Genomic DNA, 72089 nt, shown 5'->3' on the forward strand with positions numbered 1-72089 from the left:
GCACGCTAGAATCCCCCGAACACGCAGACAGCGCCCCGACCACGCACTACGGGCTCCCGAGCAAGAAACACGGCTCGCGAACGGGACCAGCAAGCTACTACGCATGCTCGCGAAGCTCGCGTAGTGCGAGAACGTCTTCGCGTAGCTTCGCGTAGCGCGACTACGCCTACTACGCCCACCCCTAGTTTCCAGATACCTTGGCGGGTTACTGGGATATCGAGTCAAGAGAAAGAAATACAAGACCTCCTGCTTTCTAATACCCAGGTACGGAACTGACTAAACCCTTACAGAGAATTCTTCAGTCAGATTCTTGGCAAAACAAACTTAACTTAAACTGCTACTTACTTACTCCTTCCCACGTATTAGGCTTAGGTCAGGTACACCGGGGTAGGCGTATTTAGAAGCAAAAGTTGAGTACGATTAGTCAATGTATATATGTATGTATATATTTTATCTATTTTAAAGTATCATATGGCTAGGAAACCATATCAATGCTTTTACAGTATTATTTTATAATCCTCCTTTTACTGTACGCACTTTACTTTACCATGAGTATTACAATCGTGGCAATTCATTTCTCTTGTATGAGGAAGAAGACTGCTCAATAAATAACACCTTTTATTGAAAACGCCCGTCTCTCTTTTCTCTGCATACAGGTGAAACTAAGTACGCACATTTGACTGAGTGAAATTACTGTCTATTGTTTTCACACGACTCTAGAGATACACTTGTATTCAGGGAGAGCAAAGTTGTCATGTTGTATGGTTGTTAGAAGCTAATCCCTTCTTGTCTATCCAGGGAGGTTAAACTCCTCCTCGTTTATTCGAGAAAGTTTCTAGTGACCTCTGAGCTAGCTGGCAAACCTTAAGTCTAATATAGTCAGTAGAGACCTAGATAACCTCAGTCCTACGTCTACACTGCTGAATATATTATTCCAATGCGCAGAGCCTATTGGGAATATAGGAACTATACTACATGGCGCCCAACGTTTGGTAAGGCAATAAATCTAACGCAAAACATTAGAGTAACTCAGTCGTGCTTTTTCACACAGACTCTTTTTCCCGTAAATACTCCAAAAGACATCTGGAGTGGGTAAAAGGTTAAAATCCGCCGGAACTTAGTAGGAAGAGATTTCTATGTACAGTTTTTGGTTTAGTCAACGTTGAAGGATACAGTGTTCCAAAATATTGTGCACCTAATCTTTGTTTCCTTGAAACCTGACCTGCAACAAAAACCTTTCTGGCAGTAAAAATGTCAGAAAGTGAATAAGAAAGGGAGGCAGCTAGAATAGCAGCTCGACTCCTAGAGGATGACACTAGTCTCCTGCAGACCAACCCGAATGCAATACTCATTCCGGTCAACATGTAGTGTAGTTCCTATTATCCCAATAGGCTCTGCGTATTGGAATAATATCTTCAATAGTATAGACGTAGGACAGAGGTTAACTAGGTCTTCTACTGACGATATTAGACTTAAAGTTTAGTGTTTGCCAGCTAGCTCAGAGTTCACTAGAAACTTTCTCGAATAGACAAGGAGGAGTTTAACCTCCCTGGATAGACAAGAAGGGATTTAGTTTCTGACAACCATAGAACATGACAACTTTGCTCTCCCCTAATCAAGAGTGTATCTCTAGAGCCGTGTGAAAACAAAAGACAACTTATTTTACTCAGTCAGTTCAGTGCATTCTTAGTTTCACCAGATTGTAGAGAAAAGGAAGAGACGGGCGTGTTCAATAAAAAGATGTTATTTATTGATCAGTCTCTTTTCTCATACAAGAGAAATGAATCGCTATTATTGCAATACTTAGAGTTCAGTAAAGTGCATACAGTAATAACAGAATTATAAAATAATACTGTAAAAGCACTGATATGGTTTCTTAGCCATATGATAATTAAAATGGATAAAATAGATACATACATATATACATTGACTAATCGTACTCAACTGGTGCTTCTAACTACGCCTACCCCAATGTACCTGACCTAAGCCTAATACGTGGCGGGAGTAGATAAGTAGCAGTTTAAGTTAAGTTTGTTTTGCCAAGGGTCTGCTTCAAGAATTCTCTACAAAGGATGATTCAGTTCAGTACCTGGGAGTTTAGAAGGCTGGAGGGCTGGTATCTCTATCTCAGGTCTTGATATTCCAGCTGCCTGCGAGGGCTGCTTGGAAGCGCCGGAGCTGGATTTCTCGGCAGGAGAAAAGGCAGCGTCTCCCTCTCTCAGCGCGTCAGAAAGGAGGGGCAGCGTCTGTGGGCTTCGCTCTCAGCTGGGCTCCTCGGCAAGTCTCGCTGCTCCAATCTTGTCACCACCTCGTGTGTTTGCTTAAGGCAATGTCGGTATTATTTATACCTGAAAGGTGCCGGGATTGACGTAAGGATGGACATAAATACATCAATAAGGATGTCATACGAACTTGATCGTTCGCACATTCTTTACTGAAGTTCTCGGCTAAATCAAAACAATGGCTGTGGGGATTTCCCAGATCGTGGTAGGTTTGATTTGTTTTGAGAACACCGTATGCCTATTAGGGGGCTGGAGGAATAGTGCTTGCCTAATGAGATGGCATGCGCTATGACCTAATCAGATAACGGGCTTCTGTGCCGTTGTGTGGCTAATCAGATAACAGATTTCTGTGCAGTTGAATGGCTGCTAGTTAATTATTAACCAGACAAGGGTCAGAAACAGGGGGATCGATACAGTACCCATAATAAATACACCACACACATAAGAAAAACTATAACTCTTAAACTTATAGATAATGGACTAACATCGAGAGGTGGTATAGTCGTATTCGTAATTGAGGCACATGAATATTGGTAGACAGAGGTATTCTATTCATGGATAAACTTTCCAGCAGCAAACGCTGTCACACACGAGTTCCACTATTACAAAATAGAGGTACCTCCGGATGAATACACTCCTTTCGAGGAGGTGGAAATCCCATTAAAATACCAAGAGCACCTGCTCTGGTTTAAAGGCGCCCTAAAACACAATAATCACATCACCAGGCTCGGTCCACTAGGTAGACCAGGAGCAACATGGCCGGTTCTAGCCAGCTACACACCACATCCAGACATTGAAAAAATGTCAATACCAGAACTTTTAGCACAGCTAAAACAACTGATTAAAATTCATAGGCAATTAGTCCAATATGTAATGCGGACTTCAACAGTCCAACCAGCTATTAACATTCCACAGCTGATCCCTCATCAGGGGAACACAAACAAAATTACACCACAGAACATACAATCATGTCTTGGTAAAACACCCGCAAAACAGGAAAAAATTCCATTCTGGTTAGCACAAAAAATCACTCAAATAGAGGCAGTATTTCCGGATACTACCCCTACTGAGAAACACAGAATTCTGACTATCTGCCTTCCAATGGGAATCGCACTACATGTGGAGGACTGTGACACTTGGGGCACAGTCTTTGCTTCCATTTACACAAAAACACATGGTGTTCCGTCCATGGCGGTAATACCCGATGTACTAAGACAGATTCAAAATGAATACGGTCCAGAACCTGCTTTAACTCTAGGTATGAAATTACTAAAAGACTTCAAGCAGGTCTCGGCTATATTATTAGCCAACATAAAAGGGGAAGCCGCATCTGTGGCAATCTGCCAGAAATTGAAAGAAACAGATATAGCAGAACAGCCATTTGAACTTGCCAGAATCATAGACAAATCCTATGAAGAACTAGGAAGAGATAGTTTGGGTGGGAAACCAGTAAAACCGCAACTAACTGAAAATACAGAAAAAATATTCATTAAAAATAATCTAAACACTCCAAAAAAGAGCTGGGATGGAAATAAACAATCCACTCCCAAAGAAAAAAGATTCCAGTCCAGAGGAAGGTCTCCTCGGCGGAGAGAAAGATCTCCGGACCAAGGACACAAGCCTCCCCAGAGGGAGCCCTCTGAGAAAAGATACAACCTTAGGAATAGGGATAATCTAAAGAAACCTGATAGATATCAAGATATTGATACACGTCCCTCTCGATCTTTTCAGACTTCCTCGCAGAAATCGGAAAGAAGAGGACGGTCAGAACAAAGGGAAGAGCACGTCAAGTCCAAAGACAAAGAACCTGCTCATCAAAGTAAAAAAATACAATTTCCAAGAAAGAAGGTAGCCAGCATTAAAATAGTAAAACATGCCGAGGATACTGAGGACACAGCTGAAAAACGGAGAGTGGGCCCAGACAGTGCTAGACAGCGCAGCAGAAGTGACCATAGCTCGCAAAATCCTGATGAATCATCTGGAGACAGTGGACACGAATGAATACATTCAAGTGGAAACTGCAGACAGCAGAGTTAGCAAACCTCATAAAATATAAGAGATAACATTACGTATAGAGGGAGATAAGACTAGGAAAGTAAGGGGTCTATTTTGGGATAACCTTTCCAAATGCTATGACATCCTTTTAGCAGAAAAGGACTGGCCACCATAGTTTGTCAGGGAGTGCCCTTATGGCGAAGAAATGATTATGCCTGCCTTCTCAAATCACATTCCAATTCATAAAAAATATACACTTGCAAGAAAGTGGGCAGTAGCCCAAGCCCCTGCATTATATAAAAATCATGTAGGATGGGATGAGGACTCTCCTCCTCACAAAATCCAATTAAAATGTCAACCAACTGCACAAAGGCAGTACACAATTAAGCAAGAAGCTAAAAAACAGGTCAGGGAGATCTTAGATCAACTTGAATACCAGGGGGTGATTGAAACATGCACCTCACAAATGAACAATCCTTTGTTTCCTGTCTCCAAGCCAGACGATTCATATCGTCTAGTTTTGGACTACAGACACCTTAACTCATGTTGCAAGACATTTGCAGTACAAAACTCACACAGTGCAGCACTAATGAATAACATCGTGCGCAAAAAATACAAAACAACATTAGACATCTCTAATGGATTCTTTTGTCAAAACATTGCACCTGAAAGCAGGTATTTGACCGCTTTCTCAATAATGGGCTCGCAGAAAAATTTCTGTCGACTCCCACAGGGGTTCAAGAATAGCCCAGGATTATTCTCAGCAAGAGTAACAGAGTTACTACAAATGTATGATGATGAGGCATTATCTTATGTCGATGACATCTATCTGACAGATGATGACTTGGATACTCACTTGAAAAGAGTGAACACCATAATACTTGGGTTCGCAGCAGAGGGTTACAAATTCAACTTTAAAAAGTCACGAATTGCCCATCTAACTGTCCTGTTTTTAGGATATGAATTATCAAGTGAAGGCAAAAGCCTAGCAGACCATTTCTTAGAGAAGTGTGCTGTACTCCAAGCACCAAAAACGCTGAGGAACTTACAATCAATACTAGGTTTCCTGAATTTCGGAAGAACATACATTCTAAATTATGCAGAGAGGGTTAAACCTCTCTATGAATTAATAAAACCTGATTTTAAACCAATCATTTGGAATCAAAAACACACAGAAATTTTGAGATCCTTGCAAACAGACATGTTAGCAAAAACGAAATTGCAAACTCGCGATAATACACGCAACCTTGTAATCCGAGTCATCCCAGGAAGATGCGGATTCACGTACCTGACCTCTAATGAGGGAGAAAAGGTACCAATAGCATACAAATCACACTTGTACTCACAAGCTGAAAAAACATTCAGTCTTGCAAAAAATGTTGTAAATGCGGTTCAAACAGCTGTAGCAAAAGAAAGAGCCCAGGCCCAAGGCAGACGGATTACTGTTTTAACAGCAGAATCAGCCTTCGAGGCATTAACAAGCCCATGTAATTTAACTACTGTGGCATTAGATCCAAAATGGATACAATGGGAAAATTCTCTTGCTACAGAAAAAGTGAAATACTATTTTAACCCGGAAATGAAAAAATTTAAATATCTAACATATGAAAAAGAATATCCTCTGCCTAACGACATTCTGCTCCTACAACAGTACGCCTGCGTAATATACACAAACAGTTATGCAGAAACCTCAGTTTGGGGAAAACAAGCTTATAACGATACATGCGAGGTTGTCAAATGCCGATGGCGCGGAGGTAAATTGAGACCACTGGTAACAATGTCACAATCTGTAAAAAACAATTCAGGTCAACAGACTGAATTAATAGCTTTAAAAATGGCGCTCGACATTGCCGATCGTAAATTCCCGACACTAATAGTGTGCGATTCGCATTCCTGCGTCAAATCATACAATAAAGACTTGCAGAAATGGGTTGAAAACGGTTACAAAGATGACACAGGTGCCACAATAAAGCAAAAATTGATTTGGGAACAGGTAGTTCTTTTGCAGAAAGAACTACAAAAGACTCACGTGATCCATACACTGAGTCATCAGCGTGATGGCGTTCACGCTGCAGGGAATTCATTGGCTGAGACAGCCACAGCGGAAGCAACTAAACCGGCTTCCGTAGCCACAAAAAGGCGTTCCGAAAAATACATAGACGGGGAAACCGTGCTGGCGGTAAAAACGTCTTCAAAAGGTGACTGTGCAGCATTACCCGTGAACTATCCACTATATTCTACATACATAATCGATGCAAACTCCGTTCCTTTTGCTCGAATCCCTGGAGTGGGGGATAGAGTAATTCCAAACACGAACAGGAGAGTCTTGCTAATAGCAGACGCACACATGGGTGAAGGTCTAGGGCACCAAAGGATCAAGGAATCTCTGACAGAATTACAATCAGAATACTGGTGGCCGGGAATGAGCTTGGATAATCACAAATTTGCAAAATATTTTGAAAACTGCAACAGAAATCGCAGTGGCGAACTGGCCGAAGTAGTGCCAGAACACCTAATAGAAAGCATAAGGCGATCTATACGCATGATTAAACAGGAAACATGCGTCCCTATGTATATTATTTAAGACAAGATTCACTTAAAATGTAGACACCAGCGCTCGGCTGACGCCAGAACTGTTATAAAAGATTTGCGAGTCTATATCGGCACATACGCAATTGGCATGCTATATTCTGACCATGGTCCTGCTTTTAGCTCTCGAACTTATAAGGAGGCCATGACCAGCATGGGCATTGCATTGCGGTACTCTTGTCCCTTCCATCCTGAGGGAAACGGGATTGTGGAAAGAAAAAACCGAGACATAAAGCAATCTATAACGGCGAGGGTATTAGGTACGGGTACTGCGTGGGTCCAACATTTAACAAGTGTCCAACGTAGTCTTAACAATCTGCCAAGAAATTCTCTAAAAGGTTTCAGTCCGTATGAACTAGTGTTCGGGACTAGAATGCACATTCAGGACCTCGATAGTCAGACTTCAGTGGTAGAAGAAAAATGCTTTGATATCAAAGATCGATTGGCTATTTTACATGACTTAAATGAAACAAGAAAAGACCTGAGCAACGTAAAGCTAAAACAGCAGCCAACAGCCACTGAAGAGAAACCACCTGTCCCAGCAAGGCCTGTCTGGATTCCAAAGATTGGGGATCCGGTCAGAGAGAAGATCGCGGTGAAGAAGGAATTTGGGCCTTCTTACAGAAAAGCAGTACCTGTCTTAGCTGTCAACGAAACAAGATCAGTTGTACTACCGCCCCTTGCTGGTAAAAGGGAGAACCGAGTTGTATCCATCGATCTGGTAAAACCACAATCATGTGGCCGATAATAAGTAGTAGGCCCAGTGGACTCCCAAGAAATAGCAGAAGACCAAATCTTGCTACAATCCAAGAGGTTCAAACTGAGAGACTAATCACATTTGATAAACCTGCAGTGATTAAAAAGGGACTATGCAATAATGCCATGGAACTTGTGCCTCTTGAAGCCCAAATTGAAACAGTTCATCAAGAAACACCTGTCTACAACGATGTAGCCACAGACTATGCTAATGAAACAAAGAAAATTCCAAAAGCAAATAAAAATCCTGAAGCGATTCCAACAATTGACAGAACTGCATCTGGCTACTTCATCAATTTCGATGACTTTTCTGAGGATCCAAGCGAGCCTGAAGAACAGCCAACAACAAAAACTTTTAAAGACAAAGTAACAGAACTCTTTCATCAACTCAAAGAAACCTATCTGATTTCTCCATGGATTGAATTTTGGATTGTGTTAGGTGTACTTTTCCTCCTGCTTTGGCTCATCATGGTTCTTTGTTTGGGAAAATTCATTGAGGGAAAATATAGTACAATAGACACAGCAAGTCAGAACATCAACTTGGTCCTAAAACCATACAAGTCATCTCACATCGAGAAAAGAGAACTATCATCCGTGAATGTCACAGCCAATCCAATACCCGGTGGGGTAGCTTGGGACAAAACAGATTACGAAATCTATGGCCAGGTCGAGCTCTTGAAGTATCTACACCAGTTTAAAATTTCATTGAGTGACTTTGTAAAACCGAGCACATTCTCTGATGGTTGGGACTTTGAAAGTATTAATGATATGATGTCAGACTTAGTAATGTCAGCAAAATTTACAGAACATGATTACTTGCAGGGTTCATCTAATTATGAAGAATTGTACTGCTACAACCATTTTGCACATCACTATTTGCATAAATCTGCTCAACCTAGAAATGTTTTAAATTATAATCAGTGGGAACATTGTGCAACTCCGCCAAAAGGCAGTTCAAAAACATTTTATGAGAAATTTTCATACTTCTCAGGGTTTAACACAAGTGAAGCAGAAGCCTTTTATTTCAAAATGTTAAATAAGACAGGAATGAAAACAATGCTGACAAACACTAAATTAATCTATTCAGAAGCATTTTATGAACATATGACTACATTTGGTTTTGATTTTTGGAAAAACAATATTGAAACAAAAACTATCTGGGGTACCAAAGATTGGCAGGTCCAAGGTATAGAATCATTATTTAGAGCCTGCATGATCCCAGAACAAATTATATTCTTGAATGATACCATTCAACAGACAACCTGTCTTGGCCTAGACAAAATTAAAGACTTAAACAAACCGTCTATTCCAAAGCCAACACCTGACAATAATAGCACTACAGATGTTGAGATAGACGTATCCCATATTTTTAACCAAAACAGAACACATCCTGATTGGAAGAAATGGTTGATCTGGCCCACAGACACAAATAACTGTCAAGATAGATTCCTTAACAAAATACAGGGGTTCAAATTGACCAGGCCAGACCCTAGATACTCCCAGAGACAACATCCAGATAGTTAAAACATACAGTGTAGGAAAACTCTGCCTCGAATGGCTACAGAAATCCACACTGGCAGAAATTAAGCAACACTTGACTTTACTTAAAGACGGTGCTGACTTGCGTGATTTCATAATGGGACCACGCAAACAGCGTCAAAAACGTTTCATAGCGGCCGGTATATATGCAGCTTACAACGAAGCTTGGAAAGAAACACAAATTGAAACAGCAGAAAAAATACGGGAAATTGACCGTATTAATTTGGAAAAATCACTTTCTGTTGTGGACAATGGGTTAATGACTCTGTCCTCCAGAATGTATTCACTGGACAGTATTGTATCATCTGCTATAGATATAATAGAGCAGGACTTGCTTATGTTACAACATGGTCAGTCCCAATTACGTTCGATTGTACAGCTTGGCTGGACGTTACAAAATCTGCGTTCAGGCTACGTGCCTAGGAGTTTAATCAACACAACGTCATTATTCTCTATCTTTAACCTTACTGATACACAAATCAGCTTGGCACAGAAAGGAGCAGAATATACAATTCTGAGCATTGAAAAACTTGAGAGATTACCATTAACAATGTCAGAACGACCTGTCATTGAATGGATAATACACGGAATAATACCTATTCCGATAACAACTTTCCAATTTAAATTCTGTCAAGAGTATATACCAGCAGGCCAGTATGAAAGGTTGGGTAAAGGGTACATTAAGTCATCATGGAAATTACCTTACACACACACATGTTATAGTGAAAAGGAACAGAATGTATTTCTCAGTGGTAATAATTGTAAAAGGTCACTAAGTGGTATACTTCTGTGTCAAGGTATTAACCTGCATGGGTCCTGTGAGGGACTTCAAATAACCTTTCATGTCACCAGCATGGCACACCTGCAACTCGGATAGAGCCATTTTTTAGGCGGCTTTCTAACGGGAGCTATATTCTAATAGTGGACCACAGATGTTGTGGCATGGTGTCAGGAAAAGCTTATCTAGTTAGCGTTAGTTCCATGGTCACTTGCTGTATGCAAGTATTGTTTCCAAACAGCACTCCAGACAGGGAGGCAAAAATCTGGCCATTTTTTAATATCTCTTCTATTCGAATTGATACTTTAAGCAGAATGAAGTCTGTTCTTTTGCAGACAACTGTGCCCTTGACGTCATCAAAAGAAACGTATGATCTGCAAGTTGCGAGGACAACGGCAGAGATACATAGCCTTTTATCAACAAACTGCCCCCTACATTTCGCAGAAATGTTAAGCCAAATCCTAAATATGTCTGATACCAGTGGTATCCCACATGTATTTAAGACAATTTTTTCGGGACTGTTAACACCCTTCACAACAGTTCTGGCCATTTTTCCTAATTTTGTCCATTCTGTCTTTGGCGGCCTACCACTCCTGTTGGGACTCGTAGCAGGCATTTTATTTTTGATACTTCTGCTTCGTTATGGCATGCCAAAACGCAGACAAGACTCCAGCCACGATGGAAGAAACGATCCTAGCTATACGCTATCGGGACCGCATAACTAAAGTCCTTGGATTAGCCCGGCTAAGAGATCTGAATATGACCTGGTTTCTTTCATTCAGACCCATCTGGCAGAATTGTATATGTGCTTCGATGTATGCTATGCGGAGAAGAATGCGTGTTGGACGTCTGTCTTACACTACAATCAGCAGTACCATTGGATACAGATACTTTGCTAAGTCCTGTAACGGCTCATGCATCGTGTTGTCCCCAGCGGTTACCAATCCTGATGACGGCATTCGTTGAGACTTCACCACTGCGATTAAAGGGTAGTGAAGTACGAGATGAGAGCAACATCACCCAGGTACGACCTTCTGTGAGCATTGCTGATCCTGACATCGATGATAGCAATCATTCTCATGACTGCACAGTTGCGGCATTTTCCAACTTGGTCGAACTTTCACCTGAAGCGGTAAACCACTTTTTTGAAAGTCTGTCTTAAATTATGTTTTCCCCCGAACAAAAAGAATAACTTTTAAAGCAAACTAGTACACAGCGTTCCCTGAACTCTCAATTCGGCCTTCGGCTTTGATAAACAAAAGCTACTGAACATATTTGGAACTATATTTATCTCTCTCCCCTGAAAGCGAAATTATTTTTCTTTCCCGATTCCAAAATATTTACCCTTTTTTCTGGCACATGTACTCTGCTTGAAGTAGAACTATTCTTAGAGAACAGAGCTTCTATTTTAGGAACTCTAAAGACAATATATCATGTCAGCCTCTAGCACATTTACAGCAACTGTATTTATATGTGATGGAATGGTCTCGACCCTTTTTTCTGTATTAAGAGCCATTTCATGTGTAAATTCCGCAAATCATTCATGCCGATATATATATGCATCCTTTTTAATGAATGATTACACTGCTTGAAAAGCGTACAGTACCTATAATCTTTTTCATGTATTTCGCATACACCATTTCAAATGCAAAAATGTATTTTGGGGTGGGTTGGTATACACATGCACCTTTCATGTTTACTATTGCTTAAGTTTTAGTAATGATGGACATTAATTCGTGGAGTGGGTGTAGTGTTTTATCTAGGAACCCGAATCGATATTCCTATTTTATGCCCTTGTCTAGCTATAATCAATAATATCCACACAATGGCATAATAACAATATCCATAATTCAGTCATAGCACATGCTGTCACATTAAGCAAGGCTACTTCTCCGGCCCCCTAGTAAGCACACCGAGTTCTCTAAACAAAACCAAGCCTCCAGCAACCTGGGAAATCCCCCTTGCTTTTGTTTTGATTTCGTCCTAGAACTCCTGTAAAGCACTGTAAGAACGGCCAGTTCTTAGTGACATCTTTATTGACGTCTTATGTCCAACCTTACGTCAAACCCAGGCACCTTTCAGGTATAAATATACCAACGTTGCCTTAAGCAAACACACGGTGGTGATTCTGGAGCAGAGTAGCTATCTACTTGCCCGAGAGCCCAGCTAATGCGAGAGCCCATGGAAGCTGCCCCTCCTCCTTGACGCACTGAGAGAGACGCTGTCTTTTCACCTGCAGAGAAATCCAGCTCCGGTGTTTCCAGATACCTTCGCGGGTTACTGGGATATCGAGTCCTGAGAAAGAGATACAAGACCTCCTGCTTTCTTATACCCAGGTACGGAACTGACTAAACCCTTACAGAGAATTCTTGAGTCAGATTCTTGGCAAAACAAACTAACTTAAACTGCTACTTACTTACTCCTTCCCGCGTATTAGGCTTAGGTCAGGTACACCGGGGTAGGCATATTTAGAAGCACCAGTTGAGTATGATTAGTCAATGTATAAATGTATGTATATATTTTATCTATTTTAAAGTATCATATGGCTAAGAAACCATATCAATGCTTTTACAGTATTATTTTATAATCCTCCTTTTACTGTACGCACTTTACTTTACCATGAGTATTACAATCGTGGCAATTCATTTCTCTTGTATGAGGAAGAAGACTGCTCAATAAATAACACCTTTAATTGAAAACGCCCCTCTCTCTTTTCTCTGCATTCTGGTGAAACTAAGTACGCACATTTGACTGAGTGAAATAGCTGTCTATTGTTTTCACACGAATCTAGAGATACACTCTTATTCAGGGAGAGCAAAGTTGTCATGTTGTATGGTTGTCAGAAGCTAATCCCTTCTTGTCTATCCAGGGAGGTTAAACTCCTCCTCGTTTATTCGAGAAAGTTTCTAGTGACCTCTGAGCTAGCTGGCAAACCTTAAGTCTAATATAGTCAGTAGAGACCTAGATAACCTCATTCCTACGTCTACACTGCTGAATATATTATTCCAATGGCCAGAGCCTATTGGGAATATAGGAACTACACTACAATCCAAGGCCTACCAGGGGCTGCAGCATGTATTATGCCACCTCTGGCTGGCCATCCAAACTGACACCACCGGTTGATCACTCAGCTTGGGTATGGTGGTGTAATCACCCCTTACTTAGATATATTATTCCTATATCTAACCTTATACATAGATACATATGTACGTATAAGTCACTCCTTTGGCAGGCCTCGACAATCCTGGAGGCAGAGTGGAGAAGTGTGGCTCAGTGGTTAGAGGCGGCAGACCCAGAAGCTGAGATCGGCCGTGGACCAGGGTTCGATTCCCCGCCTTGGCGGGTCTCGGGCTCTAAAATTCCACGGACTTGATAATTCTCGCTCCGGTGCCTACTCGACTCACAGGGTCACACTCTGCGACTCTGGGCAATAGCTTGCTTAATCTCCACTACGGCCCCTCGCGGCGGGATGCCTGGCTTTCACCTTGTGGATACCCTGCTGGGGTATCTCACAGGGGAATACCAGGACGGGTTCCCTAAGCAAGCGCTTAGATACCGTGTCGGTGATTTGCGCTATATAAATACATGTACATTTACATTTACATTTACATTTGGTTTTATGTGAGAGGGTGCTCTGGCATGAGCTGAGCCCCGCGCAGCTTTCAGAACCATGTCCTTATAGCTGTTCTATGATATAGCCATACCATATACTCCCGAGTGCATTCTAATCCTCGCGGTTAAATGCTAACTTTGGTTTGGCTTTATCAAAACATGTTGTGTAAGGTGTCAAACACTTTGGAATACTACCCCCCAGCTAATTCTGGAGACGGGGGTTGAATTCCACCCTTCTAGAGGGAAAAGACATGTATGTTACTGCTTGGACAATAGTTTTCCCTTCAAGGGAGGTGCTAGCAACCTCCCCAGACAGCCTGTAGTGTATTGGGGCAGGGTGGGTTGAATGGAAAGATGCTTTTCCAGACACTGCCTGGGGCACACAAGGTGCTCCATGCATAGCCCGGTTAAAACCAGTTGCTGGGGCACTCCAGCCCCAGCTCTGGCACGAAACTGGACAAAGAGAAAGGGGTGTAACCACCCCCTTCCCCAGGTCCACCCATAGGAGGGACCTAGCAGGTAATCCAAGCCCTTAGTTTAGTATAAAGATAGGAGCTGAGTCTAGAGACATTAGATTATCCTGGACTGAAACTCTGAAACGGAACTCTAGGACTTCGACATTCTATGCTGACTAGAAGACTGAAGATATCTCCCTTGTGGTCAAGGAGTAACCACCCTGTCCCAACAGGCACCACCAGTAACTTGCTGGTTTGCTTTATCAATGCTCGTGATAGACCTTGAAGACTCAGCTACTCAGGACGGCACTCCCAGACTTCTTGTACTCCGATTCACATCCACAACAAAGCTGAGACCTGTGGTAGACACGAGAGACGTGGGACCAGACTCCCTGGACATCCTGCATTTTGCTACTAGTGCAATGACCGAGGCACCCTCGCAGTTGTGCATTGGAGTAAAAGAAGCCCCAGACCCATGCGCTATTTTTACCGAAGCTCAGCCTTCCCCACTCCACGAGTGCCTCGTGGGGCCTGCTCCTGCATTTCAGCTTCACGCATCTTCCCGGTTGCTAGCCTGTTTGCTACTGAGCCCCCTGAAGGCGAACCTTTAAAATTTTCTTGCTTTCCAGGTTGCGCCAGGCTTGGTCTAGCTTCCCTCCAAAAGAGATACTCCTCAGACCTTGCTGGTCTAACCTGAAGCGAATCTTCACTTCCTGCATGGGTTGCGGTTACCAAGGCTTGTTTGGTCCAATACAGATACCGACACTGCAGTCAACTAGATCCTTTGTGGGACAGCCCGAATCCAGCTCCTGGTTGTCGTCGACACTACCTGGTCCTCGTGGCTGCAGAGACAAGCTTCACCTCTTCCCCTGTTTGCATCATGACATCACCTGGTTCCATCCTGGTTCCTTTCCGGTCACTGGCTAGTGACCCAGACTCTGTCCCCTCTGCTTTCAGGTTCTTCAGTTCTTCGATCCACCCTTGGATCCACCCGGACACTCTTCCTTCGGCCGCCTGCAGCACTTCTTTTGCAGGTCTCCATTGAAAGCATCGACGTAACCCGACACGAATAGACAACTATGCACCCGGCTTCCCTGGGTGAGGTAACTCGCGTACTCTGGTGCTCCCATGGGTATTGACTATCCAGGTGTCCTATTTTAAAGGGGTTTTGTCATAGTCCACTCGGAAGTGCCCTTGATCAGTAACTTTGTGACTTCTTCGTTCTCCAATGAAAGTCAATGAGAACCCGCGCCTGTGTTTAGACACGGCAGGCGCCGTCCGTGGGTCTCCTACTTCCTAACCTTTGGTTCTGTAGTGTAGCCCCAGTAATTCCCTAGGCCCTAGGCCTATTCCCTATTCTTGAAGTGGTTCTTATACCACTTACTTAGTATATGGTTCGTGAGGCCCCTAGGGCAGAATTGCATTTGTGCAACATAATGTATGCTAAATGAGTAACTTGTAATGTATTTCGATCTCTGACCTCATAAAGAGTACAGAGGGGTTGTGTTAGAAATAAATACATATATATTTGATATATACCTTGTGTGGTGTCCTTACATTTGGTATATAAGGGATTATATGTGGTAAAACAACTGGCTTAACATGCTCTCTGAAGTTTTAGCCTAAGACTACTGGTCCATGCCACCACTAGGATAGTTTGTCTATAAGGTTAACTTTACAACCACCATCAATAAGGGTCGTTTAGACTGGTGCAAGGTGCCCACTAGAATAGTGGACATCATATACCAGGCTAACCTCTCACATAAACGGTCCTCACTAAAAGGTGGCCCTTGCTGGCCTGATTATAAATATATCAACCTCATAGTTCCTATCGGGTTCCTAGGCCCAGATTGGGTGATATAGAGTAATCCTTAACAAAACAGGCTATACTAATGTAAGCGCCAGAGTTATCCTAATTCACAGAGTCATTTATATACATGGAGCATTCATGGTGTGGCATTGAGTAGCAGTGGCATGGCATCCAGACTCCAGAACATCTATATCCAGCCAACATACAGGACAGGAAGAGTAGCAGGGGAAGGGAGACCTACACCAATTATGCCAGGTCTAACACGCGTCCCCTCCAGCTGAAATGTGGGGGAGAACTAACCTTCCCCTTGGGGGGTCTCCTCACTAAGGCGGAAAAATCTGGATAGACAGTCAGCATTGGTGTGTTCGCTACCAGGGCGGTGTTCCACCGTGAAATCCATACCCTGTAGGAAAATGGACCACCTCAACAACTTGGGGTTCTCACCCTTCATCTGCATTAACAATCTATGGGGCCTGTGGTCTGTCTGAACCCGGAAATGAGTCCCAAACAGGTAGGGTCTCAACTTCTTCAGCACCCAGACCACAGCGAATGCCTCACGCTCAATTGCACACAACTTCTTTTCCCTGGGAAGTAACCTTCTACTGAGGCATCCATCTGGAAAATGAATGCCTTTGAAAAGTTGGGTGCCTGAAGCATGGGTGCAGTGCACATGGCAATCTTCAGGGCATCAAAAGCTTTCTGACAGGTGTCAGTCCAGGTAAACTTCTGCGGCTGCTTCTTAGATGTCAGCTCAGTCAAGGGTGCAACATATCCCTTAACAAACCTCATATAGTACCCCGTAAGTTCTAAGAAGGCCCTCACCTGCGTCTGAGTCTTATGGGGGTCCCACTCCAGGATAGTCTCAATTTTGGGCTGAAGGGGTGCCACCTGGCCGCTCTCCACCTGGTGTCCCAAATATACTACTGAACCTTGTCCAATCTGGCACTTACTGGCTTTGATGGTTAGGTCTGCTCTCTGCAGTGCCATCAACACCTCCCAGAGGTGGCGCATGTGGTCCTCCCAACAGGAGCTAAACACTGCAACGTCATGCAGATAGGCGGCACTGAAGTCCTCCAGCCCAACCAACACCTGGTTGACCAACCTCTGGACAGTGGCTGGGGCATTCTTCATTCCAAAGGGCATCAACCGGTACTGGTAGTACCCGTCGGGGGTAGAGAAGACTGATCTCTCCTTTGCTCCCTCGGTCAAGGAGATCTGCCAGTACCCAGACGTCAAGTCAAATGTGCTGAGGTATTTGGCAGCCCCGAACGGATCTATGAGCTCATCAGCTCGGGGGATGGGGTACACATCAGTCTTGGTGACTGAGTTGAGGCCCCAATAATCTACGCAGAACCAAAGTTCTGTGCTGGCACCAGGTGCGGCAGCTTTTGGGAACAGAACCACTGGGCTGGACCACAGGCTGCTCGAGGACTGAATCACCCCAAGGGCAAATATCTTGGTTACCTCGTCCTTAATGTAGGCCTTTACCCGGTCAGTCACTTGGTAAGCCTTATGCTTAATAGGAGGACTGTCCCTGGTGTCTACGTCATGGACACACCAATCATTGACACTAGGCACGAGGCAGAACGGAGCACCAAATTGTCCCAACAGTTGGTGACAATCACCCTGCTGCTCAGGGGTCAGTGCGGGGCAGAGGGCCACAACTTCCACTGACCCATCTCGCTCCCCGGCACACAGGAGGTCAGGAAGGAGCTCGCTCTCCTCCTCCATCCCATCATCGGTGGCCAGGAGCATGCTCACTTAAGACCTTTCAAAGTGGGGCTTCGGGCGGTTAACATGTGGGACCCGTAAGGGGTTCCTAGGAGACTATAAGTCCACCATTTAGGTAACAGAACTTTTGCACTCCATCACCACAAAGGGGCCAGTCCACTAATCTTGGAGCGCACAAGGCTCAATGGGGGCCATGACCCAATCCTTTTGTCCAGGGTGAAACTCGATCAGAGTGACATTCTGATTGTGCAAGTATTTCATCTCTTCCTGGCTGGCTTCCAGGTTTACCTCAACAAGATTCCTGAAACGCCGAGTCTGGTTTCTGAAGATCAGCGGGGAACTGAACACACCCTGGGGAGATTTTCAGGGAGATTGCTCCCAGCCTTCCGTGACCAGACTCAGAGGCCCTCTTACCGGGTGACCATAGAGCAGTTCAAAGTGACTGAACCCTAAGGATTTCTGTGGCACCTCACAGTAGGCAAACAATAGGCATGGCAAGAGAACATCCCACTCACACCTCATGGGCTCACCTAGGCATATAATCATGCCCTTAAGGGTCCGGTTGAATCTCTCAACCAGCCTGTTACCCTGGGGGTGGTAAGGAGTGGTGAACTTATAGGTCACCGCATACTCCTCCCACAGAGATTTCATGTACTTGGAGATGATATTATCCCCCCTATCGGACACCACCTCTCTGGGGAATTCCACCCAGGAGAAAATCCCCATCAGTGCCCATCCCACCATGGGAGCCATCACTGTTCTGAGCGGGGTGGCCTCAGGGTACCGGGTGGCATGGTCCCCCAAGACCTGGATGAACCTGTTGCCCATGGCTGTCTTGGGATCCAGAGACCCCACAAGATTGATGGCCACTCTCTCGAATGGGGTACTAACAACAAGGAAAGGCTGCAGAGGAGACTTAAGCAGCCCCCACTCTTGTCACTTGCCTGACAAGTCTCACACATCCTGCAGTGAGCATCTGAGCTCTTGACCATCTGGGGCCAATAGAAGTGGGTGACCAGCCTCTCAAAGGTCTTGGTCTGCCCCAGATGTCCGACCAATGGCACATCATGAGCCAACCCCAGGAGGAAGAATCAGAAGCGCTGGGGTACTCGCTCGCTGTAAAGGAGATCATTCTCCCAATGGATCCAATGTGACCCTGTCTGATCGCCTGCGGCCTGGGCAGCGGCCCCATCCCCGCACTCCCTCCAGAGAAGGGCAGGTTCTCTGTTGCTCACAAAATTCCTCCCTGGAGGGCCCCTCTTCCTGCTGCCAATGGGTCAGCTTGGGTAGGTGCCCCAGTTCAGCCACCTGTTCCCCTGTAGGACCTAGGGCATCCTCCTCAGGTTCTGCCCCCTCCGTGACCATGGGAACTGTGGGGGCTGTTTTCCAGCACCCCCTACCCCTTCTCTTTGATTCCGGGTTCTGGGCCATAATTTCGGGCTCCAGAAACTCCTGCTCACCCTTCTGAGCTGTCATGGACTGCATGGTTGCACACGCCTATTCAGGTAGTCCCAACATCTCCAAATGAGACTTTCTCTCCACCGTGGCCCACCGGGAGTTCTCTAGATCATTGCCCAACAGATAGTCTACCGGCATGGCGGGTCTCACAGCCACTTGGAGAGTTTCTGAGACCCCTTCCACTCGAAGGGAACCTGAGCTACCTTACACTGGTTCTCTGAGATGTCGGCTGACACGACAGGACAGAATGCATGGGGGACAATCTGCTCTTTGGACACCAACCTGGAGCTGACAGCAGTCACACTAGCTTGTGTCCCTGAGAACCTCCACCCTATGGCCATTGATGGTCACCCACTGCTGGTACTTCTTAGTGTTATGAGGCAATGTGGGATTACCGACCTTCTGAAAGTCAACTTTACGAGATCCCATCTACCTTGGACCTCCATCTCCTCCCCCCCAGTGAGGGCTACGCTGGCAATCTGGCGGGATGGTGTACAGGGTTGTGCATAAGGGGGTGTGTTGGGGGCCCTCTGGGGACACTGGGGATCATAATACCGGTGGCCTACTTGACCACACTTGAAACACGTGAGTGGCCCCTCTGAACAAGCCTACCTGTCGGGGACACTAGCTTCTTCTCCGGGGGAGGCTGGAACACCTCTGTTAGGTTTCCTGACTAAAAGGTGGCCCTTGCCGGCCTGATTATAAATATATTAACCTCATAGTTCCTATCGGGTTCCTGGGCCCAGATAGATTGATATAAAGTAATCCTTAACAAAACAGGCTATACTAACGTAAGCATCAGAGTTATCCTAATTCACACAGTCATTTATATACATGGAGCATTCGCACTGTGGCACAGAGTAGCAGTGGCATGGCGCCCAGAATATCTATATAAAGCCAACATACAGGACAGGAAAAGTAGCAGGGGAAGGGAGACCCATGCCAATGATGCCAGGTCTAATAACCGTGTTAGCTGCGTTCTACACATTAGGGAACTCTCTAAATGGCCCGTCTATGTAACTGGGCGAGGTCATCACTGCAAAACTAGCTCCCACCCTAGCATAAGATTCAGAAGCCATTATGGTGGAGGGTAGTTGGAATCATTGAATAATTGATTATAGACATCAATGGATTAGTGTTCTAGTTGCTGTGCCATACATCCATTGCGATAAACAGACATAATATCGACTCCATAATATCGACTGGACATAATATCGAGTGCAAAATATAGACTGGACAAAATATCGACTGGACAGAATATAGACATCAAAGATATCGTTTTTAAGGTAAGTAATGTAATATCGAATGTTAAAAATATAGATAGTTAAAATATCGAAGTATATAATATAGGTAATTAAAAATATCTAATTTTTAATAGTATCTAATTTTTTATAATGTTTTTTATGTTATTATATGTGTGAAAATTGTGTATTTATGTTATAATTAATTTTTACAAATGAAATTTGTTTTTTTATTTATTGCGTAATTAAATTCTGTAGCGGGTTGTGGGTTTATAGGGGAATAGGGTGGGAAGTAATTTAATTATAATGAATTAAATATGTACATTTATTTATTGTTATTATTTATTAATTAATTATTAATTAATTTATATTTGTTAAATAATAAAATTGTAATTGGCAATTAATTTTAATTAATTGAATAATTGCTAATTATGTTAATTTTAATAATTTATTTTCCGTAGCGGGTTGTGGGTTTATATGGGAATTGGGTGGGAAGTAATGTAAATAAAATTAGTTAATTATGTTAAAAAATGTATTGGTATTTTTTTAGAATTAATTGTTAATTATAAATTTATGGGTAATTAATTAAATTTTAATTGGCAATTATTTTTATTTAATTGATTAATTGCTAATTATGTTAATTTTACTTATTTATTTTCAGTAGCGGGTTCAGGGTTTATAGGGGAATAGGGTGGGAAGTAATTTATTTATAATTAATTAAATAATTCAATTCATTTAATTGTATTTAATTAGAAAAAATAGATAAATACGTTTTAATTGTTAATTAAATAAATCTTAATTTGTAATTAATTTGGATTACTAGGTAAGAAATAATAATAATTAATTTTAATTTATAATTTTAATTGATTAATTGTTGTATTAAAATTATTTGGTAATTACTTTAAAATAATTTGTTATAGATATTAATTTATATTTTTTTAAATAATATATGAAGTTTTTAATTTCCCTACTGTTGCACACTCTGGAGTGGGAATAGTAATTTTTACCCCCACGCTATCCAACGCTTTCCTTACTGTTGCACTCTTTGGAGTGGGAATAGTAATTTTTACCCCTACGCTATCCAACGCTTTCCCTACTGTTGCACTCTTTGGAGTGGGAATAGTAATTTTAACCCCTACGCTATCCAACGCTTTCCCTACTGTTGCACTCTTTGGAGTGGGAATAGTAATTTTTACCCCGACGCTATTCAACGCTTTCCCTACTGTTGCACCCACTGGAGTGGGAATAGTAATTTTTACCCCTACGCTATCCAACGCTTTCCCTACTGTTGCATCCACTGGAGTGGGAATAGTAATTGTTACCCCTACGCTATCCAACGCTTTCCCTACTGTTGCACTCACTGGAGTGGGAATAGTAATTTTTACCCCTACGCTATCCAACGCTTTCCCTACTGTTGCACTCTTTGGAGTGGGAATAGTAAATTTTACCCCTACGCTATCCAACGCTTTCCCTACTGTTGCACTCACTGGAGTGGGAATAGTAATGTTTACCCCTATGCTATCCAACGCTTTCCCTACTGTTGCACCCACTGGAGTGGGAATAGTAATTTTTACCTCTACGCTGTCCAACGCTTTCCCTACTGTTGCACTCACTGGAGTAGGAATAGTAATTTTAACCCCTACGCTATCCAATGCTTTCCCTACTGTTGCACCCACTGGAGTGGGAATAGTAATTTTGACCTCTACGCTATCCAACGCTTTCCCTACTGTTGCACCCACTGGAGTGGGAATAGTAATTTTTACCCCTAAGCTATCCAACGCTTTCCCTACTGTTGCACTCACTGGAGTAGGAATAGTAATTTTAACCCCTACGCTATCCAATGCTTTCCCTACTGTTGCACCCACTGGAGTGGGAATAGTAATTTTGACCTCTACGCTATCCAACGCTTTCCCTACTGTTGCACCCACTGGAGTGGGAATAGTAATTTTTACCCCTAAGCTATCCAACGTTTTCCCTACTGTTGCACCCACTGGAGTGGGAATAGTAATTTTTACCTCTACGCTATCCAACCCTTTCCCTACTGTTGCACCCACTGGAGTGGGAATATAAATTTTTACCTCTACGCTATCCAACGCTTTCGCTACTGTTGCACTCTTTGGAGTGGGAATAGTAATTTTTACCCCTATGCTATCCAACGCTTTCCCTACTGTTGCACTCTCTGGAGTGGGAATAGTAATTTTTACACTTACGCTATCCTAAGGTAATAATATTGATTATTATTTAATTATAATATGTTATTTTAAGTATATTTTAGTAAATAATTTTTAATATTAATTTAATTTAACAATGTTTTTAATAAAGTCGATATTTTAATTAACTATATTTTTGTAAACAATATTTTGCAGTCGATATTTTTGTACTTACCTGTTTGTAGATACAAACTTGATATTCTGTCTGTCGATATGTTGTCAACAATATTTTTTCAACTCGATATTATGTCCCTCGATATTTTTTCAGTGATCCATACATTGCACAACTAAAGCTAGAATTCAGACTGTGCAGACAAGACGTGGCAAGCTAGGTTGCTTACTTGAAATGTGTTATCAAATGAAAAGAGCAAGGAAGGAACATTAAAATACATCCTATGGAAGGCACTACCCAGTGCAGGCAGAACTGAAGCAAGTAAATACAAGATCTTAGCCATACAAAGGCTGCGATTGAACCACTATGGGTGCTTTCACTCAGTCAGGGGGCTTTTAACAAAGCAGTGAACTCAGGCGTTAAAAAGTCTTCAATGTTGATGGACAAGGATTTGCTTTCTAAAATATTCTGCTCGCAGAGGGCGTTTGGTCCATATAGCCACCAGAAACCACAAAGCCATTTGAGGGAACACTTTGACCTTAAAGCGAATCTGAAACTGAAGTGCTATAGATTGGGCTGCTTTATTATTTCACATAACTCCCATTCTTGGAGAAGACCATCTATCGAGACTGCTTGTTTCCTGTGCAATTGCATGAGGATGGACCTATTGCACATTTTACGCACATACCCACAATTGATAGAAGAACACAAACAGCTATCAAAGTATCATTTTAAAAGAAATAGCCTACATTCAAGGAGATGACTTAGTGAAAGATTTTTTTAATTCATTCATTAGCCCAAAAAAACTGCTATGGAGATAGTCCTCGCTAACCTGGATTACCTGAAACAGGACAGTGTTGTCGTTATAAAATACAGTATGGGAGGAACTTTATACCCCAACTTGGACATTGTTGTAGTTAGTGAGGACTAAATGGCGAACTGTAGATGGAAATTGGCACAGCTCAACTTTCGAAAGTTTAAAAGCTGTGCCTAAACAAGTGATTGTGCATTACCGTGTACAATCTAGCACTTTAAAAATGTGAGATCTCTTTTAAATTTTGAAAACACCTGCAATTCCGTTTTTAATATGTTTGTTTCCTACATTAGGGAGATGCACTTTCTTTTCACAATCAGCACATTAAACACATGAGAATCTTGTTTTTTTTTAATTGGTACAAAAAACTTTGATTAATAGCACCTTTACACAGAATGTATTTATAGAGTGTCTTATCTGCTGTTTACATTCTTTATGTGTTAAAACTTGATAAGCTCCTATTGGCATCTGGAGCACTGGACCATGTTGCTTTATTATTTGATATATAGAAAAGAAACTCCATGGTGATGGTGCTGTTGCAATGTTCTTTCAACTGTAAAGATTTTAATTAGGTGACTCTGGTCACCCCTAATGGAGCGGAAATCCCTTTTTATTGTAGGGGTACATCATAATAACGTGTAAAGCGCACCCACATGTAATCATACAACTGTTAAAACGTGAGGTGTTACATTGCGATAACATAACTACATGACATCTTTAAGGTTATTAAAAAGTAGCATGGAGAATTAATGTAGGAAATGGATGTAACTAACAAAAAATTTTAACATGAACAATTAGTGTTTTTATGTTAACGCCACTCGTACCAAAAGTGTTTAACACTGATGTTTCTATATTTTGGTAAATGTGTTAATTAAAACGCAATAAGGTAATGCCAATCTATAATGTTTAAATCGAGACGTTCTTATGTTAGCTGAAATCGTAAGCCTGAAATGCAAGTTCCTTACAACTCTCGCTTTAGAATTAATAGCTTGAATTTCATGTACACTGTGGAATCTATTCTTTCCCACGTTTTGTATTGCAAATGAAGAAGCATTCTTTTTAGGCAGAATTATGTCTATGTTTAGTAGCTAGGCACATTAGGATTCACACAGGAAAAGGCCTGGGACCCAAGGACGATATATTGCCAAGATTGCACATGGACATTGCTGTGGAAAGGTATGCTCAGGACTATCAGACTGGATGTCATGTGCAAAGTGTACTATGGGAATTATACCTCTGGATAATTGTTTGTTGGTGCTGGGGAAAGAGCCCCACTTCTTTCTTGCCTCCAGAGAGAGAGAGAGCATCTTAGAACAAGCTCTTACTTTGCGATTGTGGGTTAATGCTACTTAACTCATGGACGATGGAGAGACTTCTTAGGAAGACTCCACATATTGACACATTTCTATTGAAAATGCGTACGTGGGGATTTCACCTTAGTGCTAGAATAGGGATAGATCTAGTTCTTTTCACTCACCAACTCTCAATGCAGATAAATTAGAACTCATGGTTTCTGATTTTCTGTATTCTACTTCTTGAATTAATAGTTTTTTTATGCTGCATCATCTAAATTGGATGTGTAGATTTGGTTCATGCAAATTCCTTTGTATATCCATACCCTCATGTATAGGTGCCTTTATGTCCAGTTATTTTTGTCATTGTAATAAACGAATAACCCTTATGTAGTTGTCAGTGGGTTATTATGTATCAAAGATTATCATTGGCTAATTAACTGCTGATTAACTACTTTTCTCACCATTTATGCTTTCATTCTGTGAAAAAAAAACATTAGAGTGTGTCTGTAGAAAATGTGTGGAACTAATTGGCCCGGTGCTTTCAGACTATTCCCTCTGATGGACACGCCCAGCTATAGATATGACTTGATTCTCTATTTTATAAGTGCATGTCTGGGCTTTTTTTTATTGCAGTTTTCCTACAAGCTTCTCAAGTCAAGAATGGGGTTTCCTCTCCTCCCTCTGTGCTATCAGGTATAAAGGGCTTGAACCTGGTACAATGGCGGTCCTGTTCCCCGGGTTTGCTGCTTCCGCCTTGGTCTCCCCTTTTCCTCTGCATCCACTTACAGACAGTCCTTGGCGTCTGCTCCCTTGCATACATACAGACAACAGCTGTCTGATGTTGCCATTCTTCCTGCTCACACTCCAGGTCCTTCCTCCTCTATAATACTGCTGTCCTCCCTGAACCACCCAGGCTCTCCACACCACTGGAGTCAAGCTATCCAGGCTGAATGAAGGCTGATAGCCAGAAACCGGTCCTTGGATGCTTGATTCCGGTCTGGGAAAGACATGGCTTGGTAGTTTGGACTGGACTGTTCCCATGAGGCACAGGGTCAGAGCTGATTTGCATATAGCCAGTGTCTAACCCAGGGTGGTGTGGAGTGCAAAAAAACGATGGATTTAGGCCCAGATCCTTGTACTGGGGTGAATGTATGACATTGTTCTACATTCTGTCCATCAACTGTGTTTTTTGCAATTTTCACCCCGAGTGGGCTGGGTATGCTCAGACGTGAGTCCCAGGCTCTCCACACCACTGGAGTCAAGCTATCCAGGCTGAATGAAGGCTGATAGCCAGAAACCGGTCCTTGGATGCTTGATTCCGGTCTGGGAAAGACATGGCTTGGTAGTTCGGACTGGACTGTTCCCATGAGGCACAGGGTCAGATCGGATTTGCATATAGCCAGTGTCTAACCCAGGGTGGTGTGGAGTGCAAAAAAAAGATGGATTGAGGCCCAGATCCTTGTACTGGGGTGAATGTATGACATTGTTCTACATTCTGTCCATCAACTGTGTTTTTTGCAATTTTCACCCCGAGTGGGCTGGGTATGCTCAGACGTGAGTCCCAGGCTCTCCACACCACTGGAGTCAAGCTATCCAGGCTGAATGAAGGCTGATAGCCAGAAACCGGTCCTTGGATGCTTGATTCCGGTCTGGGAAAGACATGGCTTGGTAGTTCAGACTGGACTGTTCCCATGAGGCACAGGGTCAGAGCTGATTTGCATATAGCCAGTGTCTAACCCAGGGTGGTGTGGAGTGCAAAAAAACGATGGATTTAGGCCCAGATCCTTGTACTGGGGTGAATGTATGACATTGTTCTACATTCTGTCCATCAACTGTGTTTTTTGCAATTTTCACCCCGAGTGGGCTGGGTATGCTCAGACGTGAGTCCCAGGCTCTCCACACCACTGGAGTCAAGCTATCCAGGCTGAATGAAGGCTGATAGCCAGAAACCGGTCCTTGGATGCTTGATCCCGGTCTGGGAAAGACATGGCTTGGTAGTTCGGACTGGACTGTTCCCATGAGGCACAGGGTCAGAGCTGATTTGCATATAGCCAGTGTCTAACCCAGGATGGTGTGGAGTGCAAAAAAACGATGGATTTAGGCCCAGATCCTTGTACTGGGGTGAATGTATGACATTGTTCTACATTCTGTCCATCAACTGTGTTTTTTGCAATTTTCTCCCTGAACCACAGCGGTCCTTCTTTTATCTGAGGAGGCCACATGATATCTCATGAGCCACAGGAGTACTGCAGCTCCCTTATCCTGTGATGATGGTGCCAGCCAGCTTGGAATTCCTGCGCTTTGCAGCCGTCTGAATACACTGCCTTCCCAAAAGGAATGGGGTCATTCAGTTATGGGGCAACAGGACAGATTATCCTGCAGCTTCCAGGTGAGGTGGGCATGATCTGTCAAAAGAATAAGGGGCTTCACTTTTTGCGCCACTGGTGCGTCACATTTTGCGACACACTAATGGTGTAAAAAATGTGCCATGTAGCGCCAAATTGCATCTAGGTAGCTGATGGACACACCTGCAGCACCTTGGACTGGTTTATATACCCTGAATTAAGCGGGCACACTCTGGATCCAAAGAAGACCCCCTTTGCCACAGATCACACCGAGTATTTAGGGTTCAGCATACATACAGGGGTTATTTGACCACAGCTAAACAAACTCAAGGCCTTTCAAGGGAGTCCACGACCCATAACGAAAAAGAAGCTAGGATCTATTAGGGACTTTTGGGATACTTTCACCGGTTTGTTCCATAGTTTTCTGAAATTATGGACGTTCTACCTCAGAAGTAAACAGGTAACCATGTGCCATGGACTGAGGTTCAGGAGCATAACTTCCAACAATTGAAATTGGCATTATGTCAAGCCCCTGTTTCCATGTGTCCTAACGTTGACAAGACTTTTGTGCCTCATGCTGGTGACTCAGGGCTTGGGTGCCGTTTTATCTCAACCCGACCAGCAGTGTGACCTGCGCCCAATCTTGTATGACCGCCCCTATTTGTTTCCCAGGGAAGTACGTTATGGCACCATAGAGTAGGAATGTCTTGCAATCTAGTGGCCTATAGAAGCCCTACAGTCTTACCTAATGGGTCCAACATTTAGGGCCTCATTACGAGAAGTGGTGCATCACTGCGTGAAAAAAGTGATGCCCCACTGATCAGTGCGCCCTCCTTGTGACACCAATCATGTCGCAAGGAAGGACAGATACATCAGTATAACTGACGTATCTGTAAATGTAAATGTAAATGTGGGATATTTGTAAAGCGCACTGTTACTCTACCCGAGTGTCCTGGCGCTGTAGACCGCTGGGGAACCCGTCCTGGTTTTCCCTGTGAGATGGTCCCTTATTTGGGTATCTCCAGGGTGAAACCAGGCATCCCCGGCGTCTGTGGGGGGCCGTTGTAGAGATGAGGCAAGCTTAATGCCCAGAGTTACCGAGTGTGTTCCCTGGTTAGAGTAGGCACTGAGGCGAGAATTATTGAGTCCGTTGACCCTGGTCCAAGACCCTGCCGCATCGGGATTTGAACCCTGGTCCCGGGCCGTTCTCTGCTTACAGGTCTGCTGCCTCTAACCAGTGAGCCACACCTCTCCACCTGTCAGGGGAAAAAGTGGCGCATTGCTGGAGTTGTGTCGGGAGCCTGACACAACTCCAGCAATGTTCCTTTCACATGGGGCAAGCCCCATCTGAAAGGGCATGCATCACCCTTACGCCTGCCATGAGACAGGCATAAGGTTTTAACGCATTGGCGTCCTAGAATTGGCACAGCGAAATCTCCTACATTTTGCTGCGCCACTCCTACAACACTTTCTTGCGGGGTACACCCACACTGCATACATTATACCTGGTGCGGGTCCACCCTGCATACTTTATACCTGGCGCAGGTCCACCAGTTAGGATTATTTATCACTGTATAGTCTATGTATGCCACAGTGTAGGCCTGATGAGCTCCTAACAATATGCCCACGAGTCTCTAGAAGGTGGCAGGGGCCCCACAAAAGCCAAATGGCAGAACCTTGAAATGACAAATCCCTGAATGGGTCACAAAGGCTGTCTTCTCTCATGCTTCTGTCATAAGGGTTGTTTGCCAACTCCCAACCTCACTACCAGTTCACTTACCTGGGGCATGGAATAGGTATTGAACTGTGATATGGCATTCATTATGCAGAAGTTAATACAGAAACGAAGGCTCCTGTCCCCTTTCAGTACCAACACCGTGGGTGAATACAAAGCTCTTTGGGAGGGTTCTATTATGTGAGCTCTCAGCATGCCTTCTACTTCCTGTTTTACTGCCTGTCATTTCACAGCTGGTTTGTGGTATGGAGTAAGCTTAACCACATAGGTCCCATCCGTGATCATGTTGTGGGACATTAGGGACGTGTGTCTAGGAACACCCGAAATCATGGTTGAATAATGGAGCTAGCTGTTGTTTTGGTTTGGTAGTTAAGGTGTTCCCGATTTTAACAGTCTCATCATTGTTGTAGGGGAATTTCTAGGGGGTTACCTCTGTTCATGTAATTATGAAGACATCTGAGTCCATTTGAGCGGGAGGTGGCTCCTCTCATGCATTCAAAAGATTTACTTGATACATTTGTCCCACCCGCCCTCTATGTGGGATACCCTGTACGTTTCTGGTGTCTCTAATTCTAGTACCTGATAAGGACCTTGTCAAGTGGGTAGGAGTTTCTTTTCAGGCGTGCGTAGTAATATCTGAACCTTTTTCCCAAAGTTAACCCCGCTAGCCTTCAGATTTTCCACCCACAATAACATAGAAATTCAACAATTATAGTTATAGTTATATCAAGTAACTATAACTCTTGCTCTAAGGGAACTCATGACTGTCATGCACAGTTTTCACACCAATAATTTCACTTCAAATGTTGCAGCAATATTAGCAATGATGTCATAGAGGATTTGTGAGTAATGTAATATGTGGGTAAATTAGCAGTGCATGTTGAGGGTACAAGTTCTACTTACCTAAGGATACATGTTACAGTTACTTGAGATTACTATATATGTGCCCGTGTCGACCTGTGAGTGGGTGATCAAGTGATTCTCTTAGTCTCTGAGTGAGTGTGCGTGGCTGTATGGGTGTGTCAGTGGGTGTGTGAGTGGTATTCTGGGACTCTGAGTGGATGTGCGAATAACTGTAAGCATGTGTGATTAAATGTGTGGGTGCACAACTGGATATGAGTGAGTGTGTGAGTGGGTCTGGGAGTGGGTGTCATTTTTTTTAAATTGGGATTTAGTTCCGTTGATCTGCCACAGATTCATATGGTGGGCTGCGCTGAGAACTACGGTAAATCTACTAATTCTAGCACTCATAAAAAGAAATATATATTTTTAATTTCTTACCCATGAGGAGTCCCTCACAGACTCTTCCATCAGTTCCTTGGGGGTCAGGAATTCTCCCCCGGTAACCATGTCCCGCTTGACGAAAGGGTGGCTGCAACTTTTCTCTCAGGTGGTAGCCAGCCAATCACAGCATTGCTGCTAGTTCGCGGATGCACAGATCCACAATATAGTATCTGCGGTTGATCAGCATCTCTATGTATCAATAAATCTTTTTTCTTTAGTAACTCTAAAGTATCTGAACAGATTTACACCAAATTACAAAAAGTAATTTCTGTACCATTTGGCGTTATGCCAAATATGGTGTGCTTTCAGCAGTTCAGGCTGTAGTTGTGTCTAAAATACCTGTGGGAAATTTCATGGGGAAACACATTTTGGGACCCCACCTTTTTTTCTTCCCCACTTGACGAATCAACCCAAAACTTACCCGAAAGCAGCTGCAGTGAGTGGTAAACTAGTTTTGAAAATGTAATGAGGATATGTCAAACAGCACCAAAGTTATTAACAAAACAATTAATGCTTTTCTTGAAGAAACTAGGTCCTACCTATAACTACCTACTGGCAACTGCAAGTAGGTAAAAATGTTACATATAAAGGTCTACATTCATTTGTCTTGTCACTACATATAGTGCCAAAATATGTGCTGAGGCCCACTCTTGGCCTCTAACCTATAGGTCCTGGGTACTCTTTAGGTACCCTTATATTAGAGACGGGGGAAAGGAAAGTCATACCCATATTATTGGAATCAGGGGCTACCGGAAATTTTATGGATATAGGCTTCACTAAAATTTGAAATGTTCCAACAATCAATAAAGAGGTCCCTGAACCTGTGCGTGCCGTAGATGGCTCAGAGTTATCTTCTGGTTTAATACATTCCCAGACCTCTCCAGTAACCATGATATGTGCTGATGGAGACACTCAACAGATCCACTTTGATCTTATCGACAACCCGGTGTTTGGAGCAATATTGGGTATACCATGGCTCCAATTACACAACCCAAAAATTGACTAGTGTAAACGCACAGTAACAATGGATTCTGCGCATTGTTGGCATAAATGCTACTCAACTGATCAGCAACCCTTTGCACTGTGCCTCTGTGATCGAGAATCCAGTTTTGGTACAAGGAGAGGAGTCCGCCATCACCCTGCCGAATAAATACAATGATTTCCATGATGTGTTCTCTGAACAACAAGCGACCCAGTTACTTACTCCTCGGAGCCACTCTTCCATGCAGTCATCTGTACGCCTTATCTGAACCAGAGACCCAGCATTTGCTCAAATATTTGGACGACATGTTGCTTAAGGGGTTTATTAGACACTCCACATCCCCTGTTAGTTTGCAACTCTTTTTCGTCCCCAAAAAGAATATATAACTTCGCTCCTGCATAGACTACCAAGCTTTAAATAAAGTGACGGTTAAAAAGCGCTATCCACTCCAAATAATACCAGTGGTGTTAGATCTGGTAAGACATTCCACCATCTTTACCAAGTTAGACCTGAGAAGTGCATACCACCTAATCAGGGTAAAAGATGGGGACGAGTGGAAGACCACCTTTAGGACCCAATTCGGTCTTTTTGAATATAATGTGATGCCCTTCGGTCCATGCAATGCTCCTGCAGCATTTCAATATTTGATCAATGATGTGCTGCAGGATTTCCTGGACATCTTTGTAATAGTCTACATAGACGATATCCTGATCTTTTCATCTTCAACTGAAGATCACGTGGGGCATGTCCGCGCGGTATTACAATGGCTTAGAAAACAGCAACAATTTGTTAAATTAGAGAAATGTGTCTTTCTTGCTTTTTGCATTGAGTTTTTGGGTTACATAATTGTTCCTAACGGTATTGCTATGGATGATTCCAAGGTTCAGGCCATTTTGAAATGGGAAACACCCAGATCTGTAAAAGAAATCCAGAGATTTCTGGGTTTTGCCAATTTTTATCGGCGATTTATCCCTCAGTTCTCCTCTGTTGTTGCACCCATTACTCAGCTCCTCAAAAAGGGAGTTAGTTTTCAGTGGACTACAGTAGCAGAGGAAGCATTCCAGAACTCAAAAAGGCCTTTACCGAAGCTCCGTTGTTACATCATCCAGCCCCTTCACAACCCTTTTATGTGGAAGCTGATGCTTCTCAGGTTGCGGTAGGTGGAATTTTGTCCCAGAGAGACCCTATACCAGGACATCTACATCCAGTAGCTTATTTTTTTTTTTAAACTTCAACCTGCTGAGCAAAATTATACGGTGGGAGAGCAAGAGCTCTTAGCCATCAAACTTGCATTTCTTGAGTGGTGTCACCATTTGTTAGGAGCTCGTCACACAATAACCATTTATTCAGATCATCGGAATTTGTAGTTTTATCAGAATTCAAAGCATTAACCCCACGACAACTGTGTTGGCTTTTGTTTTTCAATGAATTTGATTTTGTGATCATGTACATACCTGGAAAAGAATAACAGACGGCAGACACACTATCACAATTAAATTTCCCAGCTCCTGACAAGGACACTGACACGCCTACTACTATTATCCCAGAAAATAAGATCATCGCCTTATGTGCTCCCAATGATTTCTTAGAGCAAGTCCAAGTAGCACTACAAAAAGAGTCCATTCCCCCTAATGTTGTTAAACAGGGAGATCTTTGGTATCATGATAACCTATTGTACATTCCCATACAAGATTTGCTTGATACTATTCTCCATTGGTATCATGACACAGTATTGGCTGGTCATCTGGGGGCAAAGAAAACAGTGGAATTGTGTCAGAGAGATTTCTGGTGGACCACTTTACTATCAGATGTTGAAAATTATGTAAAAAACTGCCAAATCTGTGTACAATCCAAATCACTTCATTCTGCTCTTGCAGAACTATTACAATCCATGCCCATCCCACATGCACCCTGGCATACGATAAGTATGGACTTCATTACCGGGTTGTCCACTTCAAATGGTTTTTCCATCATTTGGGTGGTAGTAGTTTATTTAACTAAAATGGCACACTTTGTTACCTTAAAACATATGCCATCAGCAAAAGAGTTAACCAACCTAATTATTCAACATGTGGTGAAGTTACATGGATTACCAACAGCCATTGTGTCCGACAGGGGTTCACAGTTTGTGTCAAGGTTTTGGCAACTTTTTTGCTCCTCTATACAAATTGATGAATGTTTGTCCTCCGCCTAACATCCTCAAACGGATGGTCAAACGTAACGCCTTAATCAGACCCTCGACCAAACATTGCGTTGTTTTCTGGCTACCATGTTTAGGGCAGTTGACACGTGAGCACACGCACCTTAATCCACTTAGCTCTTTCTGCTTGGGTGAACATTGTTCTGAAAATCTTTTAACTTGTTTTTGAAGGCTTAAGAAAAGCATTTGGACTTTAATTGTTTGAACATTGTTCTGAAAATCTTTTCACTTGCTTTTGAAGGCTTAGGAAAATGCATTTGGACTTTAATTGTTTGAACATTGTACTGAAAAACTTAAACTTGATGTTGGAGTCTTATAGAAAGCATTTGGGCTTTAATTGTTTGTTGATTTTGACATTGCCTAATTGTGCTGCTACAATTTGGGCGTATTTACACTGCTGGTAATTCTTGTCACAATAGTTCAAATAATTCCTCCTGTCTGGCATTGTGTGTATTGTTTAATGCTAGATTCATGTATATTTTTTGAGTGATCATGGACACATTTGATGATTTATAACAGACGCTTGAGGCTATTTTAGAAGCGCTTCATTTTGAGTTTGAAGGACAACAAGAAAAGACTGGTTCATATTAAGGTGAGATTATTGCAAATTACAATACATTAACATTGCTAATTGAATTTTCATGTTCTAGTAAAGCGAAGTCTTATGTAAATTCTGCTTTATGTTTATTGAAAAGAAACCCTATTTTATATTCTCATATTTTTAAGAGACAACTTGTTTGAAGCATCAGAATACCAAGAAAGGTAATTTTGAGTGTTAGAATTTTAATGTGCAATATTGCAGTTACCTTTAGGGATATAGAGCATCCTGTGCTTACATGTTTTTTGTGTATTTTAAGGACACATGAGTGTGCGGCTGTGTTAATGTTAGAGAACCTGGCAGGTCCGGACGGCATCCTTATTTCTTGGTGAACACACAAGGCGTAGCAGTCTCTCTTTCTTCTTGTCTCTTCCCATATTCCCCTTCCCTCTTTGGACATCTGCCAGGGCTTCTGTTTTAGTCAGCAGCACTGAGAGGTGTTCAATGGGGGTTGAGGAACAAGCATCGTTCCTGCAGACAGACCTGGATTTCAGGTGAGTGGCTGGACTCACATCTTACAGGTTAAGGTAGGGCTGGTATGCATCTCTCCAGATGTATTTTAACAACAAAAGGTCTGAAGCAGTCTTGCGTCCTTGGCCCCACCCTGTTTCATCTTTTTATGGAGGACCAAAATTAAACTGCTGCAAGTGCCATGCTCTGAAGCTGGGGTGGTTGATATTATCAAATCTGTTTATCCCAAAGACTTGGTGTGAATAGGCTCCAACACATGCTTGTTGTAACACACATTTTTTGGTTGAGGATGGGCAGATGATCAACTTAGAAAAAACTAAATGTCTGATACTAAATCAACTGAAAAAAAGAGCCCTATGGGGGGACTTAGCCAACCAACTTCTGGAGACAGTAACCAAATGTAAGTACTTGGGAGTAATAATAGACAACAACGGGTTATTCACTCCCTAGAAAGAAGCACTGAGGAAACAAGTGAGTGCTCTAGCTCTTGCATTAAAAAACCTGAAGAAGACAGTTGCATGCCACAGTATTACACCTTTATTCTGGTTAATTCAGGCAAAACTTGTATCAACAGTAACCTAAAGGAGTGAGTCAATGCAGGAAAGAGATGCGATCCTAGATGGAATAATGGCGGGTGCATTCAGACTGATCTTAAGCCTCCCTAAGTACACTTCATCGGCACAGATACAGCTAGTTTGGCCTGCAGAAGCATACTCACGCCAGAAGGGGCACATATATAAAATGCTGTTAAAACATAAAGACAGCACAATTAAACACCCTCAACGCCCACCTTTGTATGGTGTTAACAACCAAAGACAACTCACCTGCAATAGCCTACCTCAATGAGTCAATAAAACAATTGGACCTGTAGGAAATTCCTGTAAATCATGCAATCTTCAAAAACCTGGCAAATAAGAAGACTAAGACTGGGCTTAAAACTACACTACGCTAACGGAACATGCAAAGTTTGTACTAATTTGCACTTTGCAAATTGCACGTAGTACAGTACCAAAACTGTGCTTAATCACGTAGCGTAGCATCTAAATCAACAATATCCTCAGATGCTTTGAAAAAGCAATTTTACATGCTTAACAGCATAACCAATTCACAAAAATGAACTTTAACAATGAAAACATTAGGCAATGAGAGAGCTGATGATTTTGGGGTCCCCCTAACCTAGGGGGAGGACCAAGCAGATGCCTTGAACACAAAGAGCATAAACAAAAAGCACATTTTGTTGAACTTCAGTGGTGGTCCCATCATTTTAGGACCACCCCAAGCACAGTCATTGGCAAAAAAACAATCCCAACCAAAGGCCCTGCAAAGCATTATGGGACAAGATTAGCAGTGGGCAGTGAATATTATAGTATACAATATCAAAATATTTCTACAAAGAGCTGCAGTTCACCTAGTTGTTACTAGATGTCCCTCACGAGTCGCATGCAAAGCATTGAAATTATTCTTACATCAAGCTGCAGTTCCAAAAGTCGTTACTAGATGTCCCTCACGAGTCTTCAAATTCAAATTCAAATTCAAAGACTTTATTCGGTTATATTTCATAAATAACCATAAAAGTACATCAAATCACATAAAAATAAAAACAATACATCATCATAGCTAATAATGTTAAAAAGAACAGTATACACGGTATCAGCATAGGCCAGGAATTTAGTATAACCAAGATTCATATGATCATTTTCTTACGTAAACAAAAAGTACTTTTTAAAAATGCCGGAACAGAGGCCACTGAGAAAATGTCCTCCAAGAGTTGTATGGCAAGAAAAGCAGGACGGCACTGTCTCATATTCATATATTTTAAAATAGGCATGATCCATCTTTTCCTAGATGTAACATAAAATTTACAGAAAAAGAGAATATGTATATCCGATTGCATAGAGATGTTATCACACGGACATTTACACATTTCCCTGGACCAATCATTTGTAGCAGGAAAGCTCATCAGTCAATACAAGATACCAAACCTAAATCTGATCAGCAGGAACCTTTCTTGTTCTTTCATTTGAAGGTTTAGATAAGGCTGGATAATCCTTGATTTAACTATCATTAGATGGGCAGTTACAGTCTTTTTTGGTGATTCAATTCTTTCTCTTTGGTTCTCAAGGAAGTTTAAGCTTAGATGTTTCAGTGCTTTCCTAGAGATATCTAACATGGATAGGGGATCAGTAAAAAATTCCGGGTGCTTAATATTCTCGCAAAACGCCTTTTATATAGCACAACCATTTTATCTTTTTTCCCCCATCTAATTTCAGTACATCCCCCAAGATGTGGCGATTTAGATGACATTTCTCATTTGTCCATACACGATGCCATAAAAGAATCGGTTGTAATTTAAGTAAATCTTCCAAATAGGGGATACCCAGTTCTAAATGGCAGGTGTAACTAGACGTACTCTTTGGAAGAGCTAAAAGATATCGTAGGAAAACATTTTCGGTGATTTGTAAACTGCTAACATTTGAATCGCCCCATATTCCTGCCCCATATAATGCCACCGAGACACAGCTTGCTCTATATATGTATAAAAGCTCTTTAACTGGCTTTTTGCCCATCTTCTTGCTAAAAGACCTGAGGGCCATTATAGATTTAGAAAATAATAAATTCCTGGCTTGGATCGCAGAACTCCATTTACCAGTTCGATCGAACAAGATCCCAAGATAAACGAAAGTTGGTGTATGTTGTAAAGGGGTTGATCCTATGAACATAGTTTTTTTCTTATAGTTCGAATTACCACCGCAGTTCATAGCTAAAGTCTTAGTACAGTTTATTTGTAGATCGAGTTTAGCCATGAAGGAACTAAAAGAAGAAATCATGGTCTGCATGGCTATGGGAGTTCGTGCCATAAGAACGGCATCATCTGCATAAATAAGAGCAGGTATACGGCGGGCTGAGGCAGTAGGCATATCATTGCAATCCTGTAATAATGTGGCCTCCAAGTTATTTATGTAAATAGAAAATAAAAATGGGGCAAGGACACACCCTTGCCTCACGCCCCTTGCAACACTGAACTTTCTTGTACACTCCCCATTTTTTCCGTATCTTACCATTGCACTGGCCCCATTATACAACTCCCTCAGAAATTTAATAATGTTTGCATCCACTCTTAATTTGATTAAAATATTCCATAGTTTCTCATGATTTACAAAATCAAAAGCAGATGTCAAATCTAAAAAAGTTAGAAAGAGTCTTCATCCCTTTGCCGTGGTATACTTCTCGGTCAGTATTGATAAATTGAGAGCCTGCTCGATGGTACCGACCCCTTCGCGAAAACCATATTGAAGATCACTAATAATATGGTGTTCCTCTGCCCAAAAGTGTAATCTGTCTAAGATGACTCTGCCAATTATTTTTATGGTAGAGTCGAGCAGAGATATGGGCCGATAGCAAGCACAATTCGCTCTGTCTCCCTTTTTAAAAATCGGGACAATGATCGACGTGTACCAAGCACCCAACAGACCTGTTGAACATGCGGCGTTAAATGTTCTAGTGAGCAGAGGTGCCCAAAGCAGAATATTTTTCTTAAAAATATCCACAGGAACACCATCAGGGCCTGGTGCCTTACCCCCTAGACTAGAGTTGATACCCTTAATTACTTCCTCCAAGGAAAAGTTAAGATGCAGCCCATCAGTACCCTTCCCCTTACACATGGGCTCACTCGCTAAGTCATTGACAGTTGCAGCTGGACAATAAAGTGCTTCAAAGTGCTTGACCCATTCATCCTCAGTGACGGCTATCTCCATACAAGCCTTTGTATTGTCCTTAAAGAAGGGAGCATTCACTGCCCTCCAAAAGGCCGTCATATCCTTCATTTCTGAGGCGTCCATAATAGCTGTCCAGGCTTCCTTTCTCAGCAACCGTTTTTGATCATTTAGTGCCTTTTTGTACTCCTTGCGTAAAGACCTTATCAAGGGCGGATTTCTGGTTTGCTTATGTAAGGCCAATTTTAGTTGTTTATGAGCTTTGCTGCAAGCTGATGAGAACCAGCCTCTAGATTTCCTTTGGGTGATCTTATCCTTAACGTTTACCCAAAGACCTCGTTTTATACAGGAAATGATTTCGCTGAAATTACTTATAATATCAGCGTCATCAGATGCCTGGTCCAAACAAACAGAAAAATTGGTACTGCATGAATTAATTAGATTACTAAGGAACTCCTCAGGAACCACCCTGCTCCATTTTAAGGCATAACCATTTTGCCCAATAATTTTTACATTTTTAGAGAAAACCTCAGCTCTATTATGCACAATTGCATGTGGGTCCATTAACTCAATCCTTATAGGAAAATGATCACTTAACGGGGAGTTTAATACATTATAACTAGAGATACAATCCCTATAACTCGAAGAAATAAGGATGAAATCAATTATAGACAGTAAACCTCTCCCATTGAAGGTTGGAGTGAATTGGGTTGCAGTATGACATAGTTCATTTGAAAACCCTAGATCATGGTTAAACATGATCTCATTTAAAGCATTCCCTGTTGATGTATGTTCAAAATGTGTAGGGGTGGTGTCCCTATCAGTTGTTAATCCGCAATTTCTGGTTCCTGATCTTTCGCACAGGGAACAATTAAAATCGCCACCCCATATGACGATGAACTGTTTATGGGAACTGTTGTTTATGCTGTTGAGTATCTTATTTAGGGTTTTAAGCACCACTGATGTATCTGCTACCGGAATGTTATTATAAAAATTAACTATTAATATGCAAGCTGAATTGTCAAAGTGTAACCCAACGATATGATAAAAACAATTATAGGAATACAGCTCAATTTTTTTACAGATAAGGCAATTGAAATATACATACATAAACCCCCTTTTGCTCGCCCATGTACAGATGCTACGGCAGGAATAGATTTAGGGCCAGATGCATCAAGCATCCATTTTGCGATTCCTTATTAGCGAAAAATAAGGAATCGCTAATAAGGAATAGCAAAATGGAATGCATCAAGCAATCACTACATAAATAGCGATTCCTTAGAATTCCTTAATTGCGACTCGCAAATTGCGAGTCGCAATTAATGAATACCTCCCCATTCATTCCTATGGGCCCAGAGGCCCATAGGAATGAATGGGAAGACAATCTCAATTTGCGAATCACAATTAGCGATTCGCAAATTGAGATTGCGAGTTCAAGGGTGCAGGGGTGTCCAAAGGACACCCTGTTGCACCCCTGATTTTGATCTGTGCACATATGTTGCGCACACACATGCCCTTAGGGCATGTGTGTGCGCAACATGAAACTTTAAAATATGCACAAAAGTGCATTTTTCTAAGTTTTTGCAAATTACCACGAAGTTGTACTTCGTGGTAATTTGTGTGCCCTATTAGCGAATTCGCTATTTTTGAAACTTTCATGCATTGCATTTAAGGAATCTCAATTTGAGATTCCTTAAATGCAAACAATCGCAATTTAGCGAATTCTCTATTAGCGATTTTTGCATTTGGGATGATGCATCCCAAATGCAAAAATACCGGTCGCAAAGGGGCAGATTCTGAGAATCTGCCCCTTTGCGACCGGTTTTTAGCTTGATGCATCTGGCCCATAGTTTTAAAACCGCATATGTGATATTCTTTCTCTGCCCAAGTTTCTTGTAAGCATATGACATCACATTTATCAATAAAATGTTTCCAATCAGGGTTATCTAATTTTGCCTTAAGACCAGCAATATTCCAAAATGTGATAGACCATTGTTTACGAGACCTTTTGTTCGGCCGTGGGTTATCACACACCGTGCTATCTATCGAGATTTCAGTAAACCCCCTCCCCTGCGTTTTCATCGCCGATGATTATTTCATGAAAATTATTTGATTGGCCGAGCTCATTTGGGGTCCTGCCAGAATTTTCTCGACCTGGATCAGTACATTTTACACCCTTTTCCTCATTTGATATCACTTCCATTATCAATTCCTCACCCTGAGTAGTTTGATGGGGAATCCCCGATACAGAGTTACCAGCCTCTACTAAGAAAAGGGGTTTTGACGTGTGTTCACAAACGAATCTCTCTTTGGGAATAATTGGAATCAGTCATTCATTTGCATCCATACCAGTTAGAGGATGAAACAAATTGTATAATGGAATGTTTCAATATTGCTTTGGGTCTGTGGGGTGATAGTTGTTATCGATTGGGATTGAATACCTGTTTGCGTATTTGGGCGGGAAAAAAGGGATAACATTTTTATTATGGTAAGTAGGGACAACAAAATTCGGGGTTTGTTTAGAGCAATAAGGGACATCAAAACCGTGCCCCCTTGGAGGTTTATTCGGGGGCATCATCATAGCTTCTGGATAAAAGTAGGTCAAATTTCGGGATGATACTCCTCCATCGCTTCTCCCTGGAAACCAGTCACTGATATATGTGACCACTCTATGGTCCCTAAAGTTTACTATTATCAAATCACCTTCTGTGTCTTTTGGGCATAGACCCACCCAATAACACCTTCTCACTGAGACAATATCTCCATTCAGATGTAATGGTAACGGTCTGTTTTTACGCAGCCAGTGGATGACTTTGTTTTTCAAACTAATGTTGTATTCTACGTTTCCCACTGGCACGACTGGAACGCCTGTTAAGATGATGACATAATTAGACGATTCCGGGGGCAGGTCTACTCTATTTCTAAAATTAGGTTTTTCTATGGCCGTATAAGTTGCCTTAGTGGGAGGATCAATACTGGTATGGGCAGGTTTTAGTGCACCTGGTTGGATCTTTTCTCTGCTTGTAACTTTTGTAGCTGTAGTGACTATTGTGCCTACTGATTTGATGGGGTTTATATCAGCAGACGTGTTGTTGGATCTGGGGGTAGCCGTATGTTCCCTACGTAGGCTGTTAGTAGGTTGTTTAATTATAGGGCGAGGTTCAGTTGGGATAATTGGATTGGAGTTTTCAATCGGGGTAGGCTCCGACAGAAGACGATCCATTTTATCACCCAGCCTTTTTAGTCTCTCAGTAAGTGGAAGTATGAGAGCCTTTAAAAGACTTTCAATTGCCTCCAAAAGCCCTTTATTGGAAAAGGATTTCCAATCTGCAGTCGATTGCCCCGTATGATCCTCCTTCCCCACTACATTGAGGGACTTATGTTTAGGTTCCGTTTCATGTGGTACCTTCCATAAGTTTCCAACCCCCTTTTTTACCCCGCCCTTTCTCCTTCTTTTTCTTAGTGGGGAGCGTACTGCTCCTCTATTCTCCTTACTTGGTGGATTGTCATGTGCTGTACTGGTTACATCAGACGGTTGAGAATCCAGCAACATGACTGCCTCAATTTGGGTCTTTGGCACTGAAGAAGAAACATTTCTAGTAGAGTGAGGGGCTGAGTCTAAAGGTAAAGGGGTATTTAAGTCTATGAGATTATTGGATATGTCTATTGACTCACTAGTATTACAGTCTAAGATTACTTCCATGTCATCTAGTACTGGCGGAATGTCTTGAAAAATTAATGGGATGTTTTCTGTGTTGAACAATTCCGCGTCTGTATCGGAGGGCGTAATATTGTATGATACTGTGCTCATTGCGGCCTCCTCGGGGATAGGGAGTGACTGTTTCTTAAGGAGTTCAATAGAGAGACGGCGCTCAGCCCGTTTCTCTGCTAACGCTATCTCCCTATCAATATCTCTTGTGGCTCTAGCAAAGTATTTATCTAATGGGCCAAGTATGGATACACCTACACTATTAGGTAGAGAATTTAAGGCAGGAATAGACATCCTTGATTTAAAAATCTAAAATAATAAGTTATAACATGAATCCTAGACAATGAGGGAGTATAAAAATAGCAACCAGGTCAATTGTACTAACAGTCAAGAATACTTATTTATCGTAGCTTACTGTCATATAGTTCAAGGTGGGGGGACTGGGTCCGGAGCAATACAGTGGTAGTCAGAGGGTTGGCCCAGCCCAGCCACCTTCGGCCCCTGACGGCCACAGACGGTCCCGCCCTTGTCCCGGGCTTCTCCCGGGATGCTCCCGCGCAGCGGTGTACTGATCCAGTTATGTAGGGTGGAGGAGGTTCTGGGGGGCGTGGCAAGCAGCAGGGAGAGTGGACCAGGTGTGGTGATTAGGTCATGCAGGGACTCCTGGGATTTGGAGTCCCTGCTACACAACTCGCAGACCCGCTGCAGGGCAAGTCCTCGCCCCTCACGCTCAAACCCAAAAACAAGGAACCAGTTTCTCCTCCTCTCGCCGCGATGCGGGACCCGCGAAGCGGGTCCGGCGAGCTGTTTGATGGCCGCTGGAGAAACGACAATCCGCTGCAATCCAGGTCGGCAGCTCCTGCACACCCACACAAACGAAGGCAACAGCAAGATTTTAGAAGTGTCCCGCGTTGGTCTCCGACTGCTCCGCTTATAACTACACAGGTTCTGGGGGGCGTGGCAAGCAGCAGGGAGAGTGGACCAGGTGTGGTGATTAGGTCATGCAGGGACTCCTGGGATTTGGAGTCCCTGCTACACAACTCGCAGCCCCGCTGCAGGGCAAGTCCTCGCCCCTCACGCTCGAACCCAAAAACAAGGAACCAGTTTCTCCTCCTCTCGCCGCGATGCGGAACCCGCGAAGCGAATCCGGCGAGCTGTTTGATGGCCGCTGGAGAAACGACAATCAGCTACAATCCAGGTCGGCAGCTCCTGCACACCCACACGAACGAAGGCAACAACAAGATTTTTAGAAGTGTCCCTCACGAGTCAAATGCAAAACCATTGAAACCCTTTCATCAAGCATTTGCATTTGAAACATGAGTATACTACGTGGAGCAACGTGTACGCAAACTACGTCCAGGCTTAAAGAAGACCATCATTGCGACCTTACTATTAGAAAATAAAGTAACTCTGCAGCCTTGCTTTGCAAGGGCAGCTCTTCTGTTATGGCGGAGGAGTGCTGCCCCCTTTGCTGAAAGGCAGCAGAGGCAAAAGTAAAAAATAAAATGATAATAAAACAATTTTATTATAATTGTATTTTTCGGCCTGCAGAGTGGAACTGCGAGCTGAAGGAGGAGCATGGCCACCTACACTGATGCTGCAGTTGCAGCAAAAGGGAGGAGGTGCGCAATGCCTTTCTCCACCTCGCAGCTTTATACGTCTGGATGGAGAAACCAGTCTATGTCTGAGCACTGAACTGAGTTGCTCAGACCAATCCCAGTACTGCTCACATGCTGAAAATAGTATTCCCAGCATGTGTGAAGCATTGGAATTGGGAGCCTGCGCTGTGTCCAGCAGTTCCTGGATGTCGCAGCTGCGAGGACCGGAGGAAAGCAGCGGCTGTTGGAGAAGGTAAGTGAATTTTTCTCTCTGTATAATTCTTTTGTTTTGTTTGTGTTCCCTCCTCCCTCACCCAACCACTTCACAATACGGGTGGTCTCTCTTGTTGCTTTGTATTGCACAGTTACATCACAACATCTTCTCAATCCTACCTTCATGCAGGGTTTACAAAAGCAGCCAAAGAGAAGTGTCTGCTCTATCGTCTTGGTGCATTGCCCTCGTTATTCCATTTACTACTTGGAAGCAACATCCAGCCATGACCAACTGTTGAATGTGCAGAGCAGGGAGTGTAAAGAACTACTGAGTGAGCGCAGAGCAATACTATCAAGTAGGCATACAGTCATGGCATGGTTTGCCCTTGAAGACTTGCAGCTAAATATCCGCCTTGTGAGATACCTAAATAAGGTGGAAGGAAAACTGGCAGCTAACATCAACATTGTGGGTGAGCAAGAAAACCAAGGCATGCTTGCAAATTTAAAGTAAAGCTAGGACTACCTCTGTCGCTCATTGAAATTGCCTTGACTCCAGGAGCCGAGGATGGCCCGAGCTGCACTAAACTCCTCCAAGTCTGTGTGGCACCTGCAGAGTACTCTTTTACCAAGGAACTAACTGCTGGTAAGGGACAGGCGGACACTGGGAAAATGCACAACTGATGCAATTTTCAATCTTGATATTACTTTCTATTTGTTGACTCTTTTTACTTACCCATGAGTCATTGCACACTCCATCTAAAGACTTCACACTGCCTGGGGACAGCCAAGCACTCAAACATTACTGATGCACTACCATGCACCTTAAACTGCTTGTGCAATCGGGGAACCTATACATCAATACTATACATGTTGGTATTTATGTTTAATGCACTCCAGTATGAGCAACAGGTTTTATTAATCATGCAAGACACTGCAAAACAGTGTAGGCAACTGGGGACATCAAAAAAATCTTTACTGCATGATTAATTAAAATCTTTGCAAAATAGTATGTTTAAATTAGGTCACATGTACCAATACATTTGTTATAAGAACCTCAATGTACATTACAATAAGAACAGTTCATTATAAATCACAAGTTTCATCAAACCGTTCACTAGGATAAAAGCAGATAAAAACTCCTCATTTGACTGTCATAATTATTGTTTGTGTCCGTAGTGCAGTGCCCTGCATTAGTTTTTGATTAAGATTTCCAGTTAGAACCGCAGTTTGGGAGTCGCGCCTTCTTTCTTTTAAAACCAGATCATTCTGTTTGATCTGTTATGTTACAGTTAAAATTCACATAGCTTTCGCAAAATTAACACATTTCACCAATCTGCATGCTAATTAAATGTCACTTCCATCAAAACAGGCTTTTAATGCTTGCCTGCGGGTTCGGATCCCTCTCATGTTCCAGCCTGTTTTTAATAGCAGTTTGCGCTCTTTATCTAAGCCTCTGCAGCTGCACAGCAAATGGAGGATATCGTCTTTGTATTCGCCGCAAATTTTACAGTTTATAATTGTGTCTAAACTTTGCCAAGGAGGAAGGTGCTGGCTGACCAGTAAAACTCCCATCCTCAGTTTAAGATATGTATTTACTTTACTTACTTAACTGGTGACATGGCACCGGCTGAGTGCTTTTTTTTACCAATGAATCCATTGCTGGCAAGGGACTGGCAGGGCCAGGGAAATGCACAACTAACTCACTTGTTTCTTTACAAAATGCTTTCTATTTGCTGACACTGCTTACTTACCCTTGTGTCTTAGCACACTCCAGCTAATTCCTACACCTTGCCTGGGAACAGACAAGGACTCGAACATCACGTACATGCTATATTGCACTAAAAATTGTTAGTGCAATCTGGGGAACCTTTTATTCAATATTATGTGGCAAGGCCTAATGTTTAATGCGCTTTACAGTAACAGGGTCAATTATTCACACAAGACATTGATAGGAATTGGGGACATGCATTACTTTTGCATTTTTCCTTTTTTACTTGATACTACTTTCTATTTGCTGGTTTTGAAAATTCAGCTTGGGTCCTTGGCCTCGCACACTCGGGCCAATGATTTATCCTACGTTAGAGCTGGGAAGCACCTGTGTATCATTTAGGCACGATCATGCATTTTAAAGCATCTTTGTAAATCTGTGGAATGTATTTTTCCTTACTAACACCATACTGTGAGTTAATGTTGTTTTAATATGTATATTTGTATGGCTAGGAAAGTGGACTATTCGTAGTGCTAAATATGAATCCACCACTGGCAATAAGGCCACAAACACAGTCTAGGGCTCAGAATAGGTATCAGAAAACTATTACCTGGCTCAACCCTTGGTAGCTTGGCTGGGAGCAGGCATGCTTAACTTCAGAGACAGACATGCAAAGCATTTAAAAACATCAATTCAGAGAATAATTAAGACACAACACAATACAAATTTAACAGCAATTTATAAAAATAAGAAGTATTTTATACAAATAGGACATATATTTATCTTTAAAATGACACTAAAACAAAAACAATCAAGTGCAGCGAACCTGCAATATAAATTTTGAAACAATTAGCACTATATAGCACATAGAAACCTGGAGCACTTATTGGGACGTCTGGTCGTGCTAGACTGGGACAAAGTCAAAGTTTCAGGCCACCCGCGATGAAGCCCTGTGGGGCTACACCTTGCCATAGTCCTCGGTCAAAGTTTTACCTTCCGCTTTATAAACTTTTCTGGCGCTTTTTCTGCTTGGAGTCCCTCGATGCTCTTCACCAGCCCAGGTTTGATGAGGATTTGCCAGCTTGCTTTCCAAGAAGCTAACGGTCAAACTCTGAAAGTCGAACCTCCTGGCTGGGGAATCTTAGTGATGGTCCAGGTGAGCTCTGTTAACCTGTAGCTTGTAGAGTGTCCACTCTTTATTCCTTTTGAAGCAAGTTAGGTCCACTGGGCTGTAGTTCCAGACTGCGCAGCAGGCGCAGTCAGCCAGAGTGCACGGTCTGGTTGGTGCAATTCAAACTTCCAGCCTGGATCCTTCTTCTCCTCTTGGTTTTAAGCAGCAGATCTGAAAGGCTCTGCCCCTGTCAAATGCGTATTCAATTTTCTCACGAGTCAAGCAGGAGGGCACTCCTTTCCAGTGAGGTGCAGGGCAACACCGTAGAGTATGACTACTTCTTCCAAAGTGTGGCATGATGGTTTCCCAGAGAGCACTATTCCTCCAAAATTCAATATGGCTGAAATCTCATCAGAGGATCAAAAACTAGTTAAACCAATCTCAAGTAAGGTTCATTTACATAGCTCTCCTCCCCCTGACATCTACAAGTTAATTCCTTAAGCTTGAAATTAGAGAGGATGCAGTAGATGGACCTAGCCTTTTCTGCCTAGCCCCTTCTTCCTTTGAAGCTCATGGTTTAAAAACCCTGCCTTCTGCTCTGGCATTCCTGTGTAGCAGAGACTTCTCCTGCTAGATAGCATTCTCCCTTGGTGCAACTGAGCACCTCATCAAAGCAGCCTGGCTAATCGTCTTAACTCTAACCAATCTGGGGAAAACACAGAAAGTTTTGGCTTACAGAGAAGAAAGTCTTATAACTTATTTTCTGTACATTTCAGGATAAATTCAACAAAATTATATTGTTGAAATTATCAATACCATTCTCCAAAATCCTTGAATAATATTTTTGGGGAATCCCTAACATTATTAATGATTTCTTAAACTATTCCAATGTTAGCCTATGTGGCTGAGGATCTACAATGGGGAAAATGAAATAGCAACTTTCTCCAACACCAGGGCTTATAAAACATCTTTTATAATGACCCTGCTTAAAGCTACATGACTCCCCATCCCTGAGATACCAGGAGAGACTTTAAGGGCTCTGAATATTTGAACATAATGTAGTTTCTCACTGCACAGTGCTCCTAGCTCAAAAGTCTATTTTGGGAACCACTTCACTACAATGGGGGAAGTGAAATTTGCAATTACTCTATCTCCAGGAAATATAAATCATATTTTACAAGTGTCCTCCTTATACGTACTGGCCCCCCACCCCTGGGGGCAACTAAAATGGCAGAATATCTTAGTTTATTCATTTTTAAGTGCCCCTACCACCAAAGTCGAGTGTGGGCACAATGTACATTTAAAAGCAGTCCTGTATTGAAATCTGGTTCCCCCGCTGATGTTTGCCCAGCTCACATATTAAGCCAGATCTTTCTAGATTGCCCCTCCCCTGCCCTCACCCTGCTAAATAAATCATTTGAACAGGGTGCTGTCCCGCCTTCTTTCAAGGCCGCCACAATCATCCCGATACTGAAGAAACCGGGGGCGGACCCTGGCGTTCCGGCTAATTACCGTCCAATCTCCCTCCTCCCCTTCCTTGGGAAGATTGCCGAGTCCCATCTCACGCAGGTCCTTAGCTCCTTTATCGAGGATAGCAATTATCTTGCTCCCTGCCAAGCGGGTTTTCGTCCCCGCCACTCCACAGAGAAGGTGGTCATTTCAGTTCTGGACCGACTCAGGGAGGGATTGGACTCCAACGTACCTCAGGCCCTCGTTTTATTAGACCTGTCCGCCGCCTTTGACACGGTGGATCACTCCATCCTCTTACGCCGTGTCAGGTTGGCGGGCATCGAGGGCCCTCCTTTGGTTTGGCTGGAGTCCTTCCTGTCTGGTCGCTCCCAGGCTGTCCATCTGGCAGAATTTGCTGCCCCTTCTCGTGAAATCACGTGCGGGGTCCCTCAGGGCTCTTCGCTGTCCCCTTTACTTTTTAATTTATATATTTTTCCCCTTATTTTTGCTTTACAGCATATGGAGGTCGCGGTGTACAATTACGCCGACGACCTCCAACTCATCTTTGATTTATCCCCGACCTCGCCAGGTCAAACCAGCTTCCAGTCCGTGATGCTATTCATCCGTGATTGGATGAATACTAACCATCTCAAATTAAATCCGGACAAAACGGAGCTGGTTTTGACGGGCGGGGTCGCAAATCCATGGTCACCTCTTTTTTGGCCCCCATCCTTAGGCACCCCTCCCATTCCTTCCCCTTCAGTTAAAACGCTGGGCATTACTCTTAATCACCAACTCACCTTACATTCACATATTAGTTCAGTTGTTTCTTCTTGTTTCTTTTCCCTACGGACTATTAGGAAAATTTCCCGTTTTTTTTCTGTGTCAGCACTTAAACTGATCGTTATGGCCATGGTACTGTCAAAAATTGATTATGGGAACATCGTCTTCAATGGTGCCCCCGCATACGCCCTTCACCGTCTACAGCTGGTCCAGAACCAGGCAGCCCGCCTGGTTTATGGCCTGGCTAAGTCACACCATTCCACCCCCCTTTTAAAAAACCTTCACTGGCTCCCTATCAAGCAACGGGCACTGTTCAAATTAGGATGCCTTACATTTCAAGCCCGAGCGGGCACAGCTCCGGCATTTATCAACTCTGCCGTTACAAACTATTGCCCGCCGAGAGCCCTTCGTTCCTCTTCTTTGGGCCTGCTAGTAGTACCCCGTTTTAAAAAGATAAGAGCCGGTGGTCAGAAATTCACAGTTCTGGCCCCCACTTTTTGGAACGCCCTTCCCCCTTCAATTAGACTCCTACCATCCTATATGGAATACCGTAGGGCCTTAAAAACCCTCTTGTTCCAGCAAGCATTTACTGGTTAGTTGCGCCCCCCGTTTGCTTGTTTTTACCACTGTAGCTCCCAGCGCCAAGAAACTGCTTTAGTATACGAGCGCTCTATAAATGTTTTTAAATTCTAAATTCTAAATTCTGTAACACATGGTTGCTTTTAAAATGATCTCAGGCTCTCAGCAGTGCACACTTGCAAGTGCAGAAAGGGCTGCTGGCCTCTAAACTGCCATGCCTTATTATATACTAGGGACTTAAAGGTAATTTTAATCCCCCTGCCCTATTAAGTACTACAGGCTTATAGAATAGGCCATGTCAATCGTAGGTTACCCTAACACATAATGTACCCAAATCTGTGTGTGTTTATGTTATCACTGTATTTTCATCATAGCACTGGACCTGGGCCCGCTTAGGTTCTTGGTATCAAATACCTAACACAAACACAGGTTTTAATTCTCATAAAGGCGTTATTAGTTATTGGTACAGCATAATGTTTGCACATATTGTATAGACTCACTATAATGATCCATAATGCTTTGTTGATCACTACAATAATGACAATGATTCCTGCTAAAGGTATCCTAATGTGGGTTATTATGAAAGAACATGATTAAACTCCTTTGGTATGTGTGGGCAACCCCTCTAGAAGATCACCAGTGATTACATAATGTCATCTTTTGTATATTCTATGAGCCAATGTATATATTTGTGAATTACTGCGTAGTATATACTAGCGTGTGTGTGTGTGTGTGTGTAATAAATGTATTTCGCCTTTTTCTCATGAAAAAGTACTGACTGGACAATGATTTATTCGTTGTTAATATTGTGTGCCAATGATTGGTGATTACTAGCCCACACCAACTCCCTTGCATAAGACTTAGACTGCTAAGCTACGCTACCCTGTAAGCGTCAATCGCTACAATGAGGTGAGGACGATGGTGGACCTATTACTTGTGATGGCCACACAACTAATAGTCATAATAACAAAAGTGTTTCCTTTAGAGAAAATGTTAAGGCTAATACTGCTTACTTTATGTCCTGCTAGACACCAAGCTCACACACATTCAAACTAACATCCCTCATTGAGGGAACAGTATAACTAAACGCCCAAAACCATCACCTGTAAGTCAACAAAAACTGTTTCCTAAAAAAATATCACTTTATTCATCTATTTAATCCAGGTATATCATTTTTTTTTAAATGGCATAAGCTTTGTAATATATTAATAATCAATACATCTTTTTTGATCATAACATAATTTCCATAATAAAAACATCAGTTGCACACAAGTTCATTTTAAAAACGTATAGCACATTAAAAAGGGAGAGTATATATAGCAGATAAAAGGACTGTGTCATTAATTGGCCCACATCTGTGATTACTTTATTTTAGGGCTGGGACCCAATACCGTGAACTATAAATTACTTAAAGGTCTCTTCACAGATTGTGTTCCTTTAGTAAAGCATCATTGCATTTCGATGGAAACTTTATATGGCCATCTTTTTCAAGACTAATAGCCCATTTTCCAACAACTTCGCTTCTATGTATTCCGTGCATACCATTGTTGTGGGATTGCCACTGGAAACATGCGATTGTACGGCCACAACATTTTCCAAATAATTATAGATTGGCTGTATTTGCTACACAATCCTTCATCTGCCACATATTCTGCAGGTTTTTACAAAAAATGTTTTTCTAGCTCAAATGATTCAAAGGTTACTAAAATGCAATGACACATGTTGCAGCACAGTGGAAGGCAGTTTGCAAAGCTGGACAGGTAAGCTTTCTGTGGCTTATTGCTATATTTGGGTGTTAAACTGGTACTAATGAGGTGCAACCAATGCCCAGTTAGTATTACCAAGTTTAGAAATGACAAAATAATGACATACCTATATTACAAAATGTGCTTCACTATGCAACATAATTTTCTGCTGCAAAATCAGGCCCTCGCCTGCTGCATAATTCCATTTCATAGCTTCTTTTCTAAAATAGAGCACACAGGTATGTCATCTAATAGTATTGCTCGCTTTCTCAAAGTCTATGGACACTATCAATGATTGGAGGTCTGAAATAGCGACATTTTCCATAATGTGAAGGAGCTGTCTACAAATGGGCTGCAATTACGAGTTGGTAGGTGTTTAGCGCATCTCATAATTATTGAATGTGCAAAATACTCAACCTTTGTTACATTTTTGGTAGGTCAAACCTGCCAAAATTTAATGGGGTAACAGCATAGAATATTTACTTTATCGTCAGGGGCAGCATGTGCAGGGAGGGCCGGGGCATTGGAGGGGGAAGAGGAGTGCCATGTGCACTCCCTAAGTGAGCATTTGTGTTTCGCCGGCCGTCTCAGGCTGACTGAAATACACAAGCGCACTTAGGTTTCTCTAACGCAGCAGTATTGAACAGCCGGGTTAGAAAATCCCCACAGACCCCCATACCTAATCGGAGCATCTTTCCAGCCCGCTCAGGCCAATCCCCCCGCTGCACATAGTCACAGTGTCTCCTAGGGCAAGGAAGTCCCAGCACTAAGAGACGCAACGTGGCCAGCAGAATATAAGTTTGACATTTCTTTAAATCATTTCAATAATTATTATAGTCTCCCAGTGCCCCTCCCGGCATCCCCCTCCAGCACCTTACCACTCTTTTGAATGTGGCGGTCGCCACTGTGTATCATGCGGATCTTGGTGAGTTAAACACCAAAAACCATAAGTTATTCTGACCCCATGTAATAACAGTTGGTATTTTTTCACCCTATATATAACGTGCCCCATGATATTGTATTTTATCAGGTGTGATAAATAGCACATACATTCGTAATTAGCCCTTAGTGGTGCTAAAAACGAGTGCAGACCTTTTCAGAGAACCCACCCACATTGCACAATCACCTTCAGACTGTGAGCACCCACTTTCCACAGTCACCTTCAGACTATGAGCATCCACATTCCACAATCACCTTCAGACTAGGTCATTACCTCATACTGTCTGCTTTCGGTCTTGATTTCACCTAAATTTACTGTTCAAATTTCAGTCTGACAATCCAGGTTCAAGCTATATTATATGTCCTTTTTCAATCTGATTAGCGGCTCATTAGACTCCCAATTCAATGTTTTTTTATTTTCTGAAAATTTCACTTGCATGTATTTTTTATCATTTTCTATAAATTTTTTGTTCCGTGCAAGACAATGAACACTTATTTTTTAACATTTATTTGTCCTGTCATGTACAATTTCACAAGACCAACCACAAGTTGTTTGCTTTAATTAAGTAGCCATTTACAATGTATTATTCATTTATTTATTCTTAATTTGTAGTTCTTTTTAAAGCACCCAAAGCCCCGACAGCATGATGAGAAATAGTCAAACTCGGCAAAGGAGGTGCCATATAGTTAGACACGCATGAACACCTCACATAGAAAAGGTGAAATGTTAATTATGTCTAAAGTGATAGAAACAACCTTTGACTGATGAACTTAGGTATCTGCCTGACAACTGGATGTAAACGTTCTATGTTTTCCATTCAGTGAAACAGCATAGCTCCTAGAAGACCTAGGAGATAGCATTTTAAAAGCCTAGTTTCCTTGTTTGCTATTTTTATAGACGTTTACAAAGAGAAAAAATAATTTGTTTCTGTAAATAGGTGAAACAAATGTTCAAAAATGGAAAACATTCAGTTAGTTAGGATGCATGATGATTGGAAATACCTGTCTTTTAATAAACAACTATGTAAAACTTTGGAAAGCAATCAGTTAGCTGAAATACTTTAGCCCTCATTCGCCGGCACCCACAGAGAAGCAAAGCAGTCTGCTGCAACCCCATTATTGAATGAATTCATAATTGAATTTATTCCTTGTGTATTCTTATCGTCAAACATACACAGGGAGAGGGTCACCTGCCCATTTCTTGTATGTTGCTAGGATGAGACGGCATGTACCTCACTGGTAGGGTTATTTAGCACTTTGGTACATGTTGTAAGCATGTATTGTCCTGCCTTTTCTAGTTGTGTCACTCAGAGTAGTTTTCTGGCAGAAAACTTTTAAAGTTTCTCTTTTGGACTATGTGATCCTGAGTTCTATGAAGTGAACTAAAAATAATGAGCATCAGCTGATGTCTCACCTTCGGTGATCACAGAAGCAATAAAGATGGCGGAGGTGAGGAACACACGCATGGTTTGGAAGGAAGGATGGAGCTGGAAAATGCAGAAATTCAGGGTCTGAGCAATTCATCAGGCCTTCTCCAGATTTGATTGTCTGGCCGTTGTATTTATTCAGTTTCAGTGGATGGAGGGGAGGTCCTGCCTGAGCTCTGATGTGATGGCCTCCTTATTTTCCACTGGTCAAGTGATTGGGCGAGTCCCTAAACCATCACTCCACCCAATACATTATAAAAAGCACAGGCTGTCCTGAAGTAATGCACTTCTCTCTACCAGCAGCTTCCTAGGGCAATGTATTATGTACTCTGTCACACCCTTTCTGAGATTTAATTTTGTGCATCTTGACTTTGGTCAGCTTCCAATGCAGTCTCTGAGCAGCTCAGGCAGGCTCCTCGATACATCACAATACAATTGAATACATTTTTTTTATATATATAACACAATCAATTACATTACCTTTTTAGTCTATTCACTCCTCAACGACTGACGCTGTAGGTGTTTCCTTCTACCGCCTCCTAATTTTTTAATAAGTAACTAATATCTGTACCAATTTAATGACAGGGTTCTTTTTAATATGGTTTACAGAACTCGAAGGGAGCACACTGTGCACCTCCACTTTAGATTGTTTACAGAGAAGACCTTCAAAGCATGGCTGCTGAATTTGAGGAACAGGTGAGCATCAAGCAGGTCTTGCATTTCAGTTTAAGTATGAATACGTCAACAAACTTAATTCTCCCATATCACTTCCTAAAGTAGACTTTACTCTTTTTTATGCAGGCATCACACAATGTGGTCCTTAGTCCTGATGAAGACCCCGTAGCGATTGTTACCAATTTCACACTACTTTAAGGGGTCGTAACATCGACGCATATGGAAATCAAACGTTATAGCCCAATTAAACTTTAGATTCGTCGATTACGTGTTTATGTTTAATTTAGGATGGTCACACAAGATTATTGACGTTGATGTATTGATTGTGTTATATATGTAAAAAATGTTGCTTCCATTGTTTTGTGATTTATGTGTTTAATTGTTTTTATTTATGTACTGCAATTTCATTGTGTTTTTGTGTAATAGCCCCTGACCTTATATGTCATGCCTTTTATAATTTAATGTATATGACTTATTCACATTTTATTTGGTAGTGGTTTGTTTCCTATCTAGTTGATGAGTTTGGAGAACTATTTTGGTTTTTTTTTTAATAAATGATAATCCCACGCTGATGGGTATAAAATAAGAAAGGTTTTTGATAAACTATGGAGCAGAACCACTGTTCGCTCACTTTAACTATCCCAGGTTCTGTGCATAACTGAGTTACCCCATTGATATTAATGGCCCTCAGTCTATCCAGCATTTATTAGACCATAGAAGGTGACACTTCTTTTGGTGAGATGAGTACTAAAAATGGCTAAAGCCAAGTGATAATTGCTGTGTCTAGGGGATCATTCCAGTAATATGCATGACAACACCTTGAATTTTCGAAGAATCTTAGCACTTCTTGTCATCAAGGAAGAAACTGAAGTGACTGATGTCACACATGATATCTCAGGAAGATTAGGATTATATTCGTACTGCACCGACTAGGCACAGTCACCTGTCCTTGCTGCACTTACTCAGATGGACCGTAATCTCTAACAGAGGGTTAGAGTCATCTATTCGAAAATTTCAATCACAGTTGTAGGAGATTGGGTTACTAGTCGAGTGGTCAAACACAATTCTTCTCAAGATAACAAATAAGCATACCCCAAATTAGCCATCTGGTAGCTTGGTACAGAGCATGCAGCATTTCAATTAGTAATAAAGTAAAAACAGAACACAAGAATATTCCTACACCATTTTTGAAACATACAGTAAAATGTAATAAATAATTTGTCTCCAAAACAGCACAAAATCAATTGTTAGAACTAGAAATATGCAATTTTAAAGATTTAGGTAAGAATAGGGCTGTAAAGCACAAATCGCCAACTGTGATTATCTGGTCACACTGAACTGGGACAAACACACAAGTTCCGATTGACCACAATGGAGTGCTGACCTGATATAGGGATCAGGGTACTCCAGCGGTACAAAGTACCTTAAATTCAGGTTACAGAGTGTTGCGAGGTACCAATCTTCGCATGAAACCTCAAAACCTGGCTCTTCGACAGACCCCCCCCTTGATGGACTGGAGCATGCTACCCCGACCCCAGCACCTGGAGACCCTTAAAGGTGAGTGGTCGCGCTTGACAAATGCCTGATTGATTGATTGAGTGATTGGTTGCACATTAGTGGTTCAGGGCTGAGATGCGTGGTGCTGCATTGAGAATGCATTGCGCAACAGCAGGTCTGAGCAGCTGTGGAGCAGTGATATAAGGTCCAACCATGAGGATGTGCCACACTGCAGTTGTTCCATGGAGCTGTGATGCAAGATCCCACATCAAGGATGCATCGAGCAGTGGCTTTTCCAATAAGAAGTGGGATCCTGTATTAACCCCTTCGCTGCTAGGCCTTTTCCCCTCCTGTGCTAAGCCTTTTTTTGGCGAATTGGTGTAGTGCACGCTTAGGCCCCTGTAACTTTTTGACCACATAAGGTATCCACGTCAAATTTGCGTCCTTTTCTTCCAACATCATGTGGATTCTAAAGGTGCCCAGGGTTTGTGGATTCCGTTGGAGGGGTCCCAGAAATTAAGCAAAATACAGTAAATGTTTTGTTTTTTTCAGAAAAATAGGGAAAACGGGTTGCAAATGAAAGCCTCTGGGTTTTTCCCTGCAAATGTTATGAAAAAAGGCTTTCTAGGGCTGAAATCAGCATTTTCTCAGATTTTAGGGAATGACAGTCTTTTGTCAGCGAACCAACATTTTTGACACAGTTTTGGCATTTTTCTGGGATATAGCCTATTTTTGCTATTTTCTTCCAGTTAATGGTAGAAATGAGTTTGAAAGCAATAATGGATCCTGGAAAGCTATACATTTTAGAAAAGTAGACAACATTCTGAATTCAGAAAGGGGTCATTTGTCTAAATCCATGAAGGTTTCTTAAGAGAAACTAACAGTTAAATATTGGAAAAATTGCAAATTAGTTGAAAAAATAACTTTTGTCTCAACGTTTTCACCTGTAACTTCTTGTAACTTTGATAGCTGTTTGAAAGCAATATACCGTTACATCCGTTAGATCTTCCTGGTTGTGGGGATATACAGGACTTGTAGTTTTGCCAAGAACTCGACAAACCCAGAGCCAAAAACTGAGCAGCAACTTGCAATGGCATTTTATTATATACCTATAGAGCAATTATTCTGGGAAAATGTATACATGGAAAAATCGGTATGAAAGACACCTATGTATTTCTGAATTGGGTACAAATTATAGAGTTTAGAAACAGTATATATTTCCACATTTTCAAAATTGGGAATACTCATACTAGCATGAGAATTATTGGTCTTTTTTCAAAGTGATTTTTTTTTTACACAATGTCTTTCCTTTTGAATGGAGAAATGCGTGAAAACTCAATAGTTAATAACAGTTGATTTACAAATCTAAATTACCCTAAGTCTCCCGATAAAAACGGTACCTCATTTGTGTGGGTCGGCCTTGTGCCTTATCTTATCTTATCTTAGGTGAGATTTGTAGAGCGCACTGACGCAGAGGCTTCCTAGCGCTGAGAGACAGAATGAGTGAGGGGGAAACAAGAGTAGCGGGATTCTAGCTAGGGGGAGGAAAGAGGTGAGTTTTAAGTAGTTTTCTGAAGATTAGAAGGGAGGAGGAGGATTTGATGGAGAGAGGGAGAGGGTTCCAAAGTCCCGAGGCTAGATAGGAGAAACGGCGGCTGCCGAGTTTCTTGGTTCTGATTTTGGGGGTGGCTAGCAGGTGACGGTGGGCAGATCGGAGGTCGCGCTGTGGACAGTAGGGGCGGATAAGAGATTTTACAAATGAGGGGCCAGAGCAGTGGAGGGTTTTGAAGGTGAGGCATGCCACCTTAAAGGCTGCCCTTTGGTCTATTGGGAGCCAATGAAGACTGTGAAGTAGGGGTTTGGCTGACTGGCATCTGGGGGTGTTGTGAATTAAGCGGGCCGCTTGATTCTGGACAACTTGGAGGCGGTGTGTCAGGGTAGATGGAAGTCCGTGGTACATGGAGTTAGAGAAGTCCAGACGGGAAAGCACAAGTGAAATGACAACTTGGGTAAGTGCGACAGGGGGAAGTAGGTGGCGGACTTTACGGATCTTCCGGAGCTGGTACATGCAGGAAGATATTACCGCTCCCACCGGAGCTCTGAGAGAAAGTTCAGCGTCGATGATCACTCCCAGACTCTTTACTGCTTTCACCGGGATTGGGGGGGAGCCTAGCTCAGGAGGCCAGAACTGCGGCCCCCAGTGAGCGTGACTGAGTCCCGGGAGGAGGAGCTCAGTTTTCCCGGGGTTAAGTTTCAATTGGTTCTGGTTCATCCAGCAGTGGATGTGGATCATGACTGCGTGAAACGTGTTGATGGCATGAGCGGAATTGAGCGCAAGGATAATCTTCAAGTCGTCGGCATAATTGTAGACGACGATGTCCCATTTTTGAAGAGATTGGATCAGAGGCCGGAAGTACAGATTGAATAGAAGTGGTGATAGGGAGGAGCCCTGGGGGACTCCGCAATATGTGGGGGTTTTACTGGCAATAAAGGACCCCAGGCGGACCGCCTGTGTTCTTCCAGTAAGGAAGGAATTGACCCAGTCAAAAGCGGTGCCCTGGATGCCAGCCTGCCTGACACGGTGGAGAAGGATGTTATAGTCCACCGTGTCGAACGCGGCTGACAGAGCCAGGAGGACGAGGGTTTGTGGGAACCCAGCATCCGCATTGTTCCTGAGTGTGTCCAGAACTGCCAAGATGAGATGCTCAGTAGAGTGGGCAGGTCTGAAACCGGCTTGATTAGGCTCAAGATGGTCGGATGATTCAATAAAATTTGACAGGCACCGGGTGACGTGGGCCTCCATCAATTTTGAAAAGTACGGCAGGAGAGAGATGGGACGGTAGTTCGAAGGCTCCACGGGGTCGGCGCCAGGTTTTTTGAGAAGGGGCACTAAGATAGCCTCTTTGCAAGAGGTCGGAACGATGCCGCTGCTAAGTGCCCCGTTAAGTAAAGGTAGAATACAATCTGGCAAGTTCAGACATATACTCCGCAGGACAGATGGCGGGCAGCAATCGTTCGGGGAACCAGATTTTACCCGGATTGCCAGTTCCGCTAGGGAGGTGGGGTCTAGGACCGGGAAGGAGGAGAGAGTCAAGGGATTGTTAGTGCAGGAAGATGATGGGAGTGACTGGGGAGAGGGGGGAATAGAATTTTTAATTTTTGTGAATTTATCTAAGAAGAAGGAGTTGAGGGTATCACAGGCCTTTTGAGTAGGGGTCTCAGCTGGGAGGGTTCTGTCGTCTGTAGTGAGTTCATCCATGACTCTAAACACCTCCTTGGATTTGTCGGCTGCATACGAGATCCTGCTGGAGAAGTGTTCCATTTTCGCTAGGCTGATGGCAGCTTTGTATTCTTTACGTACAGCCAGGTAGGACTGTCGGGCTAGGTCGGAATAGTCGCGTCTCCAGGTGCGTTCTGACTGACGTGTTTTTAGTTTATGAAGCTTAAGATCACCAGAGAACCACCTATGGGAGTTGCGGTGCCTGGTGCTAGGGAATTTGACCAGGGCAGCTAAGAGGTCACTGGCTGATTCTAGCCAGGAGCTGAGAACGTGTTCTATGCCGCCGATGTCATTTAAAGGGGGGAGAGCAGGACAGGTGTCGGCCAGGGCCGTAAGAAAGCCCTGAGAGTCGTAAGTGCTCCATTTACGTGATAAGCCGCCAGCCATCAGGGGAGCAGGAATCTGACCGCCGACCGTGATGGTAGTGTCTACTAGATTGTGGTCAGACCAGACACAAGGGGAAACGACTGGTGGAGATGAGGCCAGATTACAGGTCCAAATCTTGGGCAGAATATGGCCCCTATTGTGGGTAGGATGGCTAACCTGTTGAGTGAGATTCAGACTATTAAGAGTCTCGGAGAGCTCTGTGGCATGGGGGCCGGCATTGGTATCGTTAAACCAGTAGTTTAGGTCGCCAAAGAGGGCAAAGCTGGAGTGCAGTGTAAGCAGATTAGACAGCTGTTCACTCAAAATGATGGGAAAACATGGCATAGGATAAGGAGGCCGGTATAAGAGCAAAAGGGCGAGTGAGCCGGTATCTCTTTGCACATTGATAAGTAAGTTGTCCACCTTAGGGAGGGGGAGGGAGTAGGAGGAGACGGCGTTCAGGCGTTTGGATATGATGGCTGCCACCCCACCCCCTGGCCGGTCACCGTGGCGGTCGGCGTGAAGAATGTAATAGTCAGGGGGGAGGGCAGCCAGGATATCTGGGAGGGACTCTGATGTTAGCCAAGTTTCTGTGAGCAGGAGCATGTCCGGATTGGTGTTAGATAACAGGATAAAAATGTCCTCAGAGTGTTTGACTAAGGAGCGAGTGTTTAAATATAACACCCTGATGGTCGTGACATTCATGGTCGGCATAACTGAAGGGAGGTTACCGCTTGGGTGATGTCGGTCAGGGTGCATAAGGCCGGTCGTGCGTATGCGGTGGAGAGCCGTTGGGGGTAGGGGGGTTGGCGAGATGTTGCAAGTCTCTGAGGGATTGAGAGGAGTAGGAAATAATATGGTCGGCATGGCGTGCCCTGGGGCCCGACCTGGCGTGGACGGGCGCAGACGGGCTTGCCTTTGGCGCGCCTTCGGCGCGCTGTCGGCGTGTCCGCTGTGCTCGTCCGCTGCGCGTCCGAAAAATGCACATTGTTTATAGGGGGAGGAAGGGTGGCGCCGGGGGGCGTGGCCTCGCAAAGGGGCGTGACCTCCGACCTCACCGAGATGGAGGCGGGAAAAGTTAGTGAGTGGTGAGGGCTGCAGCAGCGCTAAATCGGCTGCGCAGGATCAGCAGAGGTGCCAGAGGGCGAGTGCACACAGAATAAGGTGACAGTAATTTTAAAAGCAACAATTTTTAAAAAATTAGTAAAACGCTCTCGGCTTCCGCCTCAAGAGCACAGTCTGTCTGGGCTGAAAGCGCTAGTGGTCAGCGCTTTTAAAGGGTGGCGTCGGGGTGTGGCCTCGCAAAGGGGCGTGGCCTCCGACCTCGCCGAGATGGCGGCGGGAAAAGTTAGTGAGTGGTGAGGGCTGCAGCAGCGCTAAATCGGCTGCGCAGGATCAGCAGAGGTGCCAGAGGGCGAGTGCACACAGAATAAGGTGACCGTAATTTTAAAAGCAACAATTTTAAAAAAACGAGTAAAACGCTCTCGGTTTCCGCCTCAAGACCACAGTCTGTCTGGGCTGAAAGCGCTAGTGATCAGCGCTTTTAAAGGGTGGCGTCAGGGGCGTGGCCTCGCAAAGGGGCGTGGCCTCTGACCTCGCCGAGATGGCGGCGGGAAAAGTTTGTGAGTGGTGAGGGCTGCAGCAGCGCTAAATCGGCTTCGCAGGATCAGCAGAGGTGCCAGAGGGCGAGTGCACACAGAATAAGGTGACAGTAATTTTAAAAGCAACAATTTTTTAAAAACTAGTAAAACGCTCTCGGCTTCCGCCTCAAGAGCACAGTGCCTGCGACAGGAAACGGGGCAAAATGCAACGTGGTCATACCTCAATATCGCAATTCACTGTAGTTTTTGGAAACTAGCTCTGCCGGCACCTAGGGAAACCTAGCAAACTTATACATTTTTAAAAAGTAGACACCCAGGGAAATCCATGATGGGGTGACTTGACTGCCTCCCACCAGGTTCTGTTACCCAGAATTCCTTGCAAACCTAAAAAAGTGTACAAAAAACACATTTTCCCCACATTTCTGTGGTGGAAGTTCTGGAATCTGCGTGGATCCACAAATTTCCTTCCATCATTTGTTCCCCAAAGTCTTCCGATATAAACGGTACCTCACTTGTGTGGGTCGGCCTAGTGCCTGCGACAGGAAACGGGGCAAAATGCAACGTGGTCACACCTCAATTTCGCAAGGAAAAATGACCATGTTTTGGCAAAGTGACTAGCTGTAGTTTTTGAACCCTAGCTCTGCTTGCACCGAGGGAAACCTAGCACACCTATACATTTTTGAAAAGTAGACATCCAGGGGAATTCAGGATGGGGTGACTCGACTGCCTCCCACCAGGTTCTGTAACCCAGAATCCCTTGCAAAGCTAAAAAATTGACAAAAAAAATTGGTTTTCCTCATATTTCTGTGGTGGAAAGTTCTGGAATCTGCGTGGATCAACAAATTTCCTCCTACCCCGCGTTCCCCAAAGTCTTCTGAGAAAAATGGTACCTCACTTGCATGGGTCTGCCTTGTGCCTGCATCAGGAAATGGCGCAAAACGCAACATGGTCGCACCTCAATTTCGCAGTGAAAAATGGGCCTTTTTTGGCAAAGTGACTACCTGTTGTTTTTTAACCCTAGCTTTGCCGGCACATAGGGAAACCTAGCAAACCTATACATTTTTGAAAACTAAACACCCAGGGGAATTCATGATGGGGTGACTCGACTGCCCCATGCATTTTCCTCACATTTCTGTGGTGTAAAGTTCTGGAATCTGCGTGGATCAACACATTTCCACTCACCTCGCATTCCCCAAAGTCTTCTGAGACAAATGGTACCTCAATTGCATCGGTCTGCCTAGTGCCTGCACCAGGAAACGGCGCAAAACGCAACATGGTCGCACCTCAATTTCGCAGTGGAAAATTGGCCTTTTTTGGCAAAGTGCCTACCTGTTTTTTTTAACCCTAGCTCTGACGGCGCCTAGGGAAACCTAGCAACCTATACATTTTTGAAAACTAGACACCCAGGGGAATTCAGGATGGGGTGACTCGACTTACTCCCCCCTGGTTCTGTTACCCAGAATCCCTTGCAAAGCTAAAAAATTGACAAACAAAATGCATTTTTCTCACATTTCTGTGGTGGAAAGTTCTGGAATCTGCGTGGATCAACAAATTTCCACCCACCCCGCGTTCCCCAAAGTCTTTTGAGAAAAATGGTACCTCACTTGCGTGTGTCTGCCTAGTGCCTGCTTCATGAAATGTCGCAAACCGCAATTCGGTCGCACCTCAATTTTACAGTGAAAAATGGGCCTTTTTTGGCAAAGTGCCTACCTGTCGTTTTTTAAACCTAGCTCTGCCGGCACTTAGGGAAACCTAGCAGACCTATGCATTTTTGAAAAGTAGACACCCAGAAGAATTCAGGATGGGGTGACTCGACTGCCTCCCCTCAGGTTCTGTTACCCAGAATCCCTTGCAAAGCTAAAAAATTGAAAAACAAAACGCATTTTCTACACACTCCTGTGTTGGAAAGTTCTGGAATCTGTGTGGATCAACAAATTTCCACCCACCCAGCGTTCCCCTTGATCTCCCGAGTAAAATGATACCACACTTGTGTGGGTGGGCCAAAGGCCTGTGACTAGGATGACCCCAAAACAGTGGAATTTACAAGGAAGCACCGAGAATTCTAAAGGCTACAATTTAAAAAAAATACATTTTTAGCCAGTTCTGCTTTGGACACTTACGCAAGTGAGGTATCATTTTACTCAGGAGAAAAAGGGGAACGCTGGGTGGTAGGACCTTTGTGCCGGCACGGAGATCCCACGCAAAAATGTATAGAAAAGTTTTTACCTAATTTTAAGGTTTGCAGGGAATTCTGGGTAGGAAAACTTTGGGAGACCCACACATGCCATACCTCGCTGAACTCCCCCGGGTGTCTAGTTTTCAGAACTGTTTAGGTTTGGTAGTTTCCCCAGATGGCCACCGAGCCCGGGGCAAAAAACTCAGGTGACCCCCAAAAAATAAGGTAGTTTTGCTACCACAGTTATCGGGAGACCTGGGGGAACGCTGGGTGGGAGGATATTTAAGGATTCCACAACTTTACCACACAGAAATGTGAGAAAAAAGCTAATTCTTTAGCGAAATTGGAGGTTTGCAGTGGATTCTGGGTTGGAGGATGATGAGGGACCCAGGCAAGCCATACCTCGCTGGACTCCCCCGGGTATCTAGTTTCCAGAAATGTGTGGGTAACGTAGGTTTCCCTAGATGGCCGCCCTTGCAAAACCAGGTTGGTTTGTGATAGTTAATTTTGATGTTGCCTCATTAGGTTTTAGACCCTTGCCTGTTGCGGGTCCTTGAGCCACCCACGCAAGTGAGGTACCATTTTTAACGGGCGACCTGGGGGAACGCTGGGTGTGAGGAAATTTGAGGATCCACGCAGATTCCACAACTTTACACACAGAAATGTGAGAAAAAAGTTTTTTTTTTTGCGAAATTAGAGGTTTGCAGTGGATTCTGGGTAGGAGGATGATGAGGGACCCATGCAAGCCATATCTCGCTGGACTGCCTGTTGCGGGTCCTTGAGCCACCCACGAAAGTGAGGTACCATTTTTATCGGGAGACCTGGGGGAACGCTCGGTGGGAGGAAATTTGTGTGAGCCCAGTGATGCCACGCTTTCACACACAAAAATGTGTGAAAAAACTAATTTTGTCAGCTAAATTTGAGGTTTGCTAGGGATTCTGGGTAAAGGAACGTTGGAGGATCCATGCAAGCCATACCCCCTTGAAAGCCCCCAGGTGTCTACTTTCCAGAAATGTTTGGGTTTGCTAGGTTTCCATAGATGGCAACCGAGCAAGGAGTGAAAAACCCATGTGACCCCCCCCCTAGCTAAACCATTTTGTTTTGACAAAATTAGTTTTTTAGTTCTGCAGCGTGACAATTTGGGCGCAATATTTCAAGGAAAATATGACGGACATTGTGAGTTTTGCAGGATATTGTCGATAAAATTAATTGTTACATTTCACCAGACAGACGTCACCATGTACTCCCATGGGTTTTCAACAATATCTGCAATTGGTAGGTTATTCGTAGGTGGAATGTACACCTTGGCAGAGAGACTAAATAGACCAAGATCCCTGCACAGCCATCTATTCCTCAAACACACACACATACTGGTTGGATTTGGCACGAGGGCGAGTGATGGTTCAGTGTATATATAATTTTATTAACAAGAGATTTCACTGTCAATTACATGGACAAAAAAAACTGAACCAATGACTCGCAGCTCCAAGGCACCAACCGCTTTAAAGGCCATTCACACACCTTTCATACCAGACACACAGAAGACCATTCACACCACCAAGCACAAAAGCAACTCATCACAACAGTTACAAAAAAGTGAAAAGCTGCACCCTGCTTCAAACATTAAAAAAAAAAACATTTACTACACAGACATCAAGTCCTCAAACACACACACATACTGGTTGGATTTGGCATGAGGGTGAGTGATGGTTCAGTATATACAATTGTATTAGTAAGTGATTTCACAAAACATGAAATGCACTGTGAATAATTGAAAGGACAAGAAACTGAACCATTGATTCACAGCTCGTGAGCTGTAAAGCCAAGATAAGGCACCAACCTCTTTACAGGCCATTCATACACCTTTCATACATGGGACACATACAAAACATTCACCACGCCAGCCGTGGACCCATCACATTACTACACTTCCACTTGCAGACAGCGCCATTCAAGGGCCCATCACTTTCACACGCCCACATTCCTGACACAGCAACTACACAAACTCATGGATTGCATGAAGTGGCGCTCAGCTAGCATTGTGTGTAGTAACCAGCATTAGGTCACTTCCCACACACCGACAGCCGAACACCAGACCACACACACCGCCAGTCAAGCACCAGACCACGCACACCGCCAACCAAGCACCATTCCACACACACCACCAGGCTAGCGCCACTCCACACACCGCCAGCCAAGCACCAGTCCAGGTGCACCACCAGCCAAGCACCAATCCAAACACACCACCAGGCAAGCGCAAGACCACGTACACCACCAACCAAGCACCAGACCACGCACACCACCAGCCAAGCACCAGTCCACACACACCGCCAGGCAAGCGCCACTCCACACACACCGCCAGCCAAGCACCAGCCTAGGTAGACCACCAGCTAAGCACCAATCCAAACACACTACCAGGCAAGCCATAGGGGGTGTGGAGAGCCGCGAACATGTCCTTGCCGGATTGCCCCATTGCCTCATGGTCATTGTAGTTTGGCATTCTTCGTTTTGGTTCGATATTCTCAAAATGTTCAAAAGTTCGTGGACAGTGCCCATATATTCTCAAATCATATCCCTAGACACGTGTTTATGGTTAAATACCTTCATCAGTAGGGAAAAATATTTTCAGGGGTTGCTTGACATGCCACCGTCATTTTCTCAGGATTATTACCACTCTCGGTGTGCACGGGCATCTTCCAGAGCTCCTCAGATCATGGCCCACGGGAGCCATTCAATACAAAACATAGGGAGTGGGGAGAGCCACGAACATGTCCTTGCAGGATTGCCCCATTGCCTCATGGTCATTGTAGTTTGGCATTCTACGTTTTTGTTCGAAATTCTCAAAATGTTCAAAAGTTTGTGGCCAGTGCCCATATATTCTCAAATCATATCCCTAGACACGTGTTTCTGGTTAAATACCGTCATCAGTAGGGAAAAATATTTTCAGGGGTTGCTTGACATGCCACCGTCATCTTCTCAGGATTATTACCACTCTTGGTGTGCACGGGTGTCTCCCAGAGCTCGTCAGCTCATGGCCCACGGGAGCCATTCAATGCAAAACATAGGGGGTGGGGAGAGCCGCGAACAAGTCCTTGCCGGTTTGTCCCATTGCCTCATGGTCATTGTAGTTTGGCATTCTTCGTTTTTGTTAGAAATTCTCAAAATGTTCAAAAGTTCGTGGCCAGTACCCATATATTCTCAAATCATATCCCTAGACACGTGTTTCTGGTTAAATACCTTCATCAGTAGGGAAAAATATTTTCAGGGGTTGCTTGACATGCCACCGTCATCTTCTCAGGATTGTTACCACTCTCGGTGTGCACAGGCATCTCCAAGAGCTCGTCAGCTCATGGCCCACGGGAGCCATTCAATACAAAACATAGGGGGTTGGGAGAGCCACGAACATGTCCTTGCCGGATTGCCCCATTGCCTCATGGTCATTGTAGTTTGGCATTCTTTGTTTTCGTTCGAAATTCTCAAAATATTCAAAAGTTCCTGGCCAGTGCCCATATATTCTCAAATTATATCCCTAGACACGGTTTTCTGGTTAAATACCTTCATCAGTATGGAAAAATATTTTCAGGGGTTGTTTGACATGCCACCGTCATCTTCTCAGGATTGTTACCACTCTCGGTGTGCACGGGCGTCTCCCAGAGCTCGTCAACTCATGGCCCATGGGAGCCATTCAATACAAAACATAGGGGGTGGGGAGAGCCGCAAACATGTCCTTGCCGGATTGCCCCATTGCCTCATGGTCATTGTAATTTGGCATTCTTCGTTTTCGTTCGAAATTCTCAAAATGTTCAAAAGTTTGTGGCCAGTGCCCATATATTCTCAAATCATATCCCTAGACACATGTTTCTGGTTAAATACCTTCATCAGTAGGGGAAAATATTTTCAGGGGTTGCTTGACATGCCACTGTCATCTTCCCAGGATTATTACCACTCTCGGTGTGCACGGGCGTCTCCCAGAGCTCGTCAGCTCATGGCCCACGGGAGCCTTTCAATACAAAACATAGGGGGTAGGGAGAGCCGCGAACATGTCCTTGCCGGATTGCCCCATTGCCTCATGGTCATTGTTGTTTGGCATTCTTCGTTTTCGTTCGAAATTCTCAAAATGTTCAAAAGTTTGTGGCCAGTGCCCATATATTCTCAAATCATATCCCTAGACACGTGTTTATGGTTAAATACCTTCATCAGTAGGGAAAAATATTTTCAGGGGTTGCTTGACATGCCACCGTCATCTTCTCAGGATTATTACCACTCTCGGTGTGCACGGGCGTCTCCCAGAGCTCGTCAGCTCATGGCCCACGGGAGCCATTCAATACAAAACATAGGGGGTGGGGAGAGCCGCGAACATGTCCTTGCCGGATTGCCCCATTGCCTCATGGTCATTGTAGTTTGGCTTTCTTCGTTTTCGTTCGAAATTCTCAAAATGTTCAAAAGTTCGTGGCCAGTGCCCATATAGTCTCAAATCATATCCCTAGACCTGTGTTTCTGGTTAAATACCTTCACCAGTAGGGAAAAATATTTTCAGGGGTTGCTTGACATGCCACCGTCATCTTCTCAGGATTATTAACACCATCAGGCAAGCGCAAGACCACGCACACCGCCAACCAAGCACCAGACCACGCACACCGCCAGCCAAGCACTAGTCCACACACACCGCCAGCCAAGCACCAGTCCACAGACACTGCCAGCCAAGCGCCAGACCATGCACACCATCAGAAAATCAACACTACACGCAAACCAACATCAAACTTTCGTTTTTTTTATATAAATAAAAAAACACAAACAAATTGCAAATTGATGCAAATCTACTAACGCAACAACTAAAACTAAATACACTACACAAATGCCAACTTTGAAACTGAACAATAAGTATTAAATGTAAATGTAAATGTAAATGTACCGGAATTTATATAGCGCAAATCACCAAGCGGTTTCTAAGCGCTTGCTTCGGGAACCCGTCCTGGTATTCCCCTGTGAGATAACCCCGGCAGGGTATCCGCAAGGTGAAAGCCAGGCATCCCGCCGCGAGGGGCCGTTGTGGAGATTAAGCAAGCTATTGCCCAGAGTCGCAGAGTGTGAACCCGTGAATCGAGTAGGCACCGGAGCGAGAATTGTCGAGTCCATGGACATTTTAGAACTCAAGACCCCGCTGAGCCGGAAATTGAACCCTGGTCCCGGGCTGACCTCTGCTTCCAGGTCTGCCTCCTCTAACCAGTGAGCCACACTTCTCCACCGAGAATAGAGGCCAGGCAGTTCAGTTTACCACTCATGGATGATCCCAAAAATTATTTTGCGTGTGGTTCATTCTAAAACAAGCAGTTACGCACAGCCCAGGGTTAGAAGGACAGTCGGGGCAGTACATACGAACTTCCTTCCGCAAACCTCTTCGCCAACAGACTCTACATCTCCTACTGGGAAAGTCTTTTGAGGATGTAGGAGGAATTTGATCAGGAAAGTGGCGTTCTTTTAATCTGGCAACATCCTCCACCACTCCAACTCTAGGAACACTTGCCTGTTCCACTAAAACAAGGCTGCCTATTTTATTTATTTATTTATTTATTTATTGGCTTATATAGCGCTTGAATCCACTCCAGCAGGAGTATCTCTGCGCTTTTTTGAAACCGGTAGGACATTAGGCATAATATACAGATGGAATTATACTTCATTTATAAACAGAACAGTTTTTAGGAGTTTGCGGAATGTCAGATGTTCTTTACATTGTCTTAAAGGCAGAGGAAGTTTATTCCACAGCTTAGGACCGGTGGTGGACAGAGCTCTACCTCCATGTCTGACCTTTTTCACACGTGGTACCACAAGGAGGAGTTCATTACTTGATCTAAGGGATCGTGCCGGAACATAGGGAATAAATTTCCGCTCAAGATATGCCGGGCCCTGACCATTCAAGCACTTGTGGATCAGACAGCATATTTTAAATTTCGCTCTCTGTCGGATTGGAAGCCAGTGTAGTTGTTCAAGGAGGGGCTTAGAGGCGGTTCTCGGAGGAGCATTCAAAACAAGGCGAGCTGCCGTATTTTGAATGACTTGTAACTTAGCCAACACTCCTTCATTTGCAGAGAGTAACAGACCGTTACAATAATCGATCCGGCTAAGGATCAGTGCTTGAACAAGAGTTTTCCTAACAGAGTCCGCTAAGAGTGGAAAGACTTTGCGGAGCAAACTAATTGTGTGGAAACAAATCCCTGAAATATAGCTGGTATGTTGTTTTAAAGACAGGTCGTGATCCAACCTAATTCCTAAATTCTTCACGACCTGTTTAGGTTCAGGGACTGCCCCTAGTTCTGGTGGCCACCATTCTGGAGTCCATAGTATTTTTGCCTCCCCAAACAGCATGACCTCCGTTTTGCTGACATTACATTGGAGGTAGTTGGTCGACATCCATTTTGCCACTTCTTTAATGCCTGATGAAAAAGAGTTCCTGACCTCAGCAGAGAGAGTTTTGAAGGGAAAAAGGAGCTGTGTATCATCTGCGTATGATACGGGGATAAAGCCGTATTTACGCAATACTCCAGCCAGGGGTGCCACATAGATATTAAAGAGAGTAGGGCTCAGACATGAGCCCTGTGGCACCCCCTTAGAAATCTCTATTTCTGCTGAGCGATATGCACCCATGGTGACTCTCTGGGTGCGATCAGATAGGAAACTCTTTAACCAGTCAAGGGCTTTGTTCTTAATACCAGCGTTCGACAACCGTTGACTCAAGATGGTGTGCGACACGGTGTCGAACGCTGCTGATAGATCTAATAGAACCAAGATGACTGAAAAGCCCTTGTCTTGGTAAACATGGAGATCATCAGTAACCGAGAGAAGGGTGGATTCTGTGCTGTATTTGGGGCGGAATCCTGACTGGGAGTCATCCAAAGCTTTTACAGATTCTATATGTCCGGATAAGTGGCGATTCACATGCTTTTCTACCAGCTTCCCCAAGAATGGTAGCAAGGAAATAGGTCTTAAATTAGTCAAGTCGGACCATAATAAGGCAGTATTCTTCCTTATAGGTCTGACAAGAGCTCGCTTCCATTCCTTGGGGACAGTGCCAGAGATAAGTGAGAGATTTATTAATTCAGTTATCGATGGACATAATTGTTCATCCAGTTCAGGCATTAGTCTGGCGGGGATAGTGTCCTCTGGACTCCCACTTTTAATCTGTTTTAAAAGGTTGGATGTTTCTTGTAATGAAATAGGTGGAAATATGTCTAAAAAGTGTGCATCCAAAATAGGTTTTGTAGAATTCAAGGAGGGATCGAAGTCAGGAGGAGTGAAACGTTACAAAAGTCATCTTTGACTGAGGACAAGATTGCTGGAACACAACAAAAGCATTAAAGGTTGCCAAGTGGAAAAGATGGATAGCCAACTTCTTGTACCAAATGTAAGCCTTACGAAGAGCAGCATACGGTTCCAACCTCTGATCTACTCGGTCAACACCACCCATTTGCCTATTATAGTCTAAAATGCACTCAGGTTTGCGTGCTTCTACAACCTGACCCCAAACAGTCACCGGTTCAGTGCTTTCATCATGTATGGAAATCAACATGTAGACATCTCTCCTGTCTGAAAACTTCACAGCTAGAAGCTCCTCAAAACGCAATGCACTGCACTGTCCCCGAGCAAGCTTTTGACAAACAAGTTCTTTGGGAAACCTTTACGGTTAGAGCGCATTGTGCCACAAGCAACAGTGTCCACTTTGGCCAATTCCCTGAACAACTGCACACCAGTGTAGAAGTTATCTACATATAAATGATGGCCTTTGTTAAAAAAATCCTCTACCAAGTTCCCACACAATTTTCTCAGTCACTCCAAAAGTGGACGGAACACCAGGGCGGTTATTCCTGGATTCCTTACCGGTGTACACCCTGAAATTAGAGACATATCCATCCGACTGTCACACAGCATATACAGCTTAATTCCATAGCGTGCCCTCTTACTAGGAATGTATTGCCTAAATACGAAGCGGCCCTGGAACAACACCAAAGACTCATCCACTGCAATTTCTTTCCCAGGAGCAAAGATCTCAGGAAATCGATCACCAAAGTGATCAATGACAGGCCGAAACTTGAAAAGACGGTCACAATCAGGGTGATCTCGTGGCAAAGCTAAACCATTATCGACAAAATGCATCATCCGAAGCAGAAGCAAATACCTATTACGACTCATGACTGCCAAAAATATAGCAGTTGCCATCAAGGGACTAGTAGACCAATATGAAGCCATTGATGCTTTCCTAAGCAAGCCCATCAAAAAAGTTAAACCCAAAAACTTTTTCATCTCTCTCAAAATGTGTGGGAGTCCACTGGGTAGCTTAAGGTTGGCACTGTTCTCCCTAAAAAACTGTTCTGCATACAAATTAGCCTGCTCAACAATCTCTGCCAAAAACACATCATCCATAAACAATTGAAAAAAATCAATCGGCAAAAAGTTTTCAGTGTTCACCCTACACCCTGGAACACCAGTAAAGTCTGGCAATGCCGGCTGCACCATGCCTGGGGCCACCCAGACTTCAGAACTTTCAATGGGAAGACTTGCAGCCCCCTGCTGCCGCCCAGCTGCCTCTTGCCTCACTAAACCAACAGGAAGTCTTGCAGCCCCAGGGTGCACCCCAGATGCCTCTTGCCGCACTATCGGCACAGCAATGTCCTCCTCTAACACAGGCACTTCATCCACACCAAAAGTAGCTTCATCAGCACTCAGAGTATCTTCATCATCAGACAATGCCATGTGGAGAGAAAACTCACTACCAGAATCTTCACCTCCCACCTCTGCCTCAGAATCAGATTCAGTCTCTGCACCATGGTCAGAGGAATAACCAAAAAGCATTCCCACAACTTGCTGAGCAGTAATCCGGCGGCTAGCCATTATCCGTACATAGGGGCTCATTAGGACGGGTACCGTCCGCCATGGTCGCGGCAAAATCACTCCCACCCGCACCGCGGAGAATCCGCGGTTGCAATTAGGATATTCATGTCAAGAAACACCGACCGCGGCGGACGGATCACATCAAACACTGTCCGTGGCGGACGGAACGAAAAGAACACCCACCGCCGCGGACGGACATGACCGCGGGAACAGGCCCAACCGCCGCCATACCTGCGGAGGGTCCGTCCGCGCTATTAGGATAATGCTGCCATTCCAATGGAACTCACCGCCGTCCTCCACCGCAGCGGAAACAATACCTCAGAAAATGGACGATGACTGCGGAAG

Source organism: Lissotriton helveticus, chromosome 7 (genome assembly GCF_964261635.1).
Source record: "Lissotriton helveticus chromosome 7, aLisHel1.1, whole genome shotgun sequence".
In the NCBI taxonomy this organism is placed as follows: Eukaryota; Metazoa; Chordata; class Amphibia; order Caudata; family Salamandridae; genus Lissotriton; species Lissotriton helveticus.